The sequence below is a fragment of the Arachis ipaensis genome, chromosome B9 (genome assembly GCF_059453495.1).
Source record: "Arachis ipaensis isolate K30076 ecotype BB chromosome B9, ASM5945349v1, whole genome shotgun sequence".
NCBI lineage: Eukaryota > Viridiplantae > Streptophyta > Magnoliopsida > Fabales > Fabaceae > Arachis > Arachis ipaensis.
Genome location: NC_142444.1, coordinates 126,619,192 through 126,688,087, shown reverse-complemented (window position 1 = coordinate 126,688,087; position 68,896 = coordinate 126,619,192). Strand labels below are relative to the sequence as shown.

Sequence of the window (68,896 nt, the reverse complement as noted above, 5' to 3'; positions counted from 1 at the left end):
TGATGGTGGCAGAGAAGTAAAAGACGACCGGGGGCAGTAGAGAAACGCCATCGCACTTCGCTGAGGATCGTCGTCAGTTGTCGCCGAGAAACAGTCGAACAGAGGAGCTTCTCTGCGGGGCAAGGTGACTCTGATGCTGGTGAGAGACGGAGAGAGGGCTGAGAGGGAAAGGGTGGTGCCGTCACCGGCTGTGTGCTGAGAAGAGAAGACGGGGTTCAGGCTTCAGGGTTTTGCCTCAGCCTTACTAGTTGCCTTCAATCTTCATTGTGTAGGGGTGTCTGCGCATCGCATCGGATCGGATATGGCCGAAAATTCGATCCGATCCGCACAATTTCCATCTGATAGGATCGGATATGATATCCGCACTTTTTAGTGCCGGATCCGATCCGGTCCGATCCGCACATTTGCGGATCGGATCGGATTGGATATCGGATATATCCGCATAATTAAACTTTCTCTTTTTATTCATATTTCTATGTAAAAAAGTTCGATAAAAATATTTCTTTCATACTTTTAAACTTATTTATTCCTAAAATAATTTTAATCAAACTCTCTCTAAATAACAAAAATAAAATAATATAATATATGAATAATAATAAGTAACTAAAACATACAAACAATTAAATATAATACCAAACATATATATATATATTTATTAATTATTATAGTGCGGATCTACGGATCCGCGGATCGAATACGCGGATGTAGAGCAGATATCCACAATCCGATTCGCAAAGGGTGCGGATCGGATCCGATCCGATCAATTTGCGGATCGGATCGTATCCGCAATTTTCAGATCGGATGCGGATATTTACCGCGGATCTGCGGATATGATCCGATCCATGGACACCCCTATCATTATGTGTGCGTGAATACATGTCCTAATTTTGAGAAGTGTATGTTCACCGGATCGGGTCCTTCAAAACATTTCGGATCCAGGCCGGTCTGGGCTATGTACACCCGATTATCATATATATATATATAGTTAGTAATGTCGGGTCGGGTTAGCAAGAAAAAAAGCGTTTTGGGGGAGGGGAGGGGGAAGGTAGCGTCATAGTGATACATTGATACTGCAACAATGTGAAGAGAACTGGAGGAGATTATTGAAACATAAAATGGAGGAAACAAAGAAGCACACATGCTTGAAGCTCTTGATTCCAGTTAACAGCACAGAAGGAGAACCCATCTTTGTCAAGGGAACTTGGTTCCCCACCCGCTTCGACCTTGCCATCACCGATGGCTTCAACGCCTGGTTCTGCAACGGTACCCTTCAAACCCTTCGTCTTTTCTCTCGTTTTCCGTTACCCATTTCTAATTTAATGCCAAAACCATAATCAAGTTCTGATCTTTTGAAGCTTCGGAGGAGGAGGTGAACCAGCGTGCTTCTCAGTGGGACCAACCAGTTTCGGAGTATGTGGAGTTGGCTGAACGATACTTAGGGTTTCAGCAACCTGGTTCCGTTTATGACTTTGCTGATGCTGGTGATGGCCATAAAAGGGTAAACTCTTGTGTTATTATTGCTACTGTAGTGTGTTTTGGGTTAGTAGTTTACTTTGCGATTGAAATTTACGGAATGCATATTTGTGCTGAATTTGAAGGAAGAAACAGAACCTGTGAGTGTGAGACAGAGTATTCATTTATTGCTGGGTTGATACCTTGAAGATTTTAGTATGTCTTGATTATTTGGTTGCTTAAGGTACTGCTATTACTGTTGTTTATGTAATTGTTACGAACATTGCAGTTGTCATGGACATTTGAGAAGGAAGGTATGACTCTTCAATGGAGATGGAAATGCAAGCAGTCTCCTAACTGTAAAAAAACTACTGCAGAAATCTTGGACTTTCTCATGGATGCAAACATAACACTTAGTGTAAGATTATTTCGCCCGATGAATTTCACTTGTCTCTTTATGTTTCTCTGTTTCTTTGTTCGTAATCGGCACCGTTTTGGAGATGTCATTCTTAAGAAAATTTGTTAGTTCCTGATAAACCAGAAGTTAGTGACCTTGAAATTGTCCTATCATGGCATTCGTTTAATCTAAAACTTTCTCGTGTAGGTAGCGCTTTTCTGTGGAGTTAATTAAGTTTCTATCTAGTATCTACTCGTGGACTTTATAAGTAGTAATTAGTATTAAAGATAAATACATGGGATGATTATTGGTAATGACTATGCACCGTTGTTCAGTTGGGTGAAATGGGAGATTAAAGGTCTCCATTATCAATTTATCATGTCTAATAAAACCTGTATTCTTTTTATATTATGGAAAATGGAGTTAGTGAAGTGGTTAAGACCTTCATAGTATTGTTCCATCATTGTTTTATTTACTCATTCATTTATTGGCACAGGTAATTAGACTTGATAGTTTGACATTTATAAATATCTAAAAGTATTATAAATTGATAATCTCATCTAGAAATATATGGAATTTTCTGATGATTTTTCAAGTTTGGTGTATTTGGGTCCTGTATGTCTGTCAGGAACACAACACGAAATGAGTTGGCTAATTTGGGGTTAGAAGTGTTAACTCAACTATAAAAAGCAATTCTTATTAAGTATAGTTTGACATGTTTATATGCATCAATGCATTTACAGGAGGAAGTTATTCGGAAAAATGAATTGTATGAGAACATGAAAGTGGAAGCTGAAAAATGTTTAGCCCAAAGTGAGAGAGTCGCCAATGAGAAGGCTGAATTTGAAGCGCAAATCTATACAAAGGTAACTTCTTACCTCTTTGCATTTGTTATATGGTAATCTCTATGGTCTGTTGAAAGTTGTCTTTGATTGCATAGCATGATCAGCCCTGTGTCACTCAAGAACGACTGTTGATCATTGTAGTTAATTAATCATACTGACAATCACAAAGATCTTGAATCTGCTTGTATTTATTTTAGTTTCTGGGGGTCTTAAATTCCAAGAAATCAAAATTGAGAGAGCTTCGAGATCAGTTGTCAAAACAAGACACTGCTAAGAGATCTCCTCAAGTGGAAGAAGACACAGACAAAACCGAAAGTTTTGATGAAGAGAGCTTCGACAATAGCGATGAAGATCCACAGAAGGATGTTACTGCCTCCTCAAAGGATGTTTTAAAAAATAAGCCTTCTCGTCAAAAGAGAACTAGACTCACATGAATTAATATTATCTGCAAAATCGAGAGTATGTTTCCAAATTAGTCCTAGATCATCATGCATCCCTTTTAATCTGTGCCTCTTTTTGCTTTCTCGTGTACAGGCTTATGTATGTAGAAGTCCTTCAAAATGCTTCTAGAGACTTGATTTTTTCCCGTAAAAAATTACAAGTTATTATAAAATAGTTTAAGGGCTTACTTATTCTAAATTCTAAAATCTGTTTGAAGAGAGACGGAAAGAAAAGGCTTGAGGAGGAAATTCGGTACCCAAAACCTTAACTCAAAAGTACGCCCTAATGCAACATTATCCTTTGTCTAATAGCATGATGCATGTTACTTAAGGAAGCTTTTGGTTAGTGGATGTGTCTACTCACGACATAGACATGGTGGTATAACTCTATTGTTTGGTTAGTTAAGACAAGAAATAAGACACGAGTGGATTTGTGTACCACGTTAGAGTTGAGACAAAGACATAAGATGCGTTTTTTAAAATTTCAAGTTTGTCTTCTCCACACTCCTCTTCCCACTTTCTCTTCTCCCTTTGCACTCTTTTTTCCTCCCTCCTTTCTCCTCTCTCTTGTTAGCCCTCTTCCCACGATGAAGGAAGCTCTCAGATCTGGTTTGTTGTCTCTACCGCTGGTCTCATCCCGCCACCATTGTTGCTGATCTGGCAACACAACTGTGGGTGTTGGGTCTTGTTGCTATCATTTCTTACTCCGACTATCACCTCTAGCTTCTCCTCAACTTCTTTTAGCTCATGATTGTGACTAATTTGCTTTGCCTTTGCCTTCGCCTCCGTCGCTTTTCGGCTATGTCGCTTTTCTCCTCTGTCGCCTTCAACTTCCCCTTTCTCCGATCTGTGCTATGTTGTTGAGATTTGCCCCCATCTTGATTTCTATCTCAGTGTTGATCTACCCCCTTTATGTTCTCTTTTTTTTTCTTGTTGAAAAATAAATGGTGATTGTTGTGAAATGCTTTAGCTGTTTTTGGTGATTGATTTCTGATAAACTGTAGATGATGATGAATTTATGGTGGTAGATGATTTATATATTTTTTCATTGTTTTATGAGAAAGTTTATTGTAGGGGATAATATAGACACACTACAATTTGATTGTGTTATGTTCATTGTTTTACTAAGGACAATATGGAGAGTTCGATGTTGAAAAGTTAATTGGATGAAGAGTGAAAAAATTTATTAAATTTACAATTAGCATGTGTAATGTACATGATAATTTTTTTCCCTGAGGTTTTTTTTACTAAAAAAAAGTAATGTTTACTCTTCACTGTAGTATTATGCGGACTATATATATACACACAATTAGGTTTTTGAATATTTTAATTTTGGATTAATTAATCCTTAAAGAAAAAAAAAAGTACCAATTTGATCCTCTATGATAGCAAATGGAAAATATGTGATGTTCTTCTATCAATTTATCACGTAAAACTTAATGGTGGTATTTATATGTACTATTATTGTAACGTGTTTATTCATAAAAGATTGTCATGTAAATAACAATTTTTAAAGTAAAATTTTACTAATTTTAGTAGAATTTGTTATAAATAAAGAGCAGTTGGTGAATATACTACGGTAGATAATGAAATATATGAGAAATAAAACATGTACTACGGTAGATAATGAAATATATGAGCAACTATATTTTGTATGTCTACTGTTTATTATTGTGAAGGACTTAATTAGTATTTTTTTTCTTTTAATAACTAATTAATTTAAAATTAAAATCTTTAAAGATCTAATTATTAAATTACTCTAATTTGTATCTATACCTCTACGTCTCTTTCATAACGTATACATAAACCAAAGCTTCCTATCACTTTCTCCGTATGTCTTAGGTTTGCAATAATACGATTTTACCCGGATGATTTTACGTACCGAACATGTGTATTAATGGAGATTTGGATTTAGATTGACTTATTCTTAAGCGAAGAATACGATATATTTATTTGACTTTATTATATGTATAAGCACAATTTAATAAAATAAACAAACTTACATGCATGTATATAATAAAATATTGAGCAATGTTATATAATTAATAAAATTTGTTATTTTTTTATCAATATTTAGTCAATAAAATTATTTTTATATTAAATTTTAAAAGTTAAATCCTAAGTTTTTTTAAGATAAAAATAAAATATTGACTACTAAAAAATGTTATTCCTTTAACAATTTTCTAAAATACTATCAGAAAACTGAAATATTAGTTTAATTTGAAGTATATTAGTTTTTAATTTGAACCGATGCGCAGCACAACAATTAAGGGGAAGTAGTTTCCACTTTGAATAATGAAGCTAAGTTCTACTCTATTGTACTTATCCATAATATTCAGGGAAAACTTTCAAATGTATGGATACATTGGTATTTTAGTAATTTTTAATCGTTAATTTTAATTATAAAAAATATATATAATATATATAATTAAAATTAATAGTTAAAAATTATTAAAATATTATAGATATATTTTAAAATATTTCGATGAGAAATATTAGAAAATCAATAAATTTTATAATTTGTAATTTTTAATTAAGTATTATTGATATTTTAATGGTTTAAATTTCATTTAATAATGTAAAATTATTCATTTTTTTTTGTTAACAAGTATAATAATCTGTGTCATGCACGTGATAAAATTAATTTAAATTATAATAATTTAATTAATAAATAAATAATATAATGTATATTGTTCGTATTTTTTAAAATATAATATTAAATATATTAACTCGAATGTAACTATTAAGTGTATAAAATTTATGTTTGAATTATGAATTCTCTAAATGAAATTATCCCGTTTAAAATATTTAAATTATGATTTCAATCATAAATTACAATTATGATTTCAATCATAAATTACAATTATGATTTAAAAAAATTTCTTTGATATAAATATTACATTTTTTCTCCATTTTACTATTAATATATTGATATTACAAGTCTAAACTGAACAAAAAAATAATTACATATTTTTATCATTTAATTTATTTCATACACCATGTGTTAACACTAACGGTATTTTTAAAAAATATATATATATTGATAAAAATAGATATAATATAATTACAAATATAATATAAACAAATAAAATATACAAATAAATACAAAACCAATATGTTTACTAATGTCTTTGTTAAAATTTATAAATTAGAGAATAAATTATGTATTTGGTTGTTTGGTGATCACATAGATGATTAAGTAATTGGATTATAAATTAATTTCATAGTGTACATCTTATTTTTTTTTCCTCATTTTGAATGAAAGTGAGAATTAAGAAAGTAAGCAGTAATACATAAAAAAAAATTTTGCACTACAACACATAATTATTACCAAAGAAATATTTATATTAAAATTTTACATACTGCAAATCATGAAGATCAATCACAATGTACGGGTCACTTCTCTCTATTTTTGACCATGATATAAGTTTTTCTTTTCTAGTCAAGAATCCAATAACATCTAACTGAACAAAAAAAATTGAATTAAAAGTACCAAATTAAGGACAAATGAGTGAATAATATAATAAATTATAACTTCGTACGTGTATAAAATAAAGAGAATTTACTGATTTATTTTATGTTAAACGATAAAACTAACAATAGTATATTAATAAAATGATATACCTTTAAAAAAAGTCACAATACAATTTCAAATATTTTCATAAATAAACTGTTAAAATTTTTGTTATCAATAAAATGATGCTATTATACAATTTTTTGGCAAAATTTAAAATCAAAAGAAAAATAATTTTGCGTGGGTTAATATAAATTAATTACGTACCAAATAAGTAGAATCGTTCATTTGTTTGTTTCAATATATCAACATGGGCAAGCAAATTAAAATGATTATCCGGAATTTTACGATCATCGACCTTATGTACTATACGTGACACATCTTAACAGATATTTTGCACGTGTGTACAGTTAGGAGTGGCAATATGTACCCCACCCGCGGGTACCCAACCCGACCCCACCTGATCGGGTAGGGTTGCCAACCCGATCCGCAGCGGGTAAGGTAGGGTGCGGGTAGGGTTCTCGTAAGGGTCGGGTAGGGTACGAGTTGAGCCGTATCCGACCAACCCGCACTCTATATATATGTTTATGTTATATACTTATATAAAAATATGTTTTAAGTGGATGTTGAATCAAAGACCTTTCACTAAATGCAAAAGATCCTTAACCACTAAAAGAAAATCATTAATAGATAATTTAATATATTTTTTTTACATAAAAATCAGTTCTATTTTAAATTATCATCAAGTTATATAATAATGTTGTATATTTTTTGTAACCCGCGGGTAGAGTCGAGTACCCGCGGGTTAAAAGCGGGTAGGGTTAGGGTTGGGATATTCTCAACACGTGGGTAGGGTTAGGGTTGGATCCAAATCCTACCCCCCACCCTACCCATTGCCTCCCCTATGTACAGTCAGAAGATATATTTTGCTTGATTTCTCAATCTCAAAATTTGAGAAGACATAGACCTTTCTTTCTACCAATTCATTCTCAAATATTTTTGTCAAATAATTTTTTATTGAACAATGAATTTTATCGCATTACAAAATAAATTAAATATAAAAGCTATTAGCATTTACAAAGCTATTAAAAAAATTGTCTTTGACTTATGAAATGGTGTACTTATAAAATTAACTTAAAATATGAACTACAAATATTTATAAGAATTTAATTTTGATGCACTGACAGTGTAAAGTAGTTTTACACGTGCATCCAATTACGTAATGACACATCAATAAAAATAAATACCTTTCACATTGACCGTGTGAATGGTCATCCAAAAAAACGGATGTGATTGCACGACTGTGTAAAATGCTTTACATTGTCAGTGCGTCAAAATTAAACTCTATTTATAAATTGAACTTAACATTATTAGAAAAAATTTAGTAAATGAATCAACTAATCTTATCATCTATTAGAACTATTTCTATGTAAATCGTCTTACTCTTGTCAAACTTGAATGGGACTTTCTATAACCTTATAATTCTTGTCTTTATTTTCCATACTTTCTCTTTGTATAATCTACTATAGGTGATACTATTGATAGGATCGTAGTCAATAGTCATTAGATATGAAAAAAAATAGAATAAAGACTATGTGTAAATTATAAATTTTTAAAATGATAAACATGAAAGGAAATTTACTATTACTTATTATATATACTAACAATATGTCAATAATTTTAAAAATTTACTAATAATACTAATAGTTAGATCAAGAAAACTCTAAATTTAAAATATAATAATAAATATGTCATGTGATAGAAAAATAATAAACTAAAAAGAAATATATATATATATATATATATCACTACAAGAGAGGCGGGAATTGGCGGCGGTTTTTTTCTTGATTAGCGGCGGTTTCAAACCGCCGCAAAATCAAATGCCGGCGGTTAATAGGATCGCCATGGATATGGGCGCCGGGATTGCGTTTGGCGGCGATTTTCACAAACCGCCGGTATAACCGCCGCAAAATCAAATTTTTGCGGCACACAATATAAAACCGCCGCCAAATGACTCTGACATGATTTACTTCATATTTACCGGCGGTTTTCGAACCGCCGCAAGTTAGCACGATATGTCCAAGTTGAAACCAATTTAAGGGCATTTTATAAAACCGCCGCTATATAGGACATTAGTTTTACTCAATGTTACCGGCGGTTGCAAACCGCCGCCAAATCTAGAAGTTTCTACACTCTCTAAATCCAAACAGAGGCGGTGTAAAACCGCCGCCAATTTAAGAAAAAAAAAAGAAATTTCGGTCTTTTAAAAAAACCTGTCCAATTTATTTAAAGTATTATGGAATTTTTTTAATTCTTTTTATATTTATTATTATTTTAAAAGTGAGTATTTTCAACAAAAATAGAAGCTAAACTTGTAGCAAAAACAAAATTGACTATATAAGCAAAACAAAGTTATTTATCCATCAAAATACGAAGTAAATAAATCTATTCTGTAGAGTTGCTCAGTCTAATTCAATAAAATGTTTGCTTCAATGCAAAATAAGGTAAAATCCTAATATTCTATTTTCACTCTATCATTCCACGAAACTCATCCCTGCAGCGATTTCTGGGGGAAGCTCCTCACCCTGCCGTTGAAACAGATAAATTAGAGCACTCTCCATCGCCTTCAACTTTTTCTTATCTGATGCTGCCTCATCCTCGATCGCCTTTCTCTTCAACTTCTCGCCTTCTAGCTCTGCCTGCAGTTCAAGCAGCTTCCTCTGAGTCTCCTCTTGTTGGACTCCGTTGCCAGATGCATGTGAATTCGGACCGAAGAGTTGGCTAGGAGTCGGTCCAGAACCCACACCACGTACTCTGCCCGGTTTCTCTTTTCCGAAAACCTGAGCAATGGAATCATTCTGAGACAACATTCTAGAAGACTCATCATGTTGCTCGATCTCCTCAATTCTTTCCTACATACACAAATTAGCAATCTCCTCAACTAACTTATCACTTACATCATGATAAAAAACACACAAATATAGCAGCAAAAAAATTTAGGATTACACATAACTCCCAATCAATAAAAAATCCAAAGGCGAATGAAAACAAAAATAACAAACAATCGAAAAATTAAAATTGATTTCTGATAGTAAATGAAATGCAAAGTAAAGCTAATGATAGTGGATCAGAGAAGCACCAGTGGTTTCCGTAGGTTCTACGTAGAAAAATAGAAAGTGGCTATAGTAATAAAAATTCTAGTAGATTAAGATAATATAGTCAGTTAAATTATTATTTTATTTGTTCAAGCAAGACTACTAATTAACTAAAGACCAGACTCATATATGGTGGTAGACTCCCGTGTCATCCACCAAAACTCCTCGCACACCCAGTCAAACACATCGGCTCTCAATATTGAAATTTAAAGAGATCACCTTAATTATAAATATACTATAAGTACACCCGTTAATAAATCACACACAAATATTTTTGCTTCGAAGATATTTAATTTCAACCTGACATGGATGTAATGCATGGTAATAATAAGCACGTGTGCCCAACTAACTATTGTCTGCACTTATTCATATCCTTAATACTTTAGATATATGTAATGTAAATAATTGGATACCGCCAGACATGGAATAAAAGATTGAGTTAATAGTCAAATTTGTTTTTGAAAGATCACTTATTTTTTTAAATTAGTTCTCAAATATCTTAGTCGTTATAAATTAAAGAAATTATTAAAAATATAGGCTGCAATTAACGAGTAGTACTTACACCAATTGCTCTCGCTTCATCATTGATATATGAGCCATCCTTTTTCTTGTGCACCTTGATCCACAACTCCCCTCTACCGACTATCCTTCCTTGTTCTTCCGACTGTAACAACAAAGTTTTTGCATTGAAATTTTTCACAAAATCAATAAAAATTAAATCATAGAGATAGTTCAATAACTAAATAAAACAAGTAGAGTACCTCTTCTTCCATCCGCCGTGCGAAACTTTTCGAGCCGCCAGTGTGAGTATATTGTTGTTTTGATCGATTGACCGCGTTTTTCTTGCACTTCTCCTATTGGTCCATCCGAGACAAAGGGCGATTAGAATATGATAGAAAAGGACTCAATGCAACATAATTGGTATTCTTGTGTAACAACGATACAGTATATTACCTTCGTCTCAGGTTTGGCGCGATAGTCAAGGTACCATCTCCAATGCTCTCGATCAATTCCCGGCGGTCGATTCTCAAGATTTTGTTCAGTCGTGAATGTTGGCTCATAAAAACGGTCATACAACCTCAGCCTTGTTTCCTTCCAAGACTTCCCCATACTTTTCAAAATATTTTTCTTTATAATTCCTTCGCTGTCTTCATCAAAGTGGAATATTTGCTACACAGATAATAATAATAATAATCAATAATTGTAAAAATAAGCAGATTTAATTTACCCGGGGTATAAACTTTTACCTTGACACATTCGTTATAGACCTTGTCTTTCGTAGTAATCTCACGCCAACTTGTTCTACAGATGGGAAATTTTCCAAAATCAGATCCCAGCAGACCAAGCATGCCACTCAACAGTCCAGCTTCGTCCCCAATAGCTTGCTTTGCATTGTTGAACCTGAGCACAATCTTCCTACCGTTAGGCCGTTCCATAGCCTCCCTCACGCTTAATTTTGCCGGCTTGATTGTGCCGTCAGAATCTATAAGCCAAACATAACATTTACGTTGTAAACAGCATGTCAGAAATTTATTATATAACATAATAATTTCAACATAATACCTTATTGTGCGCCTAGCAAAGGAAGCATGATGGATCAGACCAGCATAAAACATGTTTAAATTGGTACAGAATTGCAGCACTTGAAAAAAATTTAACAAAAACTGATTGACTTTTATTGTAAAAAACTAAGTACAATGACAAACTTAAAATTAATTTTAAATGTGGGAGGCAAAAATTAAATTAGGGTAATAATTCAGAATATTTTTAAAATATTTTGATAGCTCACATAATATATTTTGGAATGACCGAATTAGAGTATATTGTAAGTTAATAATGGATGGAGCCTAAGTCATGTTGATGAAAGAAAAAATAATTAAATACCATACCGATGGTCTTAACCGCCCAAAACTCTGTAGTCTTGCGTCCTCTGCGGCTCTGAGCTCCAGAAGCATCATGAAGGTCGTCAACTTCTTCATCAGGAAGGGTTTCCTCATTTGCATTAGCGTCCAAGTTTAGATGGCCTGGCAGCGAGTTCCGGACACTGTTTGTGCTCATCTGTGGAGCAGGCCCTGGTTCACTTCGCGGGGGACGGAAAGGGCGTGAAGTAGCGGAAACCAAATCACCGCTTGCAGGGACACTATCCCCACTGTTCGGGTGAATTTGAGAGCCATCATGGTGGGGGTCCGACGTCGCATTCGCTTCCGTTTGAGGTTGCTGAAACCCTGGTCCAAACTTTGATTTTTTCGTGAATCGACCTTTCCGGGCCATCTTACAATCCTGACACCAACAAGCACACAAAAAGGAATATGAATAGTCATGGTCCATAGTTGTTATCTCGGATTCATAATCTCAAGCAGCTCATGAGATCCAATACTTGTTTTTTAATCCATGTTATTTTTATTTCTACGTCATCGGCAGAATTACGAGGTTTCCAAAAACAGAAGAATTTTTAGCAACATGCTCCTATGACAATGCAGGTTCATGAACTATACCCCTGGGTCATCTATGAGCAAATTATATCAGCCATGCATGTTGCCATGTCCAGGTAAACTCATGCTTCGGTCAAAATACACAAGAAATAATTAGAGGACGGACCCTTACCTGAGAAGAGAAAGCGAGACAGCAGTGCTTTGAAGTGGAAGGGTTGCGATAGACGAGAGAAGCAATAGGTTTCAGGCCTTCGTCAGGAGGGGGCTTCGACTGCTTGGGACTATGTGAGACACCGCTGGAGGTAGGTTCAAATGGAGTCTCGCAAGGGAGAATAAGAATTTGGGCGCCGTTCCTTATTTCATCTCAAATTTGGCTTTAGCAATTTGTTAGTATGAAAAATTGGGTTCCCACTCTTTTATAATAATAATAATAATAATAATAATAATAATAATAATAATAATAATAATAATAATAAAAACAGCCATGTGTAACAAAGGCATGTCCTTATTAATTCACACCTGCACACCGCCTTAAGTACAAGTATCGGGGAGTGTTAATGTATATATAAACATAGGAATGATAATATAGGGGTTTTTTATATCTGAACCAAAAATTAGTTGTCACATCTTTTTCAAGATATAATTTTCAGATAAATATAAATTATAGTGACCTCTATTACTATTAAAAAGGGGATATTATTCTCGTATCGAATATATCAAAAATGTATTCTTATTGTACCAATTAATATAGCATCCCTATCTAATAGCTCACTCATTCAAACTTGTATTACTGCATAACTATAAATGCCATATTTCATACATAATTAGATAAATAAATTATCTGAAAATTAATATCATAATATTGATCAAAATATAAACACAAGGACTACCCAATTATCCAAATACGAGTAACTTTGACGAGCCCTTGCTGCTAAGGCAAACCAAACCTCCATACCTATCTATCTATCTATCTATCTATCTATCTATCTCCCTGTATTTCCCTGCTCTCTCTATGCATGTTTTGTTGTTGTTTTTGCATGTCTCATGAATTTTTTAGCTTCACCAACTTTGATATCAATCAAAGGAAAAAAGGGCAAAGAAGTTTGATTTGTATTGAAATGAAATTGAAACTGCCCTAGAATGCAGAAATCATAGAGAACAGGCCATAACTGTCACTGTTATGTGATTCTAGACCGCAATCTAAGTGAAGTGAAATTCATCCATACAAAAACAAGCACTTCTAATGCCATATTGAACAAGCACTTCTAATGGGAGAGCAACAACATCGAACCCTACCTACCAGACACAAAAATCATAGGAATCCAAGTAGGCAACGAAGTTTACATAGATGAAATTACAACAATGTTTTATCACCTTGTTCCAGCAGTGATCAACATCCAACATGCATGACTCTCAGCTTGGCCTTTCATCGAACATCCAAGTCGCGTCACCAAGCTCCCTTGCAGTTCTTCAAGAATCATACCCTCCTTCAGCTGGCACCTTCAAGAACGACATAAATGAAACCATGAAACAATTCTATAGGTTCTCATCGAAAACAAATTCACCATTTTCTTTCAATGCATACCCTTTCTTTGCATACAAAAACAGCCCAAATGAAATCCCATTAGGTAAAATATAACAAAATAGAAATACCCAACAAGATGCTATATGCTCAGGTAGATGCAGTCGCCCTTTGAAATTGCAAACTTAGTGTTCAATGATATTGAAATTAGGGTTCCAAAAAGAGGGTGGCCTTCAGAGGGGGACATTGATGTTGCAGAAGCAACATTGCAGGCTGCACCAACATACAATAGGAACTTATTTGTGAGCCAAATGGAAAATGAGGGAACACCATCGAACCGAAGGATGAGATTGGAGGCTTATTTGGTTGCATTGTGCTATGAAGAGTTGAAGCCAGGTGCAGCTTCTGAAAGATGTTGCTATGGAGTCGGTAAACCCGATTAAAACAAGAAGCTTATAATGTTGGCCTCTCTGCTTTTGCAACTACTTTTAATCCCTCCACTTCGATTTCTCTTACCTCCTCTGCCACCCACAATAAGCCTAATCAACCTTGCTCCTTTCTAATTTTTTAAATACCCTATCATAATATTTTTAGACTAACTTAATTACGAAAACTATTATATCTTCTTTTGTCCATTTCTATAGAAATCAAAATTCATTGAAACAGGCAGCACCACCAAAGAAATACCCAAACTTGGTCTACTGGCTATGACTGTGTTTGCTGAGATCAATACTTTGTGGATTTGTATAGAAGAATATTTTGATTCATATATATGTGGTTAAAATGTTCATGTGAAAATTTTCTTTCGAAATAAGTGCATGTTATTTAGGCTAACTCCTGGATTTTATTGTTAACAGGGAAATATATCTAGAAGCAGTAACAACTTAAAAAGAAAAAACTCAAAATCATCACTTTAAGTTCCTTCATATATTTACTTTTATTCTTCTTAAAATCTCCAAAATAGCCAAGTGCATTTAACACTCTAATTCTTTTTTTTTTTTTGTTTCTCTTTGTATTAACGTAAAAAATTGGCTAAAATGATAACAATAGATAAAGTTTGAGTATTTCAATATATTTATACGAAACCTGACAATGAGTATGTTAGATTTATATTGTCCATATAATTATTGAACAAAGAAAGTGTCAATTGTCGTGAGCAAGTTTAATAAGTATATATCTGATAAGTATTACTAACATACTTATTAGCAATGAGTCATCCATATTTCATGATATTGTAATAGTGCATGTATAGTAAATTAACCAAATAGTAAAATCTTTAAAACAAGAACTACATAAAAAATTAAATATCAGACAGTGGCATGAAAAATCATAGATGAAAATATATTCTCCTTAATTAATATTGCATAGTTTTGTCTCGGCTATCATATGCAACCGGCCTCGAAGTTCTTCACCTAAACCAAAGCTTTCCCCTTAAGGATTCAAGTATCTTGTTGCCCACATAGCCAAGTGCCACGCATTCTTCTTCTCGGGAGACATTCCACTATAAGGATATTCATTCTCTTCGGGTGTTCTATTGAGGTCGTAGGACAGCATCGAAGCCGTTCGTCCAGCAGAATCTTCGCCCTCAGAGATATCGGAGGAGACAACATTCTCTCCTTCCAATGAATCTGGAACCACCTCCACCAGGTCTTCAGATTCCTTTTGTATATTGTCTCGAGACATTCCTGAGAGGTGCAACGTAGCCAAACAAGCTCGGATTAGGATGAATTAGTGTGTGAATTGACTAATCAAAAGGCTTAACATTTAGAATCAATTGCTTCTTTAATCAGACAACATTGGGATTACAATTAGTGAAGCCAAGGGGTGACCCCTACTTCAAATAAGCTGCAGATTGGGATTGAGACTCTATGCAACTCAACTAGGCCTGGCACCTTTAGAATTGATATAAAAACGATAAAATCTTATATGTACATGAAATTAGTTAGAGTGATAATATATATATAAGTCTGAATTCATGTATGTGTTAATTAAATAATTCTTAATTAGATTTGTCAAGCTTATAGTGGATTAGATAGAAACAGATCATATAAACATTACAAAATCCGAGTCTTTCTTACTATCCCATAGTCGCTCAAGACCATGTGCTATGAGTTTGAATTCCTCCCGTGCTGCAATATCCAATTCAACAACAAGAGTGTTCTCATAGCGTGACTGCACAAAGAAGCATAACTCAAAATGTATAAGTACTGCAGCTAGAAAAAAAAGAAATTTCACTTTTTCTTATTATAAAACATTGAGCAGTAAGTAGAACATGAAACCCAACTTGAGCAGGTGCACATCATGCCAAGGCAAAGAAAAGTAAAACATGAATATTTACCTTCACCTCGTCAAGTATTTCCTGTGAGCACCACGTTTCCGTACTTGTTCTAAACTCAAACCCAAATTTAGCCCGGTATTTTCGGTCCCATTGAAGCATTTCCTAAAATTTTAGAATAACCACATGAATATGGTTTCTTTCCACGAATAAGAAAAGGGTTTAAAAAATGAAACTGGGCAACAGCAAACAAACCCTCATCATTGAACCCGGCGCATGACTAATGGCTCGATAAAGGTGACTATGTCCAGAGAACGCATCCAACCATGATTGTATACAGGACTCTTTGAACCACAACTGCCTTGCAAAGGAGGTTGCATGGTCCAACGAAGAGAATGGAGACGCATCTATCATCTTCTCTGCGAACAAATGGCTTCTGGTAATGAGAAAGAAGTCTCTGCTCTCCAATTTCCCTGATAGTCCACCAAAAATAGAAAGAATGTACAAGAACAATATAAAAATGTGATTATAAGAAGTCTTGAAGGAGAGAGAACAGCATTGTGAAGACCTAGTTAAATAAAAGAGCTTTATATGAGAGGATAAGTTTTAAAAAATCTCAAATAACTCTATAAAATCAACCTATTGTCTATTGATATGACTAAAATACAATCCAATATCTATCGTAGGTGAATCATGATAGTAGTATATATCCAGAACTCCAATGAATATGAGATACATGCATGATGGAGAACAATGTTTTAGGAATCGGCGGCCTCATCACAATCTTCAACCCTTTCACTAGTGGACTCCTCTAAATCACCGTCTCTTGTCAACCGCAGGCCTTCGACATCAAATTCAGGCAAGCTAGTCATACAGGACTGTGGATTAAGGTCTACCTCACAATATTCATATTCTTCGCCCATGTCAAACAAATCTCTTGGCTTCACATGGACTACTACACTCCATCCATTCTCCACCATATCCTCCACGTAGAACACAAGACGCGCCTCAGATGCCAATATATACGGCTCATCGTCTTCTCGATCACCGGTGTGAATCGGAGTGGCAAAATTGACACAGGTGTGGCCCAAAACGTCTTGCCGGATGCCTCTGCCTGACGTGGTGTCTGCCCAAAGACACTTGAACAAGACTACAGTGAATTGACCACTGTAATTTATTTCGATGATGTCTACTAATTTGCCGTAATACGAGACCCCGCCAACAGCAACATTGGCATCCCGTTTACTTGCATAACTTCTAGTATCTGAAGTGACATAAACCCCGCTATTCTGTGTTTTCATCCCTTCCTCCCTCGACATGGTTCTAAATTTAAATCCATTGACGTTGTAAGCCTGATAGCGTTTGGCCTGAGCAAGGGGACCGCAGGCGAGCCACTGCAACTCATTCGAATGATTGGTGCTTCCAAATGGGACCTGGCATTGAACAATTAGAGGCAAGATGGCATCGAATGGTAGTAGGATCCTGAGATATTAAAGATTACCTGATGTCTAAACCAGTTGGAAAATCCTCTGTGCACAGCACTATCTACCTGAGACTGGGACCGTGTTTTACTTCACAGTTTTCTCTTTGTCATGGCTCTGTACTCACTGTGCATACAAAAAGTTTGTTCAAGTTTAGTACTACCAATACCAAGTTGGCTCACTGTATAATTTTAGAACTCAGTCTCTGTACTTACTCCAAGAATTTCTCTACAGCAATGCAATTGACCAGTACATGACGATGTGCTTGATGCTTTTCGGTTGCTGTTAGAGTAAAAAATGAAGCTGCCCCGACCGCCTTTCCAACCTCTGGGAACATATTGGCAATCTCGCACGGCGGAGCATCGGTCGGCCGGTCATCAACGCGCGTCGGTCGGTTGATCCTAGTCTCGACGTTATCTAGGTATCTCGAACAGAATGTGAGAATCTCCTCGGATAAGTAGCCCTCTGCAATCGATCCTTCCGGTTGTGCCCTGTTACGCACGTACTGCTTGAGACGACATAGGTACCTTTGAGAACATAACATATAAATTACTAGATGACAGCTGTCCTAATAAAACAGGTCGAGAAACCTTAAGTAGATCAATACCTCTCAATTGGGTACATCCACCGATAATGCACTGGGCCACCGAGACGTACCTCCTCGACCAAGTGCACAGTTAGATGAACCATAACTGTAAAGAAGGAAGGTGGAAATATCATCTCCATGTGGCACAAAGTATGGACCACACGATCCTGAAGGAGAGGAAGTTGTTGAGGATCTATGGATTTACTGCATATTAGTCGGAAAAAGGCTGATAACTCAGCCAAGACGGCGGACACTGGGGTGGGCAACACGTGTTTTGACGCAATTGGCAGTAAATGTTCCATTAGAATATGGCAGTCATGACTCTTCAAGCCGAATAACTTGCGCTGTTTTAAATCAACACAGCGAGAGATGTTACTAGAGTATCCGTCTGGAAAGACCACATTCTTGATTGTCCTAAGAAAGACATCCTTCTCTGGATTCCGCATGGTAAATACTGCAGCGGGATACTTTCCACCTTCAAGTGGCCACATATCCTGCCGGATGCCCATCAACTGGAGATCTTTTCGAGCTTTTAGGTGGTCTTTGGACTTACCGCTCTCGTTCAACATGGTGAAAACAATGTTGTCGCATACATTCTTCTCTATGTGCATCACGTCAAGGTTGTGACGTAATTCGTTGTTCTCCCAGTACGGCAGGTCAAAAAATACACTCCTCTTTTTCCAGGGAGACTCGTCTTGCACCACGGTCTGCTGTCCGCGCCTTCTTTTACCACCCACCACTTGCACCTTGCCTTGTGAGACGGGAACACCCTCCAATTGTCTCAGGACATCCCTACCAGTCAATTTGGTAGGTGGGGATCTATCCTCTACCTTGCCATCGAATCTACTCCGATCCTGTCTGTATCTGTGATCGCGATTCAAGAAGCGACGATGACCCATATAACACCATTTTTGACTGAAGGTGAGTCGCATAGTCTCGGCATCCAAATTGCACGTGGGGCAAGCTCTCCCGCCGTAAGTATTCCAGCCAGATAAATTGCCCAAGCCAGGAAAATCACTGATAGTCCACATCAGTGCAGCTCGCATCTTGAATGTTTTCCTCTCACTCGCGTCGTACGTATCAACACCGGCCCACAACTGCTTCAGCTCATCGATCAGGGGCTGTAGGTAGACATCTATGTCATTACCAGGCATTTTAGGACCAGAAATAATCATAGAGAGAATGAAGTTGGTTTGTTTCATGCAAATCCATGGGGGTAGGTTGTACGGAATAAGAATCACTGGCCATATTGAGTACTTTGAACTGAGGTTTCCATAAGGATTGAAGCCATCACTGGCCAGGGCTAAGCGAACATTGCGCGGATCGCGAGAAAATTCAGTATATCTCCTGTCAAATGCTTTCCAACCCTCGCCGTCCCTGGGATGCCTCAAGGAACCGTCAGTATTGGTTCCTCTCTTGTGCCACAACATGTCCACGGATGTCTTGCTGGACATGAATAATCGCTGTAACCGTGGAATCAGAGGAAAGTAACGGAGAATCTTCGCCGGCAGAGGTTTCCCATTCTTCTTGACAACGGCGTTGATCCTTAATAAGGAATTCTTCCGGGTCTTTTGCTTCCACCTGGATGCTCCACACCGTTTGCATTTAGACAGGTCTTGATCGGAGCCCTGATACAGCATGCAGTCATTTGGACATGCATCTATCTTCTTATACTCAATACCGAGCTTCCTTATGATCCTCTTGGCATCGTGCAACGTCTTCGGAATCCCTGCATGCTCAAAGGCATCCCCCAGTAGCTCTAGAATCAAACCGAAAGCCTTGTCGCTCACTCCGCACATGCACTTGATATGGTACAGCCTCACCAAGAAAGACAGTTTCGAGAATTTTGAGCATCCCGGGTACAACTCCTGCTCGCCATCCTCCAGCAAGTCGTGAAAGGCACGAGCCTCGCGGCTAGGTTCGTCAGATAGGTACGGCAACCCCTCCGCAACGTCTCCGACATGCCCATTCATCGAGTCTTCATCCTCATTTTGCAGTCCTGGCAAGTTGAATGCGTCGTGGACCATGTCACGCATTTGATCTCCTGAATTTACAATGGGTTCTAGTTCTTCCCTACCGTTGGATCTCTCATCTACGATCCTCTCACCGTGATGTAACCAAAAGGTATAGTTAGGGGGAAAGGGTTTCATCAAAAGATGATCGTAGGCGTCTTCTCTAGTTTGGTAACACCGAAACCCACACAAAGGGCATGGACAATGTATCATCCCATCGGATGATGCATTGGCAAATGCAAAGTCAAGGAATCTATTTAGACCATTCCTATATTCTACATTCCCTCGTGGCTTTGTAATCCAGCTCTTATCAATGTCTAAATAAATGAAATAGCAGAAATAAATAACAAAATAGTAAAAAAACATAGAACTTATAAAAAATAAGGGAGAAATGGGGGGTGTGTCAAGAGAACCAATAACAATTTATCACAATTATGAGATGGGAGAGTACCATATGTAATAAACTCGACAATATATTACAATCAAAACCATGTAGGGAGCGACGGAATAACTCAAAACGGAAACAGAAATAAAATTTACTTGCATCCCAGATAACATGTAGCACACGAAAGATATTGGGGAGGAGGCTTACTCATTGCAAAATTCTGTGCTTTCTAAAAAATTACTGGGTGAAAGATTTGCTGGTTCCAAGTCCAAAAAGTGAAAAGAAAATAAAAGTTTCCTTAAAAATTGAAAAAAGAAAACAGAAATGAAAGTTAGATTTAAAAAATAATGAAAAAAAAATTATAACTAAACAGTCATGAAAAAAGAAAATAGCACTGAATTTTTTGAATTAGTATAAGCATAACAAATTGTCAACAGGCATCATGTATAGTGGAAAAATAAATTCAAGACTAATGTAATATACAAAGATTATATGCTGCGGTAGTGTTTGGAATTTGAAAGTCAAAAGTGGAGGTCAAAATGGATTTATCATGAAAAAGGAAACAGATTAGTTTATGATATGCTCTTGGTATTAACTGTTAATGCGAGAGATAGAAAGAGTAGAATTTTTGTTCTTTACTTGTTGAAAAGCTAAGCAATTGGTTTGGTTATGCCTATAAAATTATATATTAATTGAAACTACATGTGATCTAGTACATGATTGATCATTGATCTTAATCATAAAGCAATGAAAATTATTGAATAAAATTGGTCACAAAAAATTAACTTATTATAAGATCTAAATCGTAACCTTAAATTATTGGCATAAAGTTATAATATTTGTTTAATTAACAAAAAATAATAAAATCTTCTTTACTAGCTAACAAAGAGTATTTAAAGATGGGTTCTTAATTAACTACTTATTTAAGAAAAGCCCCATTTTATGACTAACTTGATAACAATAGTACAGGAATTTAAAAATGGTAAATGATGAGAGGAAAGAAAGGCACAAGCTGTGTGTGAAGCCCATGCATCATGTAGATGAGCATTTCAAACATGTGTCGTGACACAGATGTATATTGTACTAACAGTATCTTCTATTCGCCAATTGAAAAGAAGAAAAAAGACACTGATAAAGCAGCTTGTTATATATAAGAATTGGGACACTATCACTTTAGCCCTTTGGCCTTTTTCAATCTGAAATTTATATGCTTAGAGTTAACAGAGTAGCACTGTATAAGCATGGCACAAGTGCATTACTCTAAATTTGTCCTAAGCTATTTTAACCAATATGCAGCAAAATCCTATGTACCAATACATAATTAATAAAATAACAAATTCAGCTTCACAAAGTTTAATTTCACCTCTTCTAATGATATCAGCCAACTTCGTAATAATATATTTTTACATCACAGACCACTAATGTTCAACACTTCTCATGCAGAAAACATTCATATAAAATAGCACCACCCAAAAAATCATGTCCACGATGTTGAAAACTGTGTGTGTGCATAAGTAAAAAACACCTTGAAATAGTTGTTATAAGATTACATTTAGTATTACATATAAAATAAATAGACAGCACAATAAATACCAAAAAAAGTCAACATTAGATCACTTTTCATGCTAGTAAAAAATCAGCCAAGTTGAAGGTAAAAAACGAAGGCAGTTTTAAGAAACACAATAATAAAAAGAAAGGTTTTATCATAGTACTGATTTATAAGTGTTAACCAAATAGATTTTTATTGTAAGGTTTGGAAAAAAACCACTTTGTTAATGCAACAGAATAAAATTAGTTGCTGCTAGAATCCAATCCAGGTAAAACTATATCAAATGCATCTTTGTTGAAATGTACTAGTAGTAGTAGATTTGAAAAACACATCTCAAGGTTCAAAAGGAATTTAAATGTTCTCACTTGAACTGAGATCAAACTGCAGAAGTAATATCACAGTTCATAAAAAAAAACTAACACCAATTAATTAAACGTTATAATCAAATAATCACAACTAAGTAACCAATTATTACTAAGTAATGAATTTACAAATACAAAAAAAAAAAAAATAAACTGCAGAAGAATCACATTATCACATTTGAGAAAACAAAATTAAGTAATTCTTTGGTAAACATAAACATTGCTAATTTTATTTGGCAATCCACCAACCCTCCATCGAATATATTAGCCCTGTTTTTTTTGTATTCCATGACTTAAAGAATTTTGTTATAAAACTCCACAAATAGAAATTTAGTATTTGTGAGAAACACACTAACAACTTAGTTAATACTTTGACCAACAAATCTAACTGAAAATCCTAATTTTCTGCAGGGAACAAGAATAATAGAATAGAGATAATGGGATTCACAGCTGATTATTGGGATACCATTATGAGGATTTGAGCCATGGAAGGAAGATGCTATAACAATGATAATTATAGTAACAATAAGGAAGCATATAACTGAGTTCAATTGAAATTTTGTCTTCAATTGCAATGAAACAGTAAACTGTATTAACCAAATATGAAAAAGAAAGAGGAAACTTTCGTGAAGGGCAAAGAAATTGAGGTCAATTAAATAAATGATAAATTAAATTAAACAAGCAAGGTCTATACTAAGTCTATAGTAAAAAGTAAGTTATTAGGGGTAGACAACCATAGTAATATTAACAGATCAATTCATTCAGGCTGATCATACACAGATGTGCAGCTGTATGTATACTCTAATTAGATTAATCTTTTAACATAGCTAATTAACCATACTCAATTCTTGTTGATCATAGACAGAGTAATATGCTAACTCATCATACTCAATTCTTGCTAATCATACATAGAGTAATACACTAATTAATCATACTGAATTATCTATCTAGATAATCAACTCTCTATTGTTCAAATAGTTAAAGTAATGACAACAACAGATAAATGATTAGGCAGCTGAGCTTGCTCATAGTGGATGAAGTCACATGAATCAAATCCCTAACTCTAAACAGCAGCAATTAACCCCAACACATAGAAGATATAGACAAATTATTGTTTAAAAGTCTGAACCAAGAATGAAAACACGAAAAAGAGGCCAATATAGATGAACGAACCAGTGAAGGGGGATATGCTCAACTTCAACCCCGGTGAGAGAAGCACTGATGACAGCTGTGCGGCTCGACAACCAACACGAAAGCGCAAAGTGGAGCAAAGGTCAGGGATTTTGCACACAATGGCTGAGAGAGTATGGTTTCAGGACTCGTGGATGACAGGCAATAGCTCGAAAATTTTAGGGGTTTCTGCAAAATTGGGGACTCAATTAAAGGGTATAAGATGACAGGGGGGAATGGACACAATGAATTATGATAAGATCCTCACCTGGGTGGGTTCCTGCGCTGAAGTTCACGGCTCTGTTCTTGCTCTTGGTTGGCGCGCTGCTAAAAGAAACTCGCGGGTTTCTGCACAATTGGGGGGAAAAAATTATTGGTTGTGATATAAAAGGGGGAATTGGAACACTAAATCAAAACTCACCTAGCGGCGTTTATGGAAGTAGTCGCCGGGTATATTGTGGCACAGGGGGTGGGTGTGTTTCGCGCCTCTGCTCTGCTTTGGTGCGCGCCAAGAATATAGGGTCAGATGAGGAATGTTGACGATATATATCCTGATTTAGCTGCGGTCTTCGCTGCCCAGCCGCTATCCAGGAGCGTTTTGCGTCATTTATCCAGACCGCCGGTCATCTCTGCAGCTATCCGTCCAATATGTGGCGATTTTGGCCACAGCCGCTGTTTCTCCGCCACTACTCTCCGCTTCTGCGGTAGTGTATATATTGTCCAAAATTAAATTAAAATTATGTTTAAAGTCTTAATATCATAATTGAGGTATAATTAATACCTAAAATTTAATAAGTAAATAGCTAAAATAAGTTAATTAAATAACAATAATTAATACCTAAAATATTGAAAAGGAATTTTTAATAAATATGAGAAATAAAAATAAAAAAATTAATAAATAATATTAGTGTTTAAATGAAAGAATTGATAAAGAATAATAATTATAAGTAAAAATAGTATTTTTATTTTGGAAAAAAAAATATGAGAAATTGTTTAATAATTCGTGCCATGTATATGATAATAAATTGTTCAATAATTCGTACTATGTCCGTGATAAGGTTGAAATTATAATTTTAAATTATTTTATTGAAATTAATTTGAATTGTAGTAATTTGATTAATAAAAAAGTAACATGTTATGCGTTTATTTTTTCTTAAACTAATGTTATGTGTATCAACTCTAATATAGTTATTAATCATTTTTGTTAATCTACTTTTTTTTTCTAAATTTATTATTTAAAATAACAATTATAAATATTAATAATTAAACAAATTATTATATTATAATTATTTACGTTTTATTCCCAAAATTAAAAACATACTATTTCTTTTTTATTTAATGGTTTTTTATTTATACTACCAGTATATATTTAATCAATTAGTCAATAGTTTTTTTATTCGTAGAATATATTTATTTATTTTGTTTAAATAATTTTAAATCTTTTCTTATTTAAGTATACATATATATTAAGTTACATATATTAATTATTTTTTAATTTTTTAATTATAAATATTTTTTTAACCTATATTCATTTAATGGTTTTGTTATTCCATTAATACCATTATACGTGTAATAATATTCATAAATCATACTAATTTCCAAATATATATATATATATATCAATTATTTAATTAATAATTTTTTATTTTTAGAATATATTTATTTTGTTAAATAATTTTAAATACTTCTTTATATATATATATTAATTGTATGTAAATATATTTAAATAGCATATATTAATTATTTTTTATCATGATTAATTTTTTGAATCTACAATCATTCAATAATTTTTTTATTTTTTATTATTAATGTCATCGTATATTTAACTTTCATAAATTATAATCATTTTTATTTATCTATACATATATATTAATTTTGTTAAATAATTTTAAATATATATATATATATATATATATATATATTAATTGTACATATAAAAATTTAAGTCACATATATTAATTTTTTTTGTTATGATTGTTCTTTTATATATATAATTATTTTTTATTCTACAATCGAATAATAATTTTTTATTTTTTATATCCATGCATATTCCTCCATCTCTTTTCATATGCATGATTAACAATTTTTTTTAAATGATGATATTTTAATTTTTTTCTTTCACGTATTTTTATATATTAGCAAGAAAACAAAACCACGTATTGTGACTCTTTTTTCTTTTTCACGCCTTAATCTTAATTAATCAATCTTGTGTCCACACAATATAATTAAACTTTTAATCATTCTAATTTATTGATGAATTATATTTCTCTTAATAATTGCATTACTAATCTTAAATACAAAAAAAAAGGTGATATATATATCCAAAAAGAAAAATAAATTTAAAAATAAAAAAAATCATATTAAAAAGTTTAAAAATAACATATTCAAAAAGAATAGTCATAATATATAAATTGAGACAACAATTTAAATTTTTCTAAAACTAATTTAATCAACTACCAATATTAAAACTAAATTGTTTAAATAATATTTAATCTATTCTAATCTTTAGATACGTATAGATTAGAGTCATTCTCGTAACAACCAACCGAAATAACATCATAAGATCGAACATTTAGAATTCGTACATATTCAGACTATCTTCTTGTTAAAATTGTCAAATTAAATTGACTTTTATTCTCCTCAATGGCATTGCATTAATACACTAGAGGTCGGTAGTTTCTAAAAAAAAATCACAATATGTTATAAATTTATTTTTAATACAAAAAGTTTAAGAGAAGAAAATTTAAATATAGTACCAATCTTTGAATTGTATCTTCAAGGTTGGCACAAATTTTTCAAAACTGAACCTAAATTGAGGAAATTCAATCTCATTATATGCTCCACTTCAAATATTTTCGGACAAACGTAGAAAACATGGAGGGAATGTGACTTGAACTTGACCTACAAAGCTCTTTAGAAACAATTGCCCAATCAAAGAAGAATAACAGATTAGAAAAAAAATGCTTTGATTCTTAGATTTAGACTCACTAACCATAAAGAAACACTATATATAGCTTTTAGTAGTACAAAAATACTTATAGAAATTAATTATTGCAATATCAGTTTACTACTATAAACGTTAGTATCATATTTATAGCAATTAGAATTATAAATTTATATTTAATTTTTTATATAATTATAATTAAGATATTTTTTTAAATTAGTATAATTATGCATTATTTATTAAATGCTAATTGTAATATAATTCTAATAAAGATATTTTTTAAAATAAATTTAAAAGAGAGAATAGTGCTTTTATTTTGAAAAGAAAATAAATTCATGAGAAATTGACATCTTACTTTCATTAGTTGGGGGAAATTTCAATTTTGTGTTTGCTACGGTACGATAATAAATACATACATATCGATATATTTAAAATATGGACAAATAACAATAAACCATGTGGATTTTATTTTCCACGTCAGCACCTAATTTTTTTATAAAAAATATATATTATATTACTAATTTTACTAAAATATCCTTATAATTTAATAAAAATAAAAAATATATTTTTATTTAATTTTTTTAAAAGATTTGAATATCTTTTTTATATATGTCAGGCAAAAATTATTCTTTTAGATTAATTAATCAAATAGTTTAATTTTACCATTTCAAAATTTAAATAATCTAAAAAATAAAAATCAAAACACATTTAACAAAATTATTTATCTTTCCATAAACCCTAATCAATTTGTTCATACCAAAAAATGAAACAAATTTAAAAAAATATTAAAAAAATCACTTTGTTCTTGCTGGGTTTCTCCCCGACCTTCACATCCCTTCTCTTTGTTTGTATTTCCCTTTCGTCTCTTTAATCTCGTCTCTTCTCCCCGGTAAAGAAGACAAAGAAGCTTCCTCCACTGCGCCCTGGCAAGGTTACCGCAGCTTTTCCGCATGCCTCACCCAGCCAAGGAGAACGTCGTCATAAGGGATGAGTGGTCATACGCGATTGGATAAAATAAGGAATGAAGATATAAGGGAGAGAGTTGGAGTAGCACCCATTGTGGAAAAGATGGTTGAATCGCGTCTTAGGTGGTTTGGATATGTGAGAAGAAGACCGATAGAACATCCAGTCAGGAGGGTGGATGAGATGGAAGATGGACAAGGGGCGAAAGGCAGAGGAAGACCTAAGAAGACCATCCATGAGGTGGTCAAACGAGATCTACATGTAAATGGTTTCTCTGTAGACATGACACATGACAGAGTGATGAGCGGATAATTTATACGCTTTTTGACATTATTTTTAGTATGTTTTTAGTAGGATCTAGTTACTTTTAGGGATGTTTTCATTAGTTTTTATGTTAAATTCACATTTCTGGACTTTACTATGAGTTTGTGTGTTTTTCTGTGATTTCAGGTATTTTCTGGCTGAAATTGAGGGACTTGAGCAAAAATCAGATTTAGAGGTGAAGAAGGACTGCTGATGCTGTTGGATTCTGACCTCCCTGCACTCAAAGTGGATTTTCTGGAGCTACAGAACTCGAAATGGCGCGCTTCCAATTGCGTTGGAAAGTAGACATCCAGGGCTTTCCAGCAATGTATAATAGTCCATACTTTGCCCAAGTTTAGACGACGTAAACTGGCGTTCAACGCCAGCTCTCTGCCCAATTCTGGAGTTCAGCGCCAGAAAGGGATCAAAAACCAGAGTTGAACGCCATAAATGGATCACAACCTGGCGTTCAACTCCACAAATGGCCTCTGCACGTGGAAAGTTAAAGCTCAGCCCAAGCACACACCAAGTGGGCCCCAGAAGTGGATTTATGCATCAATTACTTACTTTTGTAAACCCTAGTAGCTAGTTTATTATAAATAGGACCTTTTACTATTGTATTAGGCATCTTTGGATTATATTTTGATCTATTGATCACGTTTTGGGGGCTGGCCATCTCGGCCATGCCTGGACCTTTCACTTATGTAATTTTAACGGTAGAGTTTCTACACTCCATAGATTAAGGTGTAGAGCTCTGCTGTTCCTCAAAGATTAATGCAAAGTACTACTGTTTTCTATTCAATTCATCTTATTTCGCTTCTAAGATATTCATTCGCACTTCAACCTGAAGGTGATGAACGTGACAATCATCATCATTCCCTATGAACGCGTGCCTGACAACCACTTCCGTTCTACATTAGATTGAATGAGTATCTCTTAGATCTCTTAATCAGAATCTTCGTGGTGTAAGCTAGAATGATGGCGGCATTCAAGAGAATCCGAAAGGTCTAAACCTTGTCTGTGGTATTCCGAGTAGGATTCAATGAATGAATGACTGTGACGAGCTCCAAACTCGCGATTGCTGGGCGTAGTGACAGACGCAAAAGGATAGTAAATCCTATTCCAGCATGATCGAGAACCGACAGATGAATAGCCGTGCCGTGACAGGGTGCGTTGACCATTTTCACTGAGAGGATAAGATGAAACCATTGACAAGGGTGATGCCTCCAGACGATTAGCCGTGCCGTGACAGGGCATTTGGATCATTTTCCCGAGAGAAGACCGAAAGTAGCCATTGACAATGGTGATGTATCACATAAAGCCAGCCATGGAAAGGAGTAAGACTGATTGGATGAAGATAGCAGGAAAGCAGAGGTTCAGAGGAACGAAAACATCTCTATTCGCTTATCTGAAATTCTCACCAATGATTTACATAAGTATTTCTATCCCTATTTTATTATATTATTTTCGAAAACTCCATAACCATTTGATATCCGCCTGACTGAGATTTACAAGGTGACCATAGCTTGCTTCATACCAACAATCTCCGTGGGATTCGACCCTTACTCACGTAAGGTATTACTTGGACGACCCAGTGCACTTGCTGGTTAGTTGTGCGAAGTTGTGAACCATGGTATTGGCATCATGTGTTTGGCGCCATTACCAGGGAAAGAAAGATCGATGAATTTTACATAATCAAAGTGTAATCACAATTTCTGCGCACCACAGAGCACAATGGCGTTGTTTGATTCATGTAGCCGACCCCACTTATTGGGACAAGGCTTTGTTATTGTTGTTGTTGTTGTTGTTGTTTTGTTTTGACTGACTTGTATGTTATATGTAAAGTAGTTTTCACAATAACCCAGATGACTCGAATATTTTAAGTACATCCATGTTATGACTTCATATGATTGTTGTTCATTTTGTTCTCTCTTTTTCCCTATATTCCCACTTGATATTTGTATTTAACTAATGATGGATTATTTACTGAAAAATCCAAATTCACTGGTGATTTGGGAGGTGCATTTTGGTGATTTTACTAATGGGGCTCATGTGATATTTGACATTTCTTGTCTTCTGGTGAGGCTAAGTGGCTCTGTCAGACTAGGCTTGTCGTGTTACTTCCTCATGGTTTATGATGGCCAAGGCCTTGAGCATTCAAGTGCCAGATTGGAATGCTTCCTTCAGGTTTTCTCGTTAATCTATATTCTAATTTCTTTGAACTACCACATTTGGCTGTTGGAACTTTTTGTTTTAAAACCCTTTTAGTGCCAAAAAGCAATTAACCTAAACAATGCTATGCTATTGATTACTTTTGTGGCTTTGCCTTCTATTTCTTGTTTCATTTGCTCTGTTAATTCTCAATTTGATATGTTTTTAATGGCAAATCGCTGATGACAATCCTTATGTTATTCCTGACATGGGTCTAACACTTCGGAAACTAATTCAGGAGTGCAATTTACAGATTGTGAATGTCACAACTCCTGCTAACTTCTTCCATGTTTTCCGGAGACAGGTTGGTAAAATTATTTAAATAGAGTTAGCTTTGTCACTTGAAGTTATGTTCCTTTACTTTTGTCATACTCTGCTGCTTTCCTCCTTTCAGGATGTTGCAATATGCTAAGATTTGGTGAATTACAGGTAGAGTTGAGCTTATTAGCTTGGGTTAGCTGAATTTCTATTTTGTTTATAATCAATTTAAAGATGCAATTGTTCTGTGCCGGAAGCTTTTTTGTGCAAAATCGCATTTGAGAAGTGCTTATTATTATTATTACTGAATTCTTGCTTATTATTATTAGTGCTGAATTCTAATTTTGTTCTTTATTCAATTTGTGATGAATTGAATTTGTGGTTTTTTGAGAAGGTGTCCTGCGGAATTAAGCTTCTGTGTGGAATCAATGCTGCCTTACCATACGGCCACTGCATCAGCACTAATGACTTCCATGCTTGCTGTCTCTCGCTGCAGTTATGGTTAGCTCTCGAAAGGTATCTTATCTTACTCTAAAGCAGTTGCTTCTTTAGTTATTATGAAGAGGTTCAATTGATTTTATTAAAATGGCTTTGGTTCAGTGGCATTATTTTTTGGAAGATATCTCTTGTCACATTATATTGTAGGTAGCACTCCATGCATTTAATGTGCATATTTTGTTTCAGTAACTGTGTTCTTTTGCAAATGGCCTACAACACTTTGTTAATTCACTGTTTTATTAGAATTCTTAGTATTGATGTCATGCCGTATGGTTGGAAGATGTGATATGAGTTTTTGAAACAGTATGAGAAAGACTTTTGAAGATATTTGCAGTTTATGTTTGAGGGAAAGAGTATTGTGTAGTGTCGTTCTCCTCTTTGGGTCACCTGGTCTATGCTCATTTTAATTGCCTGACAGTTGGATTTTACTTTTGAATTAGGTAGCTAAACATCTGTGTCATTCCTTATGTTCTTTCTTCAATTTGATTTTCTGGTAAGTGAGTGTTTCTTATCAATTCTCTGGTTCAACTTAATAGGTTCTTGTGAAATTTAGTGAAAAAAACTGTGTCTAATGCTTGATCAGGTGTTTCTCGATCTATTAATTCTATATCTAGGATATTTATAGGGCGATCTTGGAACATAGCAAATCGCAAGCTTGGCCCCAGAAGATCTCATCTCTCAAAGCTGAGCACTACTGTTATCAGAGAAAGTCCACAAAAATTAAGTTCAAGAGTCCACAATTGTGGAACACTGTGCAGGCCAACTCTGCTGAAGGAAGAAGTGGCAGTCATGAATTACGTTTTTTTTTAATTATTTTTCTTTGTTAGTTCTAAAATTAGACTTCTATATAGGTGATGCTTAAGTAGCAAGTTCCTTTATTACTAAATTTCACATGGGTTATTCGACCTCTTTGCTTTTGAAACTTCGAAACATTTCAACCATATAAAATGTATCATTCTTTGTAGGTCAAATATCTCGATTTTATTCAATGATAACACTTAAATTATCCAAGTTCATGTGTCATCCGTGAAATATAAGGATGTTTTCCTATTTGAGATATTAGAGGATAATTGACCAACAATGAAACATGAAGTGCCGTGCAATTCACCAATCATCAAGAATACCATCTAATAAATGAAAAGAGCAAGAACACAAATTAGTTGGACAACACAACTCTTTATTGTCGTGAAATATTTATCAAGCAACCAACTTCTTTTGTATCTTGTACATAGCACTCTACCTCTTGGATAACTTCACATCAGTACACTAACTCTTATCACCTATAGAATGAATTTGGTACAAATAAATGCTCCACTTTTAAGTGTGTACTTGTCATAGCTCTATTATTGTTAGTTGTGCTGGCTCTGGCCTCTAGGTTCCTTTTGCAGAGGTGGAAGATTTGTTTTTCACATAATTGGAGGCCTGATTGTGTTGGCAAAATCTTATCTTGAGATTAAAGATTTCATGTGGAAACAAATCTTGCGAGTTTTTGCCAAGCTCAGTTGGTGGCATAAAGTAATTTTTAAGGGAATGTTTCACAAAAGATGACAACTTTGGTGAAAAAGAGTGTCAACTGCAAGCTGATCATAATCATTCTTGTTCTCTGTCATAATCCCACTCACCAAGGTGCGGAAAGGAAGCAGCCATTCATTGTAGGCCTTCACTAAATTGCTCCTAGACAATACTCCAGTGCGGTTTGTCTTTTCTGATACAAATAAGGACCAAAACCTTCACTTTTAAGTTTCATTGAATATGCCAATGACAAACATATGCAAAAAGCAAAATTTTGTCCCACTAGACAGAATTGACAACATGATCAGACAATGAAGTGATATCAAAAATTGTTTACACTTTTTTAATAAAAAGTTAATCTTATCTCCTGTTATAGAAAAATCCATCATTCAAGTAGTTCGTTGACTATATTTTGCTACTCATTAACTACTATTCTCTGAGCATTAGCTGATAAATCATAGACGTTATAGAGAAATTCTTACAAACTACTAGTTTAACATCTCATTGTTAGGCACGCTAACAATATAAGCAGTCTTACTTACTTTATTTAAGATATATCCATCTATCTATGGATCCCACCAAGTTTTACATATGCAAAAATAATATTGTAAATTTGAGTAACCTAGTGTCAACAAGGCAACTACTGCCAACAAATTACCCTTTTAGAGCCCTGACAAAGGAAGAACAATGTAACTGGCAGCCTTGGTCATATTACTTGAGTAACCTAGTGTCTGTTCCAACTAGATTAACAGAAACATAGGATCAAGATATTAACAAAAATAGAATAAAATAAATTAAACATCAAACTTGCACTGACTGTAGTTCTTTGCATGTCAACTGTGATATGATCATGAGAAAAACAGACACTTTATTTTTAATGTAAATACCATACCCATGGGATATAAAGTGATCTTCAAAAGCCAAGAAATCCCACAAAATATAATGGCAAATAAAAAGTTAAGAGCAAGCAGGATGCGAAATAGAGATGAATAAGAGTTGACAGGGGTAAGAGATGGATAAGAAATTAACAATATTGAAAAGATATTAACCTTTTAAAGAGAGCAAGTAATAAGTAATAACACACACAAATAAATTGTGCATAGCTGATTAGGAGCATTCCTCAAAAGAATAAGACATTTTCTAACCAAGAAGGTTATAACAAATATGACCAAAGACAGTACATAACCCCAGCATTAAGCAAAACTTTTTTAGAAGCCTATCCTCTACAAGCCATGTGCAAAAAGTATATATGCAAAAAAAAAAAAGCAATAAAAAACATTGCACTTAAATCCATATACCTTTTTTTTTTCTTTTTAACTTTCTAGCTTCTATTATTTTTTTTCTTTGATTTAGAGTCAGCATTCCAGCTCTGCAAATCCCTGCATATACATCACGATCATATTCAATTCTAGCTAACATGTGATTTCACTATATTATAAGATACCGTTAGTAACAATAATAAGTGTCTTTAAAGTTTTGGTGCACATAGCCACATATTAAGAAAATATTAAGGCTAAGATTACATTATTATCTAATACTGTGAGGACAAGTGAGAATGTAGCTTGGCCTTTATCACTTTACTATCTAATAATGTAGAAATGCTAAAGTTAGTAGCATCATCCTCTATATGCTATATCTTTGCATTGTCCATATTAATATAAATCTTATTTAGAATTTTTATTTCTTTTGATTCTTCTCAAAGTCATAAAGCTAGTTAAGATATGGGTTTTACTGGAGAATTGGTAAGACGTGTCTTCTCTAGAAACCGTTCCACTGCATCATATGAAAGCAAAGTGAGTCTCTAAAAAATGCTATATATATATATGCTGCAAGAATTCTTGATCATATCACAAATTTTGTTACTTTTTCTCAGGGTAGGAAAAATTCGACAGAAAATCAAAGATGGGGTTCTGTTAGATCATACTTGTGTGGAAATGAATTCAATTTAGTTGTGGCAGAGGAGGATTCAGCTTCACTTAAGAGTTCTGAAGTTACAGTTACACAACTGGTGCACGAATTATGAATCACACTTTTCACAACTCGTACCACTGACCAGTAAGTGCACTGGGTCGTCCAAGTAATACCTCACGTGAGTAAGGGTCGAATCCCATGGAGATTGTTGGTTTGAAGCAATCTATAGTTATCTTGTAAATCTTAGTCAGGAAGTCAATTATGTTTATCAGTTGAATTGCAAATAAACAATAGAGCATGGATTAAAGGTTACTTGTTATGCAGTAATGGAGAATATGTTGGAGTTTTGGAGATGCTTTGTCTTCTGAATCTCTGCTTTCCTCTGTCTTCTTGTTCACGCACGCACGTCCTCCTATGGCAAGCTGTGTGTTGGTGGATCACCGTTGTCAATGGCTACCTTCCATCCTTCCAGTGAAAACTACGCCCACGCGCTCTGTCACAGCACGGCTAATCACCGGTTGGTTCTCGATCCGGTTGGAATAGGATTTACTATCCTTTTGCGTCTGTCACTAATGCCCAGCCTTCAGGAGTTTGAAGCTCGTCACAGTCATTCAATCCTTGAATCCTACTTGGAATACCACAGACAAGGTTTAGACTTTCCGGATTCTCATGAATGCCGCCATCAGTTCTAGCTTATACCACGGAGATTCTGATTAAGGAATCTAAGAGATACTCATTCAATCGTATATAGAACGGAGGTGGTTGTCAGGCACACATTCATGATTTGAGGAAGGTGATGAGTGTCACAGATCATCACCTCCATCACAGTTAAGCGCGAATGAACATCTTAGATAGGAACAAGCGTGTTTGAATGGAAAACAGAAATACTTGCATTAATTCATCGAGACACAGGAGAGCTCCTCACCCCCAACAATGGGGTTTAGAGACTCATGCCGTCAGAGAATACAAAGTTTAGATCTAAAATGTCATGAGATACAAAATAAGTCTCTAAAAGTTGTTTAAATACTAAACTAGTAGCCTAGGTTTACAAAAAGTGAGTAGACTATGATGGATGATGCAGAGATCCACTTCTGGGGCCCACTTGGTGTGTGCTGGGGCTAAGATTTAAGAAAGTCACGTGCAGAGGCCATTTGTGGAGTTGAACGCCAGTTTATGTGCCAGTTTGGGCGTTCAACTCCAGCTTTTGATCCTTTTCTGGCGCTGGACGCCAGAATTGGGCAGAGAACTGGAGTTGAACGCCAGTTTACATCATCTATCCTTATGCAAAGTATGGACTATTATATATTGCTGGAAAGCCCTGGATGTCTACTTTCCAACGCAATTGGAAGCATACCATTTCGAGTTCTGTAGCTCCAGAAAATCCACTTTGAGTGCAGGGAGGTCAGAATCCAACAGTATCAGCAGTCCTTTTTCAGCCTGAATCAGATTTTTGCTCAGCTCCTTCAATTTCAGCCAGAAAAATACCTGAAATTATAGAAAAATACACAACTCATAGTAAAGTCTAGAAATATGAATTTTTCCTAAAAACTAATGAAAATAGACTAAAAACTAACTAAAACATACTCAAAACTACATGAAATTAACCCCAAAAGCGTATAAAATATCCGCTCATCACAACACCAAACTTAAACTGTTGCTTGTCCTCAAGCAACTAGACAAATAAAATAGAAGACTAATAAGTTGAGAAGCAATAATATCTCAGAATTTTTGAGTGAAGCTCAGATTCTAATTAGATGAGCGGGACTAGTAGCTTTTTGCTTCCGAACAGTTTTGGCATCTCACTTTATCCATTGAAGCTCAGAGTGATTGGCATCTATAGGAACTTAGAATTCAGATAGTGTTATTGATTCTCCTATTTTAGTGTGATGATTCTTGAACACAGCTATTTTATGAGTCTTGGCCGTGGCCCTAAGCACTTTGTTTTCCAGTATTACCACCGGATACATAAATGCCACAAACACATAATTGGGTGAACCTTTTCAGATTGTGGCTCAGCTTTGCTAAAGCCCCCAATTAGAGGTGTCCAGGGTTCTTAAGCACACTCTTCTTCTTGCTTTGGACCTTGACTTTAACCGCTCAGTCTCAAGTTCTCACTTGACACCTACACGCCACAAGCACATGGTTAGGGACAGCTTGGTTTAGCCGCTTAGACCAGGATTTTATTCCTTTAGGCCCTCCTATCCACTGATGCTCAAAGCCTTGGGATCCTTTTTATTTGCCCTTGCCTTTTGGTTTTAAGGGTTATTGGCTTTTTGCTCTTGCCTCTTGGTTTTAAGAGCTTATGGCTTTTTCTGCTTGCTTTTTCTTTTTCTTTCTATATTTTTTTTTCTGCAAGCTTTGTTCTTTGCTGCTTTTTCTTGCTTCAAGAATCATTTTTATGATTTTTCAGATTATCAATAACATGTCTCATGTTCATCATTCTTTCAAGAGCCAACATATTTAACAGTCTTAAACAACAAATTCAAAAGACATATGCACTGTTCAAGCATTCATTCAGAAGACAGAAAGCATTGCCACCACATGTTACTAATTAGAATTTTTCTTATTAAAAACTCGAAATTTTATTGCCTCTTATTCAAAAGATCTACTATTTTATTCATGTTTGCTGATGATGAGAAAATTAGACTATAACTTAATTGGGGATAAAATCAAAATAGACACTAATTACTACTAATGATCATGTAATGAAGACACAAACATAGATAAGCACTTAACATAGAGAAAACGAAAAACAGAGCAAGTAAGAACAAGGAACGAGTTCACCTTAGTGATGATGGCATTTCCTTCTTGAGCTCTTTTATGTCTCTTCCTTGCCTTTGTGGCTTGATTCCTAGTGATTTTTGGTATTTCTATCCTCAGTTGCTTCCAATAATTATGTGGAGGAAAGTGCATCCCCTGAGGTATCTCAGGGATCTCTTGATTTGCAGCCACATGTTCTACCACTGAGCTATAGATCCTTCACATAATTGTTTTACCATACCAAACTTAGAATGTTGCTCGCCCTCGAGCAAAAGAAGAAGGAATAGATGAAGAAGAATATGTGGAAAAAAACTAGGATTATGAGGAGGGAAGGTGGGGATCTTGTGGGGTTCACAGATCTTGAAATAATCCTGTGAGGTCCACAGATCTTGAGGTGTCAAGGCATTTACATCTCTGCACCAATTTAGGCATGCAAAATGCCCTGGCACAAAACTCTGGGCGTTCAGCGCCAGGTTGGTGCCCATTTTGGGCGTTCAACGCCCATTTACTAGCCATTTCTGGCGTTGAACGCCAGAACCATGCTTGTTCTGGGTGTTCAGCGCCAGGATGTTGCCCATTTTGGGTGTTCAGCGCCAGAACCATACTCTGTTCTGGCGTTGAACGCCAGACAGGTGCTTCCTCCAGGGTGTGATTTTTCTTCTGCTGTTTTTGATTCCATTTTCAATTTTTAATATTTATTTTGTGACTCCCCATGATCATGAACCTAATAAAACATGAAAAACCATGAAAATAAATAAAAGTTGGGTTGCCTCCCAACAAGCGCTTCTTTAATGTCCTTAGCTGGACCTTGCTGAGCTTTTAATCTAGCTTCAACCTTGAGCACTCTTGCTCAACATTGCCTTCAAGATAGTGCTTGATTCTCTGTCCATTAACAATGAACTTCTTGTCAGAGTCAATATCTTGAAGCTCTACATAACCATATGGTGATACGCTTGTAATCACGTATGGTCCCCTCCACCGGGATTTCAATTTCCCGGGGAATAGCCTGAGTCTAGAGTTGAACAGCAGAACCTTCTGTCCTAGTTCAAAGATTCTAGATGACAGCTTTCTGTCATGCCACTTTTTTGATTTCTCTTTATAAAGCTTGGCATTTTCGAAAGTTGTGAATCTGAACTCCTCTAGCTCATTTAGCTGGAGCAATCTTTTTTCTCCTGCTAATTTGGCATCAAAGTTTAGGAATCTGGTTGCCCAGTAGGCCTTATGTTCCAGTTCCACGGGCAGGTGACATGCCTTACCATACACCAGTTGGTATGGAGAGGTCCCTATAGGGGTCTTGAATGCTGTTCTGTAAGCCCACAGAGCATCATCCAAGCTCTGTGCCCAATCCTTTCTACGGGTATTTACTGTCCGTTCTAGGATTCTCTTTAATTCTCGGTTAGAGACTTCAGCTTGCCCATTGGTTTGTGGATGATATGGAGTAGCCACCTTGTGGCGAATCCCATACCGAACCATGGCAGAGTAAAGCTGTTTATTGCAAAAGTGAGTGCCCCCATCACTGATGAGTACTCTAGGGACACCAAACCTGCTAAAGATATGTTTCTGGAGGAACTTCAGTACTGTTTTAGTATCATTGGTGGGTGTGGCAATGGCCTCAACCCATTTTGATACATAGTCAACTGCTACCAGAATATAAGTGTTTGAGTATGATGGTGGGAAAGGTCCCATGAAATCAATTCCCCATACGTCAAACAACTCAATTTTCAAGATTCCTTGTTGAGGCATGGCGTAACCATGAGGCAGATTACCAGCTCTTTGGCAACTGTCACAGTTACGTACAAACTCTCGGGAATCTTTATAGAGTGTGGGCCAATAGAAACCACATTGGAGGACCTTGGTGGCTGTTCGCTCACCTCCGAAATGGCCTCCATATTGAGATCCGTGGCAATGCCACAGGATCCTCTGTGCTTCTTCCCTAGGCACACAACTACGGATAATTCTGTCTGCACATCTCTTAAAGAGATAAGGTTCATCCCACAAGTAGTACTTTGCATCAGTAATTATTTTTTTCTTTTGTACCTGGTTGTACTCCTTGGGTATGAACCTTGCAGCTTTATAGTTTGCAATATCGGCAAACCATGGTGTTTCCTGAATGGCAAACAAATGCTCATCTGGAAACGTCTCAGAGATCTCAAGAGAGGGGAGGGGTGTCCCTTCTACTGGCTCTATCCGGGATAGATGATCAGCCACTTGGTTCTCTGTCCCTTTTCTGTCTCTTATTTCTATATCAAACTCTTGCAGAAGCAATACCCATCTGATGAGCCTGGGTTTTGAATCCTGCTTTGTGAGTAGATATTTAAGAGCAGCATGGTCAGTATACACAATCACTTTTGATCCTACTAAGTATGATCTGAACTTGTCAATGGCGTAAACCACTGCAAGTAATTCTTTTTCTGCGGTTGTGTAATTTTTCTGGGCATCATTTAGAACGCGACTGGCATAATAAATGACATGCAGAAGCTTGTCATGCCTCTGTCCCAATACTGCACCAATGGCATGATCACTGGCATTACACATTAGCTCAAATGGTAACGTCCAGTCTAGTGCAGAAATGACTGGTGCTGTGACCAGCTTAGCTTTCAGCGTTTCAAATGCCTGCAGGCACTCTGTGTCAAACACAAATGGCGTGTCAGCAGCTAGCAGATTGCTTAGAGGTTTTGCGATTTTTGAAAAATCCTTTATAAACCTCCTATAGAATCTTGCATGCCCCAGAAAGCTTCTGATTGCCTTAACATTGGCAGGTGGTGGTAATTTTTCAATTACCTCTATTTTTGCTTGATCCACCTCTATTCCCTTGTTTGAGATTTTATGCCCAAGGACAATCCCTTTAGTCACCATGAAGTGACATTTTTCCCAGTTTAAAACTAGGTTGGTCTCTTGGCATCTTTTCAGAACAAGTTTTAGGTGATCAAGACAGGAGCTGAATGAGTCTCCATATACTGAGAAGTCATCCATGAAGACTTCCAGAAATTTTTTCACCATATCAGAGAAAATAGAGAGCATGCATCTCTGGAAGGTTGCAGGCGCATTACACAGCCCAAATGGCATCCTTCTATAAGCAAACACTCCAGATGGACATGTGAATGCTGTTTTCTCTTGATCCTGGGGATCTACTGTAATCTGGTTATAGCTTGAGTAGCCATCCAAAAAGCAGTAATACTCATGACCTGCCAGTCTTTCTAGCATCTGGTCTATGAATGGTAAAGGAAAATGATCCTTTCTGGTGGCTGTATTGAGTCTTCTGTAGTCAATACACATGCGCCATCCTATAACTGTTCTTGTAGGAACCAGTTCATTCTTTTCATTATGAATCACTGTCATGCCTCCCTTTTTTGGGACGACTTGGACAGGGCTCACCCAGGGGCTATCAGAAATAGGATAAATAATCCCAGCCTCTAGTAATTTGGTGACCTCTTTCTGCACCACTTCCTTCATGGCTGGATTTAGCCGCCTCTGTGGTTGAACCACTGGCTTGGCATTATCCTCCAATAGGATTTTGTGCATGCATCTAGCTGGGCTTATGCCCTTAAGGTCACCTATGGACCACCCAAGAGCTGTCTTGTGTGTCCTTAGCACTTGAATAAGTGCTTCCTCTTCCTGTGAATTTAAAGCAGCGCTTATGATCACTGGAAAAGTATCACCTTCTCCTAGAAATGCATATTTCAAGGATGGTGGCAAAGTATGGACTATTATATATTGCTGGAAAAGTATGGACTATTATATATTACAAGTATGGTGACAACTGACGGTTCAATTTCAGCCAGAAAAATACCTGAAATTACAGAAAAACACACAACTCATAGTAAAGTCCAGAAATATGAATTTTTCCTAAAAACTAATGAAAATAGACTAAAAACTAACTAAAACATACTCAAAACTACATGAAATTAACCCCAAAAAGCGTATAAAATATCCGCTCATCAACAACCAATAATAGAAGAGAACTTGAGTGATAGAGAAGATGCCAACAGTGAAGAAACTGTGGAGAATGTAATAGAACAAGAAGAAATGCCAAATTCAAGTAGTTCTACATTCTTGAGTGAAGAAGCAGCAGCAATTCGGATTCAATCAGCATATAGAAGCTTTCTGGTTAGCTCAACAAACTTCAATTACATCAATTTGCATATATTCACATCAGTTACATCAATAAATTCATTATTTATATGATGCTTAGTATTTTTCCCTTCTTCTTATGATTATTGTGCTGTAAATTTAGTTAAGGAGTCCAAAGGATGAAATCAGATGCAATAATGGTGAAGTTCATCTCAATTTAGTAACTGAAAGTCTAAATAGAAAGCCATAGGAACATCAGTTGAAGTGCAAACTGCAAATTCGGCCAAAATGTTCTCGGTTAAAGGCGAAAAATTGAGCATTTACCAGCATATTCATTGCCGGAAAAGGAGTCATATAACAAAGCAGTAGGTATAACAGAAGACAATGTTAATTCATGAAACTAGCAAGCAGCAGCTCATGATTTTGTTAGAAGAAAAACAACTAACTTTAGTTCACTTGAAATGTTGTCATAAATTCAAAGACTTGAATTCAGATTAAGCTTAAAATAATTCACCAAAGCTCATCTTATTCTTGCATAAATAAAAAAGTGTTAAAAGAGTGATTGAAGGTGCTAAGCTTATCAATTTAGCTATAATTCGCCATCAATTGAATTCTGTTAACTAGCATAGTTTATGAGATTTTCAGGAAGAATGGGATGATAGCACTGTGAGTAGCTATGTATCGAAAATGCGAATGCAGAACAGAATGGAGGCATCAACCAGAAGAGAAAGAGCACTAGCTTATGATTTCTCTCAACAGGTAAACATCTTAAAACTATTTGCATAGAAGGAATGGATAGTGCAGGGAGGGAGTTATCGGAAGGGAGAGGTTGACGACGGTGATGAAGAATGAGGAAGACAGCGACGCTCTCTGGAACGAGGAAGACGGCGACACTCTCTGACGTGACGACGTTCTCCTTGGCTGGGTGAGGCGTGCGGAAAAGCTGCGGTAACCTTGCCAGGGCGCAGTGGAGGAAGCTTCTTTGTCTTCTTTACCGGGGAGAAGAGACGAGATTAAAGAGACGAAAGGGAAATACAAACAAAGAGAAGGGATGTGAAGGTCGGGGAGAAACCCAGCAAGAACAAAGTGATTTTTTTAATATTTTTTTAAATTTATTTCATTTTTTGGTATGAACAAATTGATTAGGGTTTATAGAAAGATAAATAATTTTGTTAAATGTGTTTTTGTTTTTGTCTTTTAGATTATTTAAATTTTGAAATGGTAAAATTAAATTATTTGATTAATTAATCTAAAAGAGTAATTTTTGCCTGACATATATAAAAAGATATTCACTTTTAAAAAAATTAAATAAAAATATATTTTTTATTTTTATTAAATTATAAGAATATTTTAGTAAAATTAGTGATATAATATATATTGTCTTTATAAAAAATTGGGTGCTGATGTGGAAAATAAAATCCATATGACTTATTGTTATTTGTCCATATTTTAAATATATCAATACGTATGTATTTATCATCGTACCGTAACAAACACCTTTCAATTTTTGTATATTAAGTAGATTATTTTATATAATTATAATAAAGGTATTTTTCTAAATTAGTATAATCATGCATTATTCATTAAATGCTAATTGTAATATAATTATAATAAAGATATTTTCTAAAAATAATTTTAGAACAGAGAATAGTGCTTTCTTTACATGAGAATAGTACTTTCTAAAAATAAAGATATTTTTCTAAATTAGTATAATCATGCATTATTCATTAAATGCTAATTGTAATATAATTATAATAAAGATATTTTTTTAAAAATAATTTTAAAAGAGAGAATAGTACTTTTATTACATGAGAATAATACTTTCTAAAAATAAAGATATTTTTTTAAATTAGTATAATTATGCATTATTACTTAAATACTAATTATAGTATAATTATAATAAAGATATTTTTATAAAATAAACTTAAAAGAGAAAATAGAGCATTCATTTTGAAGGAAAAATGGATTCATGAGGAATCGACACCTCACTTCCATTAGTCGGGAGAAAATCCAATTTTAATAAATTAAGTAAATTACAGACCAAATTTTAATAAAAATACTGACCCTACACTTTCTTTTTTCGAATATTCAGTTGCCAAACTTGTACTAAGCCGTACCTGCATGCAGACGCGAAAATCTTTGAATACAATGAAGCATCAAACAAGCACACCGATTGCGTGATATTGAAAACGTTGACAACATACTAGGGGTGCACATGGGTCGGGTGAAGCCGGGTTTGATGTGACCTAGAGCCGATCCGAAATATATACCGGGTCTATTTATTAGACCCGAACCCGACCCTAGACCCGATGAAACCAATACACTTTCGGGCCACAATTATATCGGGTGAAAACCGGGTGAAAATCGGGCCGTTAACATTACATTATGTTGATATCTTCTTGTAAGCTAGCATGTAAAAATATCCAAATTTCCAAGACTCCAACCATTATTTAACATGGTAAAATTCACTTAGAAAAATATAATAAGAACCAACCCTTCTTTAAAATTAAAGCATAAGCACAATCAATACTAAAGCAAAACCACAATCAATACTAATATTGTCTAATAATACCAAATATTTAAATCAATACAAATAACACAATATTATGCATTAGTCTAAAGTCTTATGCATTCTAAATATAAAACATTAACTTATAGTCTTATAATGATTAATAGCACAAAATATTAAGGTTTACAATACTTAAATTCCACATAAGAATAGTCATGATCCATCACTAATAACACAAAATATTAATTGTGTATGATGACCGGGCCACCGGGCCGACTTCGGGTGACCCGAGCTATGGCCCGGACCCGACCCGAAATAATGACCGGGTCTATTTTTGAGACCCTTACCCGGTCTTAAACCCGATGAAATCACACCAAATTAACCCCTAAAGTATTCGGAACCGGGTCGGACCTTCGGGCCGGGCCGAGTCTGTGCACCCCTACAACATACTTATTGGTATACAAATCCGGATCCGACATGCGATCGACATCAGCAATAATTATCCGCATTCGATCCACAGCATTATTAGATTCAATTTGATTCAATTTGTAATTAAATAAGATATTGAATCACAGATTTTACATTTGTAATTATGGATCCGTATATCCACAAATAAATAAATAAAAATATATACCTTTTCAATTTGTGTGTGCCTCTAGTTTTAGATTATAGCTAATAAACTCTTCTGTTTCACTGGCAATTGAAACAATAATCTAATTAATTATTGGACGGGATAAGTACTGTTTTGGTCCCTAACGTTGAGGGCCAGAATCGAAACCGTCCCTGATCTAATTTTCAACTTAAAATCGTCCTTAATGTTGCATTTCATTTTAAAAACGTCCTTTCTAATAAAATTTTTTAATTTATTCCGAAATTACCCTTACTTTAATAAAAAAATATAAAATTAAAAAAAAAGAAAATGCGTTTTGTGGGGGGGGGAGGGGGGAGGCAAAGGGTATACGAAGGGGGAGGGGAGGGGGAAGGGGGAAGGGGGGAGGGGGGACGGCGCCGGCGGCGAAGCTTGGAGGGGAAGGGGAAAGGACGTGGGGTTGGGGGTTGGGGGAAGGGGAAAGGACGTGGGGTGGAGGTGGGGGGAAGGGGAGAGGCGGAGGGGGGAGGGGGAAGGGGAAAGGGGAAGGGGGGAAGGGGACGGCGGCTGTCAGGGTCACCACCTCGCCGCCTCTGCCTCGCCGCCTAGCGAGCCTCGCCTGCCTCGCGGCCTCTGCCTCCTCCTCCTCCTCTCATCTTCTCCGCTTCATCAACTCGGGTCGTCGCGAGCTTTCCCTTCGCGGAGGCGCCGCTTACTGCCGCGTCCGTGAACCGCCGCCGTGCCCTCGCGCTTCGCCCTCCTCGTCGAGCCGTTTCTGCTCCTCCTCTGCTCCTCCTCGCCCTTGTCGCCGTGACCTCCTCGTCGTCGTCGGCTTCCGCTCCGCTGCTCCTCGCCGCCTCGCCGCCTCTGCTTCTTGCTTCGATCTCTATTTCTGCTTCGTCTTCTGCTTCTTCTGCTTCTTGATTTGTTGAATCTTTGATTTGTTGAATCATTGTTGGTTTTGAGTTGTTGGTTTTCTTGATTTTTGAATTGTTGTTTGCTGTTGATGGAAGAAGTTTGCTAATTGATCTGTTTATTATTTGCTGTTGTGTTGGTAGTGGTGGTGGTGGTGGTGGTTGTGTTGGGGGGAAGGGGAGGGGACGCGGGGTGGTGGTGGTGGGGTGGGGGTGGGGGGAAGGGGACGCGGGGTGGTGGTGGGGGGTGGGGGTGGGAGTGGGGGGAAGGGGACGCAGGATGGTGGTGGGGGTGGGGGGAAGGGGAGACGGGGTGGGGGTGGAGGGGGAGGGGAAAGGGGAGGGCATTTTTATCCAAAAAAAAAATAAAAAAGACGATTTTAATACGAAAAAAAACGTTAAGGACGATTTTAAGTCGAAAATTAGATCAGGGACGGTTTTGATTCTAGCCCTCAACGTTAGGGACCAAAACAGTACTTATCCTATTACTGGACAAAATAGTAATAACAATTTATTTATTTATTTGGGGTATAATAAGTATCAATATATAGTTTGTCATCGTTCTCTCTAGCTTATCTCTACTAAGCGGTGTGGCAAGATTCGCTTAATTCGTTTATTTTGATTTGTAATTTGTATTTGTAATTTGTAGATGTGGGATCGTATCTCGGTATCTGAATATAAAAAATGTAGATACTTAATTTAATTTGAACTGATAATTTTAATTTGGATCAGATCGATATTTTGTCTATATTCAAATTGATTTCATATGAATGTCTTATTTGATATGTACACTACAGGTATGACAACTCCATTTGTAATACGTTTATCTTGAAACTATTCGTCCCAGGATCACATAGAAAAAAGTCAAGTCAATATACATTTTATTAAAATTAAAATATAAGAAAGAAAAACATATTGTTGAGCTCGCCAACTATAAATACCCCCGCTATAGATTGAAATTCATTCATGTCGAAAAATAATAGTTGCAATTAGCCAAAAAGAAAGAAACTATAAAGTCACACAAATCTTGCTTTGGGATTTAGAAGAGGCAAACATGAGTACTGGTTGCGAAGGTAAATAATATGTTTATATTAATTAATATGCATAGTATATAATAAGTCATGATTAATACATACTATATGTTTATATTGTGTGCAGGAAAGAGTTCATGGCCCGAATTGGTTGGAGTTGAAGGAACAGTGGCAGAGGCAAGAATTGAGAGGGAAAATCCGTTGGTGAATGCTATAATTGTGCCTGAAGGAAGCATGGTAACCACTGATTATCGATGTGATAGGGTTTGGGTTTGGATCAACAAAGCTGGAATTGTTAAAAGGGTTCCAATTATTGGATAGAACACTCTGATCTTCTTTTCATATATATATATATATATATAAAATAAGGAATTTAATTTCTTTCCAATATGTATGCATGTTGTTTCATATGGAAAATAAGTTAGGGATGAGGAAGGTCGTCAATAACCTCCTTTCTATATATACTTTGATTGTTTTTATTTCAATAAAGATAAATGGTATTAAAATAATGTCATTAATTAAAAAGCCTTCTCTTATGAACTACTTTAATTTGCAAGCATGTATGTATTCATCATCAACTAGTGTTGATTTGAAAATAATAACGTAGACTTTCCATACTTGTTCATGGTTTGTGCTAAGCACACACACACGCACAAACATATATATAGGACTTTTTTGTTCTATGAATTTAATTAGTGGTGGAAATCCTCCCACTAGGTTAATTTTCATTATATTGAGCATTTATTGCGCCTTTTTCATATTTTAATTAACCTTACAAAAAATGTTAGATGATCAATATTTTTTCTTATATTTGATTTGTATTTGAACTAATATTTTTTTTAACTCAAAGTGTTGGTATCTACTATTTTTCGAATTACCATACTCTACTGGTATTATTTTTCTCATTTTATTAATTAACGATGATGTTATGATAGTGACTATTGCATATTAATTTTTTTTTTGCGCTTTGACTGTTACATATATATGCATGGAAGAAGACAAAAGATCTATTTTTCATTTTCTGGTTTTTTAAAGCTGTCTTGTTCAATGTTTCCCTTTAATTTTCTTTTCTCTATCTATATGTTAGTAATTTTTCTTGTTATGAGAATAATTTTTCTTTCAATTACAACTTCTATTCAACCTCGTTAATCTTTTATGTTCATCGTTGATCCTCGTTTATAATGCTTTTTTTTTTTACTTTACTTTCTCAATTAGAGTGATAAGGATGAACACATGATTTTTCCTTTTTTCCTTTTTTTTTTGGCCTTCCTTTTTTCCTTTGTCACAACCCACTACACACTCACTTTCTTTCTTTTATTTGGGCCATGTTTTTGGTAAACATTTGGGATTTTAGTGTATGGATAACTCTCTCTCATATTTAATGACCAAAAAAAAAAAAACACCTCTCTCATATTTGAGCCTTATTTATTACTCTTTCATCTCAAGGGTTTTTTCATCCTCACAAAATATAACGGAATTTCAACCAAATATTGTAGAAGAAAAAGTATATGGAATCAACTTTTAACAAGCCAAAAATTGAACAACTCAGTTATTTATAATTATTTTAATTAATTTTATTCATTTATAATTTAAAATATTTGTTATTAATGGTTTTTAATGCCAAAATCAGGTTTAAAGAGATACGTTGAGAACCTCTCGACAGGAATCACGGTAAAAGCCCACAACGCTTTCGAGTCTTCACTTTCTCTCCCTCTCCACGACTGCAGTGCATCTGAGCTCTCATCCAAACAGCAAAAGCACCAACCTCCTCCATCCAAGGCATACTCACGGTGCTCCCTTATCGGTTATCCTCGGTCCTTAGCCCCATTAGCAGTGCTGCGATTGATTATGGTGCAAGTTCTTCCCGAAAATAGTGAAATAACTCATTCTTCTTCTCATCAATTGCCTCCACCCTCTCCATCGAATCATTCAACCCATGGCTCCCTCGTCGCTTCTCCCTGGTTTGTGCCGCCATTGGCCGTGATGTTCGTGAGCGTGGTTCTCCCACAAAGACCATCAAGCATAGCGTTTCCTGCACAAAGAAGCTGCCGTTGCAGTTCAAAGCTTCTGGAAAAGAGTAACGTCCATGGAGTTCTCAACCTTAGAAGATGGATCGAATAGCACATTAATCAATTCAAACGAAGGGAATGAAGAATTGAGTGTGGGTGAAGTTGTTATTCAAGAGGGGTCTAAGGTATGTTGGATAGGCTGGTCCTGCATTGTATGAAATTTAATGACAATGTGTTATGTGAATGTTTCTTATTCATGTTAATTAGATATTTTTTACGATAAAGTATGATTGACTCCCATATGTGTTTGCACTTTTTTTTTATGTTTTTTATTGGAGTGATTTTATATAGTAAGGATCTTAAGTTGATAAAAGTTTTTTCGGTGTCTTTAATTGAAGGTCGACAAAATTACCAACGTCATTGTGATGAGAAAGGATGAGTTGGACTTGAGACACGAGGTTTGAATTATTCCTTATTGTTTGTCATCGCGTTATAGTTACTGTGTTAATGCTAGTTTTAATTCGTATTTAGTTTTGTGAATTGATATTACAGTTGCCGAATCATAGTGAGATCAGTGAAGAGAAAATCCCAGTCATAGGAATGTGTTTTGATTCGTTGCCTCTAGCACGGGAATTTTATGCAAATTATGCAAAGAAAGTTGGGTTCGTCACTAAAATAAAAAAACGAACTTCGACAAGATGCGGAAGAAATCAAAGATACCCATTAATCAGTCTATTCACTGCACGCGAGAAGGTTATCGGGAGTCTCGGGTGAAGGCAGCAACTCGGGCAAACAGAATTACAGCCATGAGATGCAGAGCAAGGATGTATGTCATGCTGGACAGGAAGAAGAAAAGTTGGATTGTGTCTAGATTAGAATTGAGGCATTCCCACCCCTGTTCGGCTAAGAAAGCGGTCCACTATCATGAGTATAGGGAGTTGACAATGCATGCTAAGTGCGTCATTACGGATAACGACGAGGCTGGCATAAGACCCAACAAGACATATCTAGCATTGGTAAGCGAGGTTGGCGGGTCTTCAAACATGAGTTTTTCAGAAAAGGATGTCAGAAATTACATCACAAGAACACTCCGATGTGCTGATGACAATGCCAACTTTAATTTGTTTTTGTGTCTGTCATTTGTTGTTAGTGTTTTCACAGACATGGTCTACCGTTTGCATCCTTTGTCGGTGTAAACCACCATGGGAAGTCTACTCTTCTTAGTTGTACTTTACTTGGAAGCGAGGAGATCCCTAGTTTTGAGTGGGTGTTCATGGAATAGGTGAGATGCGTCGGGACTGCGCCAAGGGGGATCATCACTGACCAGTGCAAGGCCATGGCCGGTGCTATTAGAAAGGTCCTACCGGATACTGTCCACCGATGGTGCATCTAGCACATACTGAAGAAGTCATAATTCAAGCTTGGAGGTTACGCTAGGTACGGAGAATTGAATTCTAAGATGAATCACATTGTGTATAATTCTTCTTCTGCTGACTCTTTTGAAGTTGATTGGGTTGAATTCATCGAAGAATTTTATCTAGGTCAGAAAAGATGGTTAACAGGTCCGTTATCGTTAACTTAACTCCCGTATATTGGTTGCATATTGCCTATTTATTCACTGTTCGTAATTCTGCCGGTTTGAATTGGTTGTTTTGTTTTTTTAGGAGTGTAGTCGATGTTTCTTTTTTACCTAGTCAGTAGATGTTCCTTTCAATACACAAACAGATGGTTTTTCTCTTGGAAAATTGGATGTTCTTTTATTTGTTTTCTCAGTTCTTTAAAAGCGGTCATCATGTTGTGTCTAAGCGACACTCTTATGCTCTGTTTTTTTATGTTCACCTTTATGCCAATCGACGGAAGTGGGTTCCAATATTCTTCAAGAGTGAATTTTGGGCCGGTATGAGGAGTACACAGTGGAGTGAAAGTATGCACGCATTTTACGGGGGGTTTCTGCATTGCAAGAGTGGGTTAGTCCAATTTGTCCATAAATACGACAATGTGCTTGTAAACAAGGAGCAGAAGGAGCTGGAAGATGATGTTACGGACTCGAAAGGAGTCATCCCATGTATAGGGAGCACAGGCATTGAGAGATAATTTCAGCGGGAATACACCAGTAATATGTTTACGGATGTTCAGCTAGAGGTAAGCAAAAAAACTGATTGCGTGGTTCGGTCAACTGAACAACAGGGTTATTCAATTTCTGTTAAAGTGGACAAGCAGAAGATAGTTTGGGAGAAGACTGTTTACCGTACTTTCACAGTAGATTTTGACCCATTGAGTCAAGAGGTTCGGTGCGAGTGCAACAAGTTTGAATCCACTGGTATATTGTGTTGCCACACCCTTGCGGTGTTTTCATACTACAGAGTTGACAGAGTACCGAGCTACTATATTCTTCCTCGATGGAGTAAGAACATCATGCGCAAGCACACCTACATTAAGAGTAACCATGATGTTGCTCGGACCGATGAAAGCCACAACCTGTTCAGGCGTTTGTGTTTAGAGTTCTACAACGTTGCTTAGGAGTTCATTACTTGTGATGAGGAAGCAGCCATCTTGCGATCTGCCCTTTGGGATGGAAAGTCCAAGCTAACTGATTATTGTGCCAGCATGCGTTTGACTACTGTTACTGCGACTCGGAATACCATGCCCACACAGAGCACAAGCGGTGTTATTGTACATGACATATGGGGACCCTCAAGAGTTGAAACTAAAGGACAGCTGAAGAGTAAGAGACTTGGAGCAGAGTTGGACAAGTCAATTAAGAAATCGATGCAAAAAAGGAAGAGAAAATCGCATCTGGTATGTGATAGACGTGAGGTCTATTTCATTTTTTTTGGGATGGTGTTGTTGATTCATATATGTTGTTTTTGTTTTTTTGTTGTGTATTTTGTAGGATGTTATTGACCTTCAGACAGATAATGATTATGATGGTTCTATAAAGAAAGGATTTGAGGCTTCTACCACTTGGAATGCATTGGATGGTGGCGGATTCATGTCTCTGTTGAACTCTTTTGAGCATAGATAGTTATTCTTTCAATTGGTTGTACATTTTTAGTTGTGGTTGGTTTCTCATACTTAGCTAGATTTCGTGGTTCTTTTGACACAAATTAATAACCTCTGACGATTTTTGCTTTGTAACTTGCATTGGTTCTGTTATGACATATTCAATAAAAGAAATAAAAGAACAACTGTGGTTATCTTTTATCTAAATATTAATTATTTTAGATTGTGAGACTGTCATGGTTTTAAGATCACGAAGTGCCACTTATTTGTTGTAAAAAAACAAATGGATTACATCCGCCATGAAACCTGCTGAAGAATATATAAGAAAACAAAAGTTATTCACTTCTTAATGAAGTACACGCATTCGCGAATAAGTAACACTTGAAACTCAGAAAACATATCCAGAACCATTCAATTCGCAATGAAAAGAAATATCCTAATGCCTATCAGAAGCACCATCTACTTAAAAACTTGGATAAAATCACCGGTGCCAACACAAAGGAACCTGCCGAGTATACTAATTACGACAGAAGGCCATGCATTGCTTAAAATACCAGCAACTTAACAATTTTAGCAATAGAAAACAAGGATAAAAAAAATAAATAAACTTCCATTTAGTTAACATCAAGCCGCCTAATGGAACGAAGTACCACCTAAATGTAGTCATAAACAAATGGGGTATATACATCAAGCAGAGTAGACTGAATAACATAATAAGGCAATGCATTGCTTAATGAACTAGAAACATCCACAACTTGACAACTAATTACTTTACCATCGTAAATTCTTAACACATGAAACCTGTTGAGGACTATCTAGAAAAACAAAAGACATTCACTTCTCAATGAAGTACACACATCCGTAAATGCATTGCACGTGATAACTCGGAAAACATATCCAAAACCATCCAATTTACAATAAAAAGAAACATCTTATTGCCTATCAGAAGCACCATCTACTTAAAAGTTTGGATAAAGTCACCAGCAACTTCATAGTTTCAGTAGTAGAAAATCATATACCTGCAGTGAAACAAAATTTCTTAGGCTCACACGAAACTACTGCAAGGCAGAAAATGCCATATAAACATCCACAACTCTAACACAAGGAATCTATAGAAACAGTATGGCAATTGTACGTTTACATGATTTTTAGCTAGGCATCTGTCTTCTTCAGTTGTCTCCTCCCTTTACTTGGCTTTCTCATAGGTAATCCCGCACGCTGTAGCATGGTCTCCGTGCTCGGTGCTGTGAAGGGTGATCTCACCGCCTTAGTCTTGTTTCTCGGCTGGTTGTGACGTACAGGATGGTCGTCCAATGCCTCTAGAGCCTCTCCAATGAGTGAATTATGAGGACCAATCACTATGTCTAGTATAATTTCCTTCCAAAACTCCTACAGAACGTCCTGAATGGCATAACAGTGTGTGAGCGGGAGATTTGGAAGCGAGAAAGTAATTAATCGAAAAGAGGTGCAAGTTAAATGTAATAGGATTTTTAAAATCACCTTGGTCTAAAATTGCAAGGGTTTATCTAGACTCCAGTACTGCATGAATTTGATCACGTATACACCACAATCACAGCTACATGTATAGAAAGAAATATTATTTTTAACCACAAGACTAAGTATCTAAATCAAGTGAATTGCTAGTAAGATTATTGATAGGTGGTAGTTCAACTGACCGGTTAGATTGTTTTGGGACGCTGACATAGAAATGAGTCAGGCCGTTCTCCATGGGCTCGTATGCGGGCATCGACACTTTAACTACGTCTTCAATAATTCTCCCCTGGAAAGCAACTACACTTTAGCAATGCTACATTTTTAACGACTAAGGATGTTGTTGCACTAATTGGGTGATATATGCCTATCAAATAAGCATCTATTTTCGATCGTTCATCATTATGCGCTCCAGAATGCATACTATCCAATACCCACAACCTTTTTTGAGGAACCTCAAAGGCATACAGCCACCAATGATGATCAATACAGACGGAAAAAAACCAATGTGTTGTAAACAAACGTATCAGAACAGTAACATGCAAGCATTAGTTCATTCGATGGCATCACACACCTAGAATACAAGGCAAGAATAATACATTTTTTAGTATAATTAGGCAATGCATTGCTTAATGGACTTGAGACATCCACAATTTCATCACTAAAAATAAACAGCCGTAAAATTTTTAACACATGAAACATGTTGAAGAATATCTAAGAAAACAAAAGCCAATCACTTCTCAATTAAGTACACGCAATCGCAAATGCTTAAGACATAAAAAATCAGAAACATATCTAAAACAATCCAATTAGCAATGAAAAGAAACATCATAATGCCTATCAGAAGCAACATCCAAGAAAAAACTACTGCGTTGTAAACAAACGTATGAAAACAGTAACATGCAAGCATTAGTTCGTTTAATGGCATCAAACACCTAGAATAAGAGGCAAGAACCATACAGTTTTTGTCATCTAATGAATTGAATTACCCATTTTCTCCTCGAAGCTTCTATCTTGTCAAAATATCTCGAATCAACACCGAAATGAAGATCTAGCCCCACATAATGCAAGGTAGGAATCTTCCTGAAAGAAAACAGGTTCCTCTTTTGCAACACCGTTTCCTGTTAAAACAACCATATTTAGTTTCAGTACACAAATCTTAAACACTAAAAATCCATAAAATCATTCATACCAAAATTCCTGGAGGCATACAGTAGAAGTCATCCTTAAACTGTGATGATTCCGAGTCATTAAAACTGAAACACATCCACTAAACGATCTGCACGTTCAATTTTAATTTGTTAGGGTCATCTTTATGAGATATTATATTTATTAAGAACTCCATTCATTCTAGCAAAGTGTTATTATGTTCTACTTACGTTGCTGTTGATCCAGCGACGGGGTTGTAGTGTGCACAGGTCCTCTCGGAGCAGTTCTGGATGTAGCCTTCCTTCATACGACGCCACGGCCTTCTCTTCCCCTAACGACGCATTGATCGCCCATCGTCGCACTCGATCCTCAGCATCCTCGTCGAGCTTTTGCCCTTTTAGCAACGAATTCACCTTTATAAGAGTACACTAGGTAGGATTCTTTTCCATCCGAGTCATTTCGGGTGACATCCGGTGGCTTGGTTGAATGGGTGTCTTGCAAGACAGAGTGGTTGGCATCATGGTCTGCAGTGGCTCTGTATACTGAAGTTTCTCAAGGTATTCCTATATTCTTTCGCTCTTCGGGTCTCGCATCGACAAGAAATCAGGATTACTACGTCAAAATCAACCAATGTTAGAGAAAAGGAAATTTCTGTATGCATACATTTCCTAATTCTCTAACGAAAAAAATAGAACCAAAAAAGAGTTTTGCATAGGAAACTTGCCCGTTGAATTTCCATTCTTGATGTTGCACTAGTGCTACGGAGAGTATGCCTGCATCGAGAACTCTGGAGTCAGTTATTTCATGGGGTGTGTTTTCCTTATTGAGATTGCTGTCGGGGAACTTATTTTCTGTTGGTCAACTCCCTGGTGAAACAATCGGCGCATCCTCTTATCAAGAGGCTCATTGTCCTCGCTATCATGTGGGTTCATTGGGAGATCTTTTTCTTCAGATGGTTCTGGGTTGGACCTACGTGGTCGGTTCTTTTTAACCCCCCATCTTCCTTGGTAGCTGACCTGCTTATCTGTATTATGCACATCGCCTATGTTACTTACAGAAACATCCAATTACATTGAAATTGACCATATGAAATTACTTAAGCTAATACAAAATTTAATCCATACATTACCATACATGTATACTCACCTTCGGGCTAGTTTTCGATCTCTCCGCGCATCTTAAGCGTGTTCTAATTGGAGGTGGATTTGTTGTGCTTCCAGTTGGTCGTCTTTCCATTGCTTCCTGCTTGCTCTCTGTACTAACGGAGCTTTCCTATTTGTAGAAATAGCGTGAATCAAATAAACAATCATGAAGTCAATTTATTAACACGCTAAGTCGTAAATACGTGGTTACCCTTGGCACAACCGAAGCTTTTCGTCCACGCTTTTGTTGTGTTTTTTTTGCTGCTTTTCTCCTTTCAGCTTGAGGTGATCGGTGACACGAGAATATTGTCGGTCTAGAATTTTTCTCAATAGGAATAGAACTTTGTTGTAAGCATAGTTCCAAACCAACTAACAATTCTCAATCAAATTTTAAAGATTTTGGTTGTCACTAGTTCAACCCCAATAAAAGTAACCGAAGTATTCAAACCTCGGGTCGTCTCACAAGGAATGGACAAACATGTGCATCAACATTGGTTAGAATTCCGGGGTTGGAAGTCATGATCAAGAAATTAACTAATAGACTTAACAAGCAAGAAAGCTTAAAGTGCAAGAAACTAAATCGAGTAACTAAAGCAAGGCATGAGCAATTTCAAACTAATAAGAGAATATTCCATATGATTCTACTCTAAAACTAAACAAGTAACTATAACTAGGATTAAGCAATTGAGATTTTTTTGGGTTTCAAATATGAATAATAAAAGCAACTCTTGGCTAGGCATAGGAATTGGGATCACTATCCATGTCTAATAACCAAATCTTGACAATTGTGAGGAACCAAGTGATAAACCCATATTTCATGAGTTCTTTTGTGCTTAATTAGAGTGATTTATTCAACTCTTCACCTACTTATTCACATTAATTGCATGGTTTTACTTTCCCTTCCTTATTATGTCATATTGTGAAAAACATGTTTCCTAAGCTTTAAAAATATTAATTATTTTAATTACCTTTATTTCCATTCGATGCCGTGATTAGTGTGTTGAGTAGCTTCAGGTTTCCTAAGGCTGAATGACTTAAAGGATGAAAAAGGAAACATACAAAAATAGAAGGAGAAGGCAAAACGGAGCTTTAAGGAAACTGGTATCCACGCGATCGCATGGACGACGCGATCGCGTGCCAGAAGTAAACACCCATGACGCGGACGCGTGACTGACGTGACCGCGTGAAAAGGAAAAGCTCCAGATGACGCGACCGCGTGACCCACGCGGACGCGTGACAGAGGCCACGTATCAGAATTTACAGAATACGCCCCCAGCAAATTCTGAAGCCCTTTTTGGCCCAGATCCAAGTACAGACAGCATAGACCAGAGGTTATAAAGTGTGGGAATGCACCCATTCAAAGAGAGCTCGCATATTTTACTTTTCAATGATTTAGATTTAGTTGAGAGGGAGATCTTCTCTCTCTCTCTTTTAGGATTTAGGATTTCTTCTTGTTTTAAGAGTAACTCTGGATCCCAGGTTTAATGTTCTTTTATTTTAGTTTTACTTTTATTTATTTATTCCAACATTGGAATTGATTATTATAATTTGATTTACGAATTATTCCATGTTACAGACAGTTATTTGAATTAATGATAATTGAGGTATTTTCAGTTTATGATTGTTCTCTTTGATTTAAGTCACCATTGCTTCCTATCTAAGGATATTTTTATTATTCCAGCAATTTTACTTTTTCCCCTTTTGGTTCTGGTTAAGAATTTAGTAACTCAACAGTTATTAAACTCAACATAATTGATAATCGTTATCTTGCTAATTGAGCTGAACTTAAGCAATCCCAACCTTTTCTTAGGAAATAAATAGGATTCAAAGGTCAATTTAATTAGTCCCCTGACTTTCCTTTGCCCTAGTAAAGGTTGACCAAGTGGAATTTTGATTCAACTTTCATTATAGTTGAGAGAGATAACTACGTTGGACCTCCGACTTCTCTTACCTTGCCAAAAGTTTGCTTTACAGTATTTATTTATTTTAATTGTCATTTAATTTACTTGTCATTACTTGCTTCTCATCTTCTAAACCCCGATTACAACCTTTATAGCCAATAATAAGAACACACTTCCTCGCAGTTCCTTGAGAAGACGACCCGAGGTTTGACTACTCGGTTAACAATTTCTAAAGGGGTTTGTTACTTGTGACACCCAAAACATTTGTATGAAAGGACTTTTGAAGGTTTAGAAACTATACTTGCAACGGGGATTTATCCGTAAATTTCTAGACCACGCAAAAGTCCTCTCATCAAAATGGCGCCGTTGCCGGGGACTTGCTAATGTGTGCCTTATTATTGGTTATTGTAAATATTTTTCTTTTGCTTGTTTATTTATTTTTGTTTTTCCTTTTTATCTTTATTTGCTACTATGAACTCTCACCCCTCTCGCTTTGAGTTTGGTTCTAATATTGTTAAAGGAAATAGAAGTTACAGCAGGAATGTGCATCAAGGTCAGACCAATCAAGGATGGATGGAACCAAGAGGATCTAATCAACCCTTTTGGCAGCAACACCCTCCGAGATATCCTGGACAAAGACCATTCTATCGTGCATACCCAGCTGAAAGACATGGTGGACAACCTTGTAACTACCAACAAGCCCCACCCCGTGCATATGAACCATCCTTTCAACATAACCTCGAACCACCACACTCACAAGCTTCTCTTCACCATTCGCCATCATATGATCCTTCCTTACCCTAATACCAATCCAATCGTTCCCAATCATCACCACTTTCCTTTGTATCATGTCCAAGTCCGGCAAACCGCGAAGCAGAGGATCGCCTAAAAGAAACAGTAATTAAATTTCAAACAACCATTAAACAACTGGAGCAAGCACTAATTCAATGGGCCACTAGGCGCTCAAATATACAAGGATCAACCACAGCTCCATGTGGACAGCCCGATGAAGAGCGTAGCATGAAAGAAATACTAGAGACTCCAGTGGACAAGACAGAGAATGAATTCATACTAGAACAAGTGGAAGAAGCTGTCATTGTTCAAGAAGAAGAATTGGTTGAAGATTTAGGAGATGCTGAACTTCCTTGGAAATCCAGAATTGAGGAAAACTCCGTCCAAGATGCTATAGTTGATGCTAAGGAGAATACCGTACAATCTCCAAGGCAAGTCGTTTACGAAGAATCAGACGGAATAATCCAAGAAGCAAATTTTCTTGATGATGATAGTCACAAGTCTAGTTCTCCTAGTGATGAACTTGCATCCGCAAGTGAATTCTCTGAGATCGAAGAATTTTCCCCAAGTGAATATGAAGATGATACGGAGGTAGATTTCTCTCAACCTCCAATCTATGACTCGAGTGATGAGGAAGACATAGAAGACTTTGACCAGGATACAGATACAATTGAAGATCTTTGCAAGGAAGTGGAAGAATTCACAGAAGAGCACAAGGAAACAGAACTTGCAGAACCACCAAAAATACCTATCCCAAGGCCATTACCACCTAATACAAGCTTCAAGTGGGTACAATCCTTAACTTATAATTTTACTTATTCACTTGAATATGGTTTGCTTGAAACAGATGGCCAACTTAGAGCTCTCTACGGCTTTAAGAGTAAGAGGGAATTAGCTCGTGCTCAGAGCTGGTGCACCAGGTTCAATAAGGTTCCACGCTTCACCTCGAAGTACACGGATTGGTATCATGCTCAATTGCATGGATCACGGAGAACGCTTGGTCACCACGGGGAGATTCTACTTTTTAACCCGCCCAAATGGAAACTTACAAATCAAAACGGAGGCGGATCTAAAAACACAGCTCGGGATCATGGATTATATTCTGACATTCGTCATCTCGGGAGGCTGAATATCTGTTTGAAGCTGCTCAGAAGCTTTACATGCCTAGTTTGGGACCTCGGAGGCTATTGGTATTCCAAGCACTGGTGAAAATTTTTGGATGAATTTAAACATAAGCCACCATAACAGGATACTCTTCCAATGTCCAACTTAAGGACTTTAACTAAAAGTGCTAGGTGGGAGACAACCCACCATGGTATGGTCGCTTCTTTCTCAATCTATTTCTTGTTTATTGTTTTCAATTTACTTTTTTTTTTTATTTTGACATTAACCTGGAATCATGCATAGCATTCATGTTAATCACTGCATCCTGCATTTTTCAGTTAAAAAAAAAGGGTCGCACGACGCGACCGCATGCCCCATGCGATCGCGTCATATCGCGAAAAACACCACCCATGCGACCGCATGAACCGTGTGGCCGCGTGATATATATATCGGCGTAAGGATCCAACGAACAGAAAGTTGGGCTGGAATCGTGCGGCTCTTGTGCGTTTCGCACAAATTGGCCCACGCGATCGCATGCCCCATGCGATCGCGTCACTTACCCAATACCAATCCCATGCGACCGCGTAAGCGACGCGATCGCGTCGCATGGATTGCATATCACCCCAAAAGGAGACAGAGAGTTGCACTGAAATGGCGCTGGAGTCGTGCGTTTAGCACGAATTCCACCGACGCGATCGCGCGACCCACGCGATCACGTCACCCCTCTTTCCCCCCTCTCATGCGATTGCGCGACCCACGCGATCGCGTCTCCCCCATTTTCACCCCAACCACGCGACCGTGTGCCCCACGCGGCTACGTGGATTCGAAAATATAACCCCCCAGCCACGCGAACCCTATTAGTCACGCAGCCCCCTCTTTCACCCCCAACCCTCTTCTCCTTCTCTTTTCTTCTTCCCCCAGCCACCGCCAGCCAGCCACCACGCCGATGCCGCCGCCGCCCAGACGCCGCCGCCGTACCACCCCCTCCCCTTCTCTCTTCTTCCTTCTTCCTCTCTCCTCCCCTCTCCACCACAGCCACCGCGCCGAACGCCGCCGCAACCACCTTCTTCCCTGTTCCACCCCTTCCGCTTACCAGGTTCCGCAACACGCAACCCTTTTTATCCGTTCGTCACTTTTCTGTATTTTTATTCCGTTTATGTTCATGATTAGGATAGCTAGACTTTCATGTTGTAGTGGATTTTTAGGTTGTTAGGTAGCTTAGGCTGTGGTTAGTGGATCTAGGTCTGTTTACTTGCACTGTTCTTACTTCTGTTTTATCCTATGTGCAAACCTGTTGCTGCTATAATCATGATTCATATGCTGCTTTCTTGTATGTTGCTGCTATTTACATTGAGTTTTTATGTTTTTGTACATGCAGCTTGATTTTTTTAATTCATATGAACTGATATGATTGCTGTTTATTTTCCGGGACAATCCAATTTTAGTCGGAATGCTGCCCAAATTTTTTTTTTTAAAATTTTTTCATTCTTGTTTTGGTTTGGCAACTCTGTTTTACTATGCTTCCCCCAAACCATTTCATGAATGTTAGGGCCACTTTCTTATCCTCTTTGATTTCCTGGTTCATAACCTGCAATTGTGATTCACTGATTCCAATTTCTGATTTCTTTATTTCTATTCGTATCAGCATCACCCTGTTTTCTTTATTCGATTATGAGTACTTCTATTCTTACCTGTGAATCCTTGTTATATGGAATTTTTTCTATGCCACTTACTTTCCTAACTCACTAATTTTAATTTACTAATTTCTTTTTACCATACTAACCCTCTTGATCTCTTTTCTGATTACTTTTACTTCCTCTAACTTTCTCACTATGGCATATTGATTTTTTTCTTTCCATTTAACATTAATTCAATAACATTTTAATTACTCATTTTCCTTATTCTATGTCTCCCTTACCGCTTTGAGTTTTCTTTGTTTAAATTGCCTATTTGCTTTCCTATTTTATCCATTTCCTGGTTTTCTATTTTTCAGGATGTCTGCCTCACAAAGGAAAGGCAAAGGCAAGGCTACTGGCAAGCGCAAGAGAGGAGATTCTTCCCAGTCCATCATTGCTCTAATGCACGATTCCTCATGGCGGGAGAAAAACTTCACACAGCAGGAAAAAGCTGACCAGCTGCTCCCTTCAACTGATCCTATAAAATTTGCAAACCGGTACTGTGAGCTGAAGTACCAGACTTTTGCAAACTCCAGAAATCTATACCTGGAACGTACCTTGAAGATTCCAGAAGCCCTCCAGCAATACACCACTGAGCAAATCAAGCAAAGGGGCTGGTTTTTTCTGGAGAGACCACTGACAGAGGTCAATGCATCTTAAGTCCGGGAATTCTATTGCAACTACTACCTTACTACCCTAGATGCAGTGAACCTGAGGGGAAAGCAAATTCTGGTCACTGAGGAGGTCATAGAGACCATTTTCCAGCTCCCAGCCAAGTCCGATCAGCCAGATAGTTATGCACAGGCTGAGGAGGACATGGGCCAGATGTGGTTTAATTGGGATGCTGTGAAGGCACGGATAGCTCTCGACCCTGCTGTTCCTTGGGAGATGAGTCAGGACACCACCATGCCTAGAGGGATCAAAAGAGTGTACTTGAATGATGAGGCTCGGCTATGGCATCAGATCTTGAGCAACCATGTGATGCCGAGTACTCATGAGACTGAGATCCCGGCTGCCATGATCACCCTCCTCTGGTGTGTGCTGGAGGGTAAGGACCTATACTTGCCTCGTTTTATCCGGCATTTTATGGCCAGGGTCCACGTCCGAGGCACCCTCCCCTTTCCTTATCTGGTTACACGGCTAGGCCGTCAGGCTGATGTGCCTTGGGAGGATGCCGATGAGCGACCACCAGCAGTGGACTGCAGGAAGATCATCCCTCACAGCAGGAACTTCCTTGCTTTGGGCTACAGACCACCATCTGTCACTGCTACTGATGAGACAGCCCCTCCGTCTGCTGGACCCTCTTCATCCACAGCTCCCCCAGCTGCCCCTGCTGCCACCACTGCACCTCCACCCGCCTCTGAGCCGGTTTATCGCCTCGTGCACCGTCTATTCCGCCAGCTTGATCAGATGGAGCGCCGTAACAGGCGCCGGTATGAGAGATTGGAGCACCGCAGTAGGCGACGCTATTCCCATCTGAAGCTGATGATCAGACAGGGCGCCGACATCCCCTCCGAGCCCGACACACCATCAGAGCCGTCAGAGGAGGAGGAGGATGAGCACGAGGAGGAGCCTCATTCCCAGGCGGAGACTCATCAGCAGGCAGGCACAGAGCACGCTACACCACAGCAGGAGGCCCCACATTAGCTTGAGGCTGCAGATCCGGAGATCTCGATCCAGTCAGTCCCCCCTCTACAGCAGCCAGACTCTCAGCCCACCACCGCCACAGAGACCCCAGCTACCATCCCTACCAGTGATGACACTCCTTCACACCCGGCTTGATTGAGCATCGGGGACGATGCTTTATTTTAAGTGTCGGGAGGTCGCCATCTCTGGCGTTTATTTTGGTGAACTACTACATACTTTTTCTTTTATTTTGGATATTTTTCTGTATTTTCCTCTTTTTCTTTTATTGTTATTTTCTGAGTACTTATACATTGCTACTTGTGTATTTTACTCTATTTTCTGCATTTTGCATTTTTTGTTCATATTTTAGTTATTTAGCTCATTTTAGTTATTTAGTTTAGTTTGCAATTCTAACTTATTAATGGATCAATTAGTATAGTTTACCTTTTTTTTACATAAGATAGCTTAGTTATAGCTTAGTTTAAATTGACAAATATATAAAAAAAAAGTGTAAGCTAGGAACTTGAACATAATAGATTTAGATCCATAAAACCTTATATATATAGCATTACATGATGTAGTTAAGCTGACAACATTTCATCAAGGAGGAACATTAAGACTTTAAAAGCTACCCTAAATAATTTTTTATGAGAATAATGGGAATTTTTAACTAAATCTGCATACAATATATAAATGATATATGATGTTTGAGTTAGAGAACACACAGCCTGTGAGTTTTGAGCTTAAATTGTATGGTTGCATTCAAACCATAATTTCATTTCTGTGTGTTACATTTCTTTTTATTCTAATGTTCTTTCCTTTGCTTTAATCTATATGTCCAATTATAGAATATAGAATAAATACATACCAAGAGAATGATCGAGGCCATCATTTAATTTTAGCTCACTCACCCCAAATTAGCCTACCTTTTACATCACCCTTGTTAGCCCCCTTGAGCCTTTTAAAAACCCTTTATTCTATTTAGCCGAATTACTAGCCTTAAGCAGAAAAACAAAAGAAAATCCCAAGTGAATCCTTGGTTAGCTTAAGATAGAAAATCATGAATAGAGTTAAATGTGGGAAACTTTTTGGGAACATGGATGATAGAACCAAAAAGGTAGAGAAATTAAAAGAAATAAAATAAAATTTGGGAAGCATGCTCATGAGAAAATCTAAGTGATTCAATTACCATGTACATTAAAAAAAAAAGAGAATTATTTTTCAGCATCTAAATAAAAGGGGACACAAAAGAAATTCCCCAATGAAAACAATGCACATGGGATAAAAAAAAATTTAAAAAGTGAAACATGAGCATGTAACAATAAGTGGGAAATATGGGAAAATAGGTAAAGAGATTTTTGTTTTACTAAATATGTATGTTAGGTGAGATCTTAGTCTAATTAAGGATTCACTTATTTGCTCACTTGACCCTATACACAAATCCTTACCTTTACCTTGACCCTATTACAACCTTAATTAAGACCTCATGACTTTTTGGTATGACTATATTCTATAATTTTTGATTGGTTAGATGAAGAACAAAGCTATAGAAATTAAGAATAAAAAGAAAAATAGAGTGAATAAACCCAATAAACACTGAGTGACTAGAGAGTAAACACAAAATCCAGTGAGGGTTCAATAACTCATCAACATATATCTGTACTTAATTTACTAATTGTTTTGCAAGTTTGTACAATGTTTTCTTTCCCATCTCCTTTGCTAAAATGCTTTATTATTTGAGGGTTAGCTATATATGTATATATATCTCCTTGAGAATGTGAAATAATTTGACTACATGTAGGCTTTATATATGAGTGGATGAATCAGAATTGCATGACTCATTAGGTAGATGCATTTAGCATAGGTTGCATTTCATAAAATTCCATCACTTTAACCTTAATTATTTACCTTGGATTTAGCATGAGGACATGCTAGTGTTTAAGTGTGGGGAGGTTGATAAACCCATATTTCATGAGTTCTTTTGTGCTTAATTAGAGTGATTTATTCAACTCTTCACCTACTTATTCACATTAATTGTATGGTTTTACTTTCCCTTCCTTATTATGTCATATTGTGAAAAACATGTTTCCTAAGCTTTAAAAATATTAATTATTTTAATTACCTTTATTTCCATTCGATGCCGTGATTAGTATGTTGAGTAGCTTCAGGTTTCCTAAGGCTGAATGACTTAAAGGATGAAAAAGGAAACATACAAAAATGGAAGGAGAAGGCAAAATGGAGCTTTAAGGAAACTGGTATCCACGCGATCGCATGGACGACGCGATCGCGTGCCAGAAGCAAAGAAGCAGCGACGCGGCCGCATGACTTACGCGACCGCGTGCCTTGAGTAGAACACACACGACGCGGACGCGTGACTGACGCGACCGCGTGGAAAGGAAAAGCTCCAGATGACGCGACCGCGTGACCCACGCGGACGCGTGACAGAGGCTACGTATCAGAATTTACAGAATACGCCCCCAGCGAATTCTGAAGCCCTTTTTGGCCCAGATCCAAGTACAGACAGCATAGACCAGAGGTTATAAAGTGTGGGAATGCACCCATTCAAAGAGAGCTCACATATTTTACTTTTCAATGATTTAGATTTAGTTGAGAGGGAGATCTTCTCTCTCTCTCTTTTAGGATTTAGGATTTCTTCTTGTTTTAAGAGTAACTCTAGATCCCAGGTTTAATGTTCTTTTATTTTAGTTTTACTTTTATTTATTTATTCCAACATTTGAATTGATTATTATAATTTGATTTACGAATTATTCTATGTTACAGACAGTTATTTGAATTAATGATAATTGAGGTATTTTCAGTTTATGATTGTTCTCTTTGATTTAAGTCACCATTGCTTCCTATCTAAGGATATTTTTATTATTCCAGCAATTTTACTTTTTTTCCTTTTGGTTCTGGTTAAGAATTTAGTAACTCAACAGTTATTAAACTCAACATAATTGATAATCGTTATCTTGCTAATTGAGCTGAACTTAAGCAATCCCAACCTTTTCTTAGGAAATAAATAGGATTCAAAGGTCAATTTAATTAGTCCCCTGACTTTTCTTTGCCCTAGTAAAGGTTGACCAAGTGGAATTTTGATTCAACTTTCATTATAGTTGAGAGAGATAACTACGTTGGACCTCCGACTTCTCTTACCTTGCCAAAAGTTTGCTTTACAGTATTTATTTATTTTAATTGTCATTTACTTTACTTGTCATTACTTGCTTCTCATCTTCTAAACCCCGATTACAACCTTTATAGCCAATAATAAGAACACACTTTCTCGCAGTTCCTTGAGAAGACGACCCGAGGTTTGAATACTCAGTTAACAATTTCTAAAGGGGTTTGTTACTTGTGACACCCAAAACGTTTGTATGAAAGGACTTTTGAAGGTTTAGAAACTATACTTGCAACGAGGATTTATCCGCAAATTTCTAGACCACGCAAAAGTCCTCTCATTACCAAGCCCATTAAGTTTACTTCTATACTTGAAGTATATCAAATGGCTTGATCAACATCAATCCATAAGCCCTAACCTAGCTACTAATTGACTTAGTAGTAGGCTAGTGTCAATGGTTATCAACTTGACCACTAAGGGTTCTCAAATCACCAAATCAATTAGACCCAATGACTGAAGTTTACCCAATTCCCTTAACCTAGGCTAAGAATAAAGAAAACTACTCCATAATCAAGGGAAACATTTCATCAAACACATGGTAGGCATTAACAAAAGACATATTCAAATTGCAATTAAATTGGAAATTATAAGGACCCACTAACAATTATTCATAAAGAACAACTCAATTAACACTAATGATCATAGAAAACATCAATGTATTCATAGAATTCAAGATCCATAATATTCAGAACATGAGTGGGAAATTGGAAGATAACAAGATAACATAACTCTACACAAGATCTAAGCAAAATTATACTAGAGAATTCAAATTAAGTAATCATGACTAACAATTAACAAAACCCAATTCTGAAATTCAGCAATGGGTGATCAAAATCAAACTAGATCTAGAAAAAAATAAGGGTTTCTCTCTCTAGAAGAACAAGAACAAAAAAACTAGCAAAAATTGTGTCTAAGTGTGTAATGGATGATCCCTCCCTTTCCCCCTTGAGTTCCTGGGTCTTTTCCATGCAGAATCAGCTTGAATTTGGGCCTACTGAGTCTCAGAAATTGCCAGGCACGATTTCTTTAATGAGGTCACGTGCTGCTCGTCACGCATACGCGTCATGAACGCGTGCGCGTCGCCTGAATTTCGGGATCCACGCGTACGCGCCAAGCACGCGTGCGCGTCGATGGAGATTTCGCCAATCCACGTGGATGTGCCACTCTTCGCGTGCCATACCCAGCTTCCTGCACCCACGCGTGCGCGTGAGGTGTGCGTGCGCGTCGTAGCTGATTTTCCAAAATCTAATTCTTCATGTTCCTTCCACTTGTGCATGCTTTCTTTCTCTCTTCTATGCCATTCTTGCCCTATAAACTCTGAAATCACTCAACAAACATATCACAGCATCAAATGGTAATAAAAGAGGATCAAAATATGGCAATTTTAAGGCAAAAGAAGCATGTTTTCCATCATGAAGCAATATTAGGAAGAGAACACAAAACCATGCAATTTATGTGAATAAATGTGGAAAATATTGACAAAACCCCCTAAATTCTACACAATATAAACCACAAAATTGGGGTTTATCAATTGGCCTTCTACATCTTCACTTTTACCCTTTCTAGTCAAGAGGCGCCCCTGATTTAAGAAGTGAAAAGAATCATGGATCAAAATCAAACGCTCAAGTATCACTATCACAGAAACCAGAAACTAAAAAAAACCATTCACATCTTAAAAAACGGAGTCATCCCCAACTACCTGTCACATCTGAGATCAAAAAACATTTGTAGAAACAACCATTTAGCAAAGAAAAGAAACATCATAATGCCTCTCAGAAGCACCATCCATTGACATACTAGCATAAAGTAACCAATTTCTAGAAAGAAATGAGTAACTCGGAAATAATATATTGCGCCTTTGTTCTTCATCATCCTTCTAAGTCTCCTAACAAAAAACACAATTTCATCATTTGAAATATCATTACTAGACTCACTCTCTTTTACTTCTATTTTTGACTTGAGGGCTATTCCCTTTTTCTTTGAGTCCGGGTTTGTGTGTGTGGCTTCATAAGCAAGGATTTTTCCTCTCAGCTCATCATAGGTTATAGGGCTTAGGTTATTACTCTCGGCTAGGATAGTGGCAGTGGTTTCCTATTCCTTTGTGAAGCTTCTAAGGAGTTTTCTCATAGGGTTTATTCTGAGTAGTTTGTACCCATAGCATCAACGTTGTTGATTATGATTGAGAATCTTTCAAACACTTCATCAATGCTTTCTCTATCCTTCATATTAAACCTCTCGTACTCTTTTCGCAGCATATCAATCCTTGTTTCTTTGACATGTTTAGTGCCTTCGTGTGTAACCTGGAGTTTCTCCCAGATTTCTTTGGCTGTCTTGCATCTAGACACCTTTTGGTATTCTTCAAAGCTGATAGCACAGTGAAGAAGGTTGATGGCTGTAGCATTCAGCTCTATTTTCTTCTTGTCGTCATCATTCCATTCAGCTTCTTCTTTTGGAGTCACCACTCCATCAGCACTTATTTTTGTTAGAATCTTGGGATAGCTTACAACAATCTTCCATATGTTGTAGTCAATGGATTGAATGAAGATCCCCATCCTCTCTTTCCAGTAGGCATAGTTCTTCCCGTTGAAGAAGGGAGGCCTATTGTTTGACTGGCCTTTAGTTAGAGTGTATGCAACTGTGGTTATGCCCAAGTTATTCACCATTGGACCTTTGCTCCAAGCGGTAAAGCTTGATTCTTGAGACCAAGGCTCCTGATACCAATTGAAGGTTGTAGAAGGCTTAGAGAAGGGGGGTTGAATCTATGACCTTCTTTTAAGTTACTGCCCTTTTTAAAGCAAAATTTATATCTGAATCAGTTTGAACTCAACAGCGAAAAATTTATGAGACAATTTATTTTTGTCTCATGAATATCAGAAAACAGAACAGAGCAGGGAAGAGAGAAGCTGACACCATCATGTATCCTAGTTCAGTTGCCTTGTGCAATGCAACCTACATCTAGTCTCCACGACAACAGTGGTGGAATTTTCACTATAGTTAAAGTATTACATACACCAATTTCACAGGATTGACACAATCCTTTCACTCTCAAGTTCTAACCTAACTTGACTTAGTTATGCTAATACCTAACTATTCACTCTTAGTGCTCACCCAACTAAAAAAGGGGTACCTCACTGGTACAAGATACAAGACACAGAATTAACCTAAAGAAATATGAAATCACTCTAGACTTTTTACTCATGTGTATCTCTCTGCCTCTTTCTACTCTTAGGCTCTTTCAATGACTCTCTCATTCAGCCTTTTACCTCAAGAAATTATAGAAAGATAAACATTAAAAAGAAAATTATAATCTGTAAAACATGAAGGAGATTGATGCTTCAACAACCTCTTTTCTATGTGATAAACCAGATTTGCTTGCCTCTGATTCAGTTCCTCATTTTGGCAGAATGCTCCTTTGACTAGGAAGCACTGTCCAAGTTGATGAACTTCTTCAGAGAACTCTTCTCAGAACATACACCTCAAAACACTGGTTATCTCTCCTTGGCTTCTGAATGATGAGAAATCTTCTTTTGTATCTCCTTACATGTTGCTGAGTTGCTCTCTCCTAGGTCAACCCTCGAGCTGTGTGCTTCACCAACTCACTACATCACCTTTTTTCAGTTAATAATCAACTTAGTTAATTTGCCCAATAAAATAATGTTTGTCATCATTAATTAATTTAGTTAATTTCTTAACTCAACAATCTCCTCCTTGATGACAAACATAATTAAACATTTACTAAAAGGAATTGAAATTTAATAAAGTTAAGAAACTTCC

At 36.5% G+C, this 68,896-nt stretch overlaps 6 protein-coding genes and 1 pseudogene across 10 annotated transcripts in view; 4 read left to right on the top strand and 3 right to left on the bottom strand.

Annotated features, from left to right (window-relative positions):
• UAH (ureidoglycolate amidohydrolase) overlaps window positions 1-492 on the bottom strand; it is a 5,883-nt gene extending 5,391 nt beyond the window's left edge. For 2 of the 4 annotated variants that reach the window (XM_088500255.1, XM_088500256.1), the window contains exon 1: window positions 1-270. This exon is cut by the window's left edge. The gene's annotated coding sequence lies outside the window, so the exon portion shown is untranslated. The other 2 variants (XM_016320174.3, XM_088500257.1) reach the window with 2 other exon arrangements.
• A 514-nt stretch (window positions 493-1,006) lies between these two features.
• On the top strand, window positions 1,007-3,322 carry LOC107619216 (DNA repair protein XRCC4). Of its 2 annotated transcripts, XM_016321461.3 has the most exons (6): window positions 1,023-1,263; window positions 1,356-1,498; window positions 1,742-1,870; window positions 2,593-2,715; window positions 2,892-3,153; window positions 3,229-3,322. In XM_016321461.3, the coding sequence occupies exons 1-5, from the start codon at window positions 1,116-1,118 to the stop codon at window positions 3,126-3,128; spliced, it is 780 nt and encodes a 259-aa protein (XP_016176947.1). In that variant the 5' UTR covers window positions 1,023-1,115; the 3' UTR covers window positions 3,129-3,153; window positions 3,229-3,322. The 2 variants fall into 2 exon arrangements, with proteins under 2 accessions (XP_016176946.1, XP_016176947.1); XM_016321460.3 differs by having other exon boundaries at window positions 1,007-1,263; window positions 2,892-3,322.
• A 5,792-nt stretch (window positions 3,323-9,114) lies between these two features.
• On the bottom strand, window positions 9,115-15,873 carry LOC107619179 (uncharacterized). The gene is made up of 9 exons (XM_088499842.1): window positions 15,836-15,873; window positions 13,610-13,735; window positions 12,408-12,588; window positions 11,693-12,083; window positions 11,051-11,286; window positions 10,758-10,973; window positions 10,565-10,657; window positions 10,366-10,467; window positions 9,115-9,560 (listed from the first exon to the last, which is right to left on the bottom strand). The coding sequence occupies exons 2-9, from the start codon at window positions 13,714-13,716 to the stop codon at window positions 9,183-9,185; spliced, it is 1,704 nt and encodes a 567-aa protein (XP_088355968.1). The 5' UTR covers window positions 13,717-13,735; window positions 15,836-15,873; the 3' UTR covers window positions 9,115-9,182.
• A 1,763-nt stretch (window positions 15,874-17,636) lies between these two features.
• LOC148546238 (uncharacterized) lies at window positions 17,637-20,324 on the bottom strand. The gene is made up of 2 exons (XM_088499841.1): window positions 18,121-20,324; window positions 17,637-18,040 (listed from the first exon to the last, which is right to left on the bottom strand). Exons 1-2 carry the CDS (start codon window positions 20,322-20,324, stop codon window positions 17,725-17,727), a joined length of 2,520 nt encoding a protein of 839 aa, XP_088355967.1. The 3' UTR covers window positions 17,637-17,724.
• A 13,663-nt stretch (window positions 20,325-33,987) lies between these two features.
• LOC107615851 (protein IQ-DOMAIN 33-like) lies at window positions 33,988-41,860 on the top strand (annotated as a pseudogene).
• A 4,138-nt stretch (window positions 41,861-45,998) lies between these two features.
• On the top strand, window positions 45,999-46,639 carry LOC110266469 (glu S.griseus protease inhibitor). Its single transcript, XM_021111252.2, has 2 exons — window positions 45,999-46,093; window positions 46,179-46,639. The coding sequence occupies exons 1-2, from the start codon at window positions 46,075-46,077 to the stop codon at window positions 46,370-46,372; spliced, it is 213 nt and encodes a 70-aa protein (XP_020966911.1). The 5' UTR covers window positions 45,999-46,074; the 3' UTR covers window positions 46,373-46,639.
• A 4,028-nt stretch (window positions 46,640-50,667) lies between these two features.
• Window positions 50,668-51,085, top strand: LOC148546237 (uncharacterized). The gene is made up of 2 exons (XM_088498453.1): window positions 50,668-50,859; window positions 50,954-51,085. Exons 1-2 carry the CDS (start codon window positions 50,668-50,670, stop codon window positions 51,083-51,085), a joined length of 324 nt encoding a protein of 107 aa, XP_088354579.1.
• Window positions 51,086-68,896: the final 17,811 nt, after the last annotated feature.

Excerpts from the sequence above, each read along its gene's own strand:
- LOC148546237 (XM_088498453.1), top strand. The coding sequence starts at position 50,668 with ATGCGTTTGACTACTGTTACTGCGACTCGGAATACCATGCCCACACAG. Across the intron at positions 50,860-50,953 it reads GGAAGAGAAAATCGCATCTG|GATGTTATTGACCTTCAGAC; the intron begins GTATGTGATAGA and ends TGTATTTTGTAG.
- LOC107619179 (XM_088499842.1), bottom strand. The coding sequence starts at position 13,716 with ATGATTCTTGAAGAACTGCAAGGGAGCTTGGTGACGCGACTTGGATGT. Across the intron at positions 10,974-11,050 it reads TCTATAACGAATGTGTCAAG|CAAATATTCCACTTTGATGA; the intron begins GTAAAAGTTTAT and ends TTATCTGTGTAG. Across the intron at positions 10,468-10,564 it reads CACGGCGGATGGAAGAAGAG|TCGGAAGAACAAGGAAGGAT; the intron begins GTACTCTACTTG and ends TTGTTGTTACAG.
- LOC148546238 (XM_088499841.1), bottom strand. The coding sequence starts at position 20,324 with ATGATACATTGTCCATGCCCTTTGTGTGGGTTTCGGTGTTACCAAACT. Across the intron at positions 18,041-18,120 it reads TGGATGTACCCAATTGAGAG|GTACCTATGTCGTCTCAAGC; the intron begins GTATTGATCTAC and ends ATGTTCTCAAAG.
- LOC107619216 (XM_016321460.3), top strand. The coding sequence starts at position 1,116 with ATGGAGGAAACAAAGAAGCACACATGCTTGAAGCTCTTGATTCCAGTT. Across the intron at positions 1,499-1,741 it reads CTGGTGATGGCCATAAAAGG|TTGTCATGGACATTTGAGAA; the intron begins GTAAACTCTTGT and ends CGAACATTGCAG. Across the intron at positions 1,871-2,592 it reads ATGCAAACATAACACTTAGT|GAGGAAGTTATTCGGAAAAA; the intron begins GTAAGATTATTT and ends ATGCATTTACAG.